The sequence below is a fragment of the Lotus japonicus genome, chromosome 5 (assembly GCF_012489685.1).
Source record: "Lotus japonicus ecotype B-129 chromosome 5, LjGifu_v1.2".
In the NCBI taxonomy this organism is placed as follows: domain Eukaryota; kingdom Viridiplantae; phylum Streptophyta; class Magnoliopsida; order Fabales; family Fabaceae; genus Lotus; species Lotus japonicus.
The window spans coordinates 40,104,690-40,165,637 of NC_080045.1; the positions used below are offsets into that span (position 1 = coordinate 40,104,690).

At 34.6% G+C, this 60,948-nt stretch overlaps 5 protein-coding genes across 7 annotated transcripts in view; 2 read left to right on the forward strand and 3 right to left on the reverse strand.

Moving 5' to 3' along the window:
* The window catches only part of LOC130716938 (exocyst complex component EXO84B-like), a 4,962-nt gene extending 3,059 nt beyond the window's left edge, over window positions 1-1,903 (reverse strand). Inside the window, exons 1-4 of one of the 3 annotated variants that reach the window (XM_057566995.1) lie at window positions 1,767-1,903; window positions 1,011-1,146; window positions 838-935; window positions 1-426 (exon numbers count right to left, since the gene is read on the reverse strand). The exon at window positions 1-426 is cut by the window's left edge and continues 622 nt beyond it. In XM_057566995.1, coding sequence (XP_057422978.1) covers window positions 1-426; window positions 838-935; window positions 1,011-1,022 — 536 coding nt within the window. In that variant the 5' untranslated portion in view covers window positions 1,023-1,146; window positions 1,767-1,903. Of the gene's footprint in view, window positions 427-837; window positions 936-1,010 lie in introns of all 3 variants that reach the window. The other 2 variants (XM_057566996.1, XM_057566994.1) reach the window with 2 other exon arrangements.
* A 293-nt stretch (window positions 1,904-2,196) lies between these two features.
* On the reverse strand, window positions 2,197-8,083 carry LOC130716939 (protein NPGR2). Its single transcript, XM_057566997.1, has 6 exons — window positions 7,813-8,083; window positions 6,982-7,216; window positions 6,001-6,253; window positions 4,298-5,514; window positions 2,971-3,124; window positions 2,197-2,685 (listed from the first exon to the last, which is right to left on the reverse strand). The coding sequence occupies exons 2-6, from the start codon at window positions 7,177-7,179 to the stop codon at window positions 2,366-2,368; spliced, it is 2,142 nt and encodes a 713-aa protein (XP_057422980.1). The 5' UTR covers window positions 7,180-7,216; window positions 7,813-8,083; the 3' UTR covers window positions 2,197-2,365.
* Window positions 8,084-23,490: 15,407 nt separating this feature from the next.
* On the reverse strand, window positions 23,491-24,731 carry LOC130718558 (uncharacterized). Its single transcript, XM_057569165.1, has one exon. The coding sequence runs from the start codon at window positions 24,329-24,331 to the stop codon at window positions 23,813-23,815; it is 519 nt and encodes a 172-aa protein (XP_057425148.1). The 5' UTR covers window positions 24,332-24,731; the 3' UTR covers window positions 23,491-23,812.
* Window positions 24,732-48,625: 23,894 nt separating this feature from the next.
* Window positions 48,626-53,153, forward strand: LOC130718422 (succinate--CoA ligase [ADP-forming] subunit beta, mitochondrial). The gene is made up of 12 exons (XM_057569011.1): window positions 48,626-48,859; window positions 49,122-49,232; window positions 49,453-49,564; window positions 49,777-49,841; window positions 50,595-50,672; window positions 50,860-50,934; window positions 51,030-51,182; window positions 51,269-51,403; window positions 51,728-51,892; window positions 52,076-52,198; window positions 52,578-52,649; window positions 52,751-53,153. The coding sequence occupies exons 1-12, from the start codon at window positions 48,758-48,760 to the stop codon at window positions 52,826-52,828; spliced, it is 1,269 nt and encodes a 422-aa protein (XP_057424994.1). The 5' UTR covers window positions 48,626-48,757; the 3' UTR covers window positions 52,829-53,153.
* A 2,629-nt stretch (window positions 53,154-55,782) lies between these two features.
* Window positions 55,783-58,024, forward strand: LOC130718521 (CRIB domain-containing protein RIC6-like). Its single transcript, XM_057569120.1, has 4 exons — window positions 55,783-56,317; window positions 56,542-56,642; window positions 56,821-56,926; window positions 57,470-58,024. The coding sequence occupies exons 1-4, from the start codon at window positions 56,257-56,259 to the stop codon at window positions 57,826-57,828; spliced, it is 627 nt and encodes a 208-aa protein (XP_057425103.1). The 5' UTR covers window positions 55,783-56,256; the 3' UTR covers window positions 57,829-58,024.
* The last annotated feature ends 2,924 nt before the right edge of the window (window positions 58,025-60,948 follow it).

Sequence of the window (60,948 nt, forward strand, 5' to 3'; positions counted from 1 at the left end):
ACACTTTGCAATTCTGGTGCTATTGTTCTTTCATTCTCAGCTATCTGTGTGAACTTTTGTATAAGCATGGACTTTTGCTCTGAAATCAAAGAGTTATACAACATCATCTCATTCTTGCTATAGGAATGGTGTTGGAGTTGTATGCTTTGGTAATGTTCCTCTGCTGATTCTAGAAGGTGTAGGGCTTCATCTACCTTATGTTCTAACATGAGAATATCCAATTTCTCTGAAACATCATTAATGTGAATTTCCAATTCACTAGGGGAAGATGGTGCAAAATATATAGGATCTTCAATGGTTGAGTTTATGAACAATATTTTTGGATATATGCGATCTATGAGATCCTTTAATAGTCTTTTGTGGGATAAAAGATGGTTTTCTAGTTGCACAAGCTCATTTTCCACTCCTGTCACTTCCTCTAGTATTCTGCACATAAAAAACATATAAGCACATTAACATTATATGCCATTCAACCACCAAAAGAATAATAATCAGCAATATGATTTTTGAGCTCCAGTCTAAGAATATCCTTGATAAACATGAAAGAACAATATAAAATGTTATGTTGAAGTGACTAGAGATATGCCTAATAAATAAGTTGGAGGATAATCCTCACATCTAAGCAGCTTTTGGAGTAGAGTGAGGTCTTTCCCAAATTTTAATATGGTATCAAAGTATATCATAGATCCATTATTGGAGGCTACACATATATATGTTACCGGCAAATGTTTATTTCTGCAAATTCCATACGCATGTAATACAAGTTGAGGAGAGATTTATTTTATACAGATTACAGACCAATGCATATATATCAAGTTCAGCATGAATTGTACGTACCTAAGGAAAGAGGAAGAATTAGCAGAGAGGTTTTTCCGTAAATCTTGACTTGCTGCTTCCTTGAGCTCCCCAAGTTCATCACACAAATGTTTGATGCCCTATGTATCAATAATCAATCAGCCAAATTAAGCATATATATGAAACATGTAGTACTAGTAGAAGTATATTAATACCCTTCCGGTCATGGACTCAACATCAAGCTTGGTATCTGAAACATCACTGATAGGTAGTGACACCGGCGAAACAACATCCTCGGAGCTTTGCTCGGAGGACTCAATCGAGTTTTGTGACTCCGGGATTGAGTGGTCTCTGAAGCGAAACTTGCGCGGCGCAGATGAAGAAGATTCCATTTCAATGCAACAAAAATAAACAAGGAATGAGTGTGTTTAAGCAATTAGTACCGGTAATGGCATTGGCAAGTTTAATTTTGGTACTAAAATGGAAATGATGGTGAAGCAAAGAAATCAATTGTGTGTTTATGCATGTATTGATGTATTAATGGATAATGGATTGTTTTGTTTTTGTTTAAGCTTCGGTATTTCCGTTGAGGCTTTGTCGTTACTCACACAAGAATGGTTGTGAAATGCAAACTTTTTCAATTCTCGGTTCATTGTTATCTTCACCAGCTGGTTTTGCTTTTGCATGAACTTCCTCTGAACCTGCCTTAGCTTATGCCTATCTCTGTCTCTATTTATGTATTTTAGTCATGCGTCAGCATGAACATTTAAATTTCAAATTGGGTGTTCGGCTAGTGTCCTTTTAGCTTTATCAATTTGTGTGTGTTGGTTACTAGATTTTTTTTTATGGTTGGGGCGGGCTTAGCAGCCCGAACTACAAGCCCCATACATCCCACGCAAATGAGAGGCAGATTCTACCACAGAATTACACCAAGGACCAGATGGATCACACAGTAATACATTCCTACGTACCAGATTCTCTTAGTCTGAATTCGATTTAGCAGTACCCTCCATCCCATGGCCACATAGCAGAATCTAGTGTGAATCCAGCAACATATTGACGCCATGCACAAGGAAATGTCAATCGTCGTGATCTGAACATCTCCGAAAGTACTTTAGGATATCAAATATAATGAAAGTTTATCATGAAACTCAAACTTAATATAAAAATACTGTATTCATTTTTTTGTCTGAACTAATAATTTATTCATTTAAATAACATTATAAAACTCTAAATTTAAAAAATATATATCCTCTCGTCTTTTTCCTTGTAAAATTCTATCATCCAAAGATAAGGTCGACACGTTAAGTTGGCAATGGCAACCCAAAACGGCTTGTAGAGTTTTTGCCTATTATTATTATTAATATTATTATTATTTCTTTGGTGCTAGCTTTCAACACCTTGATTAATCCATCTCTATGCAAGGTCAAAAATAGATTATCCACATTGAGACAACAGAAAATCACTATGCATCACATGTTTGCTTCTACCACGATTTCAAATTGCGGTCCGCAACCACAATTAACGGGTTTTGGGGTCCCCGCGCATTGACATCGTGGCTGCAAATCACTCATCTGAAAGGTTCAACCGGTGCCGATTCTTCGAGAGAGTATGCTGCCTGAAAACACTCTGCAGCTTCAACCACTGATGATGCTGTTCCCTCAGCCTTGTGAAGAAGGCCAAGATTATACCAAGCAGAAGCATTCAACCTGTCGTGCCGTAGCGCGTCCATCAGAAAGCTCCTGACCGCTGGATTTGATGGATTAGTGCATCGTTTGAGAACTAGAGCAGTGGAGATTAAGCTGGGGACATGATCGGGATCAATGTCCAAAGCTTCGCGAAAAGCTGTCAGAGCTTCCTTGTAAAGACCCTTTGCTTCATACATCATACCTGTGAAATTTAACATATAAAACAACCCTATCATTAAATATAAGTCTGAGAAGCAACTTGGATGGAATGTTTAATGTTCATTCTCCGACATTCACAGTCCCCTCATTCCCCTCATTTTTTTCCATTTTATCAAAGTTCATATTGCAAAATCTCATACTTCAGATTATGTTTGGATATTGTTGCTACCACTACCAGTACACACATACGTTTGGTCATTTCCATCTCAGAAAAAACATTAAATGGAAAAACTTTGAAACTCAAAGATAAAAAGTCAAACTTATTTACCTGATGCATGACATCGAGAAGCTGAGTATGGTTTGATGGCCTTGGATTTTGAAAGACACACCTCTGCATCATGCCACTGTGAAAGACTGATGTACACATGAGCAAGATCATGCCATATTTCCAATTCCAAGTTCCTAGAACGATCTCTAGTGTCCTGTTACAAATATCATGAAAGAAAGGGTCTGAATTGTATTACTACACAAGTAAAATTACTAATTATCAAAAAATAAAAATAAAAAGCTTGAGATAAAAACAGTATGAATTAAATGTATCCAAATTCAACATATGGGAGCAAGAGTTAATTATGGAATTTTCAAATACTAGCAGCCATTTTAAATTCAACATTCATGACAATTGATAAGGCTTACATGAATGGCATGGCATAAACTCAAAAAAAGGGTCCAAATCAGTGTTGTTAATCGCAGATCGCAGAAAATAGCGGTAAACAAAAAAACAGCTATGTCAAAGCCCACGGAGCAGAAAATAGTGGATAAAGGTGAGCCCTCAGAGTGTTACGCTATAGGGCTATAGCGCCGGGATATCCGCTATGTGACAACACTAGTCCACATTCAAAATAAGCATCTTACAGGTACAACCAACAAAGCTTTTTAAAATGAGAAAGAAAAAAACCTCCTAATAGATCCTAATGATGAAGTGAGCACATTCTTTCACCAAATAGTATGGCAGATCAGCAGAGGACCATAAAGGAAAAAACTATATGATGGATTAAGAATGCTCAACAAATCATTATACCTGGTTCCTTGAAGGACATAGAAAAGAATGTATGGTGTAAATAACTGATACATACCAATTCTAATAAGTGCACAGAGATTTAATCATTTATACATCCTCATACTTGCTATGGAATAAATACTTTCAGGCGCTAACATGCAGACTTTTCTAGAAGAGGAACAGAGATTCAATAGAAAGAAAATTTTGAACTAATGACACTCTTAATAATGGATACTGACTCTCAACATCATGAACCCAGAACCACACTTAAAAAAGCACACCAAAATTTAGAGGAACTCTTGTTTATTCTGCTTTTATTTTTTTTCATGAAATGCCTGCATGTGAAACAAATAAAATGATGATCATGTTTTAGTACTCTCACTATTTTTGTTCCTAACATTGTATAAATATTCTCAATTTCTCAGACACGGACCAGCAGCACACTTCCTTTTGTTCATAAGTACAAACCTATGGTCATTAATTTCTGCAGAAAGCATAAAAATTCCACAAGTTTGTGGGAGACTACATCCATCCAAGTCACAAGAGCAACGCTCTACAATTCAACAATGTTCAATTTAATTTCTTATAAACAAACCTTAGATAACTTCTTCCAGGAACCAGAACTTTTACTCTGGATTTGAAGGACAGCAAGAAGCTGGGTATATGTCTCAATGGCACTCCTTAACTGGCCCTGTGCAATTTGAAGTTTAGCTTTTGTTCGCAACAAATCACCCTGATCCCATTTCCCAGTCTGATCCAACGCAGCATTGATAATAGATTCAGCATCCACAAACCGTTTTTCAGCGGATAATATCCGAGCTAACAATAACCACCCTTTAACATTAGCACCACCTTCCAGTTTTAAAAGGCACTTTGCATAATGAAGTGCCGAGTCCAACTTCCTTTGATCTGCATATTCTAAACTGAGATGATATAGCACAAGGGGATCTCTCATTTTACTCGTTCTGGCAGCATTTTCCAAGGCATGAAGCGCCTCAGATTGTCTCTTAAGCCTCTCAGAATCAGAAACAGGCAATTTCGAGGTTGCTGACAATGAAACACCTTGAAAAAATTCAACGAGATTTTTTAACTGATTACACCTGCCATCTAAACTCTCAAGAACTCCTTGAGCAAATCTTACTCCTTCTTCGGCTAGACTGGGATTCTCAGAACAAATCTTAGAAGCCAATAACAAACCTGGAACATGTTTTGGTTCCTTTCTATTACTCGATAATTTTCTGAGAAGATCCAGTGCTACCAAGTCCTTACCTGCTCCATAATAACAGAGAGCAAGAGCATGGTACCTTTCTCTTTTATCGATAGTCCCAGGGAGCAATTCTTCCAATTGATTAGCTAAAGATGTCAAATCCCCTGAAACAGAAAGAGCGAATGAAAGGTGGTCCAAAATTGAAGGATCCCACTCAATTCTATTGAGAGAGACTTTTCTTAGCAAAATCATTAAAAGAAGAATAGCCTCTTCTATGTTGTTTAGCGGCACAAATGAGCCGTCCATTTGGGAACGGAGATCAGGGGGTGCTGCTTCCCCTCCGCTGTATAGAAGAAAAACAACGAATTCTTTCTGAATCTTCGCTATAGTCTCTGCATCAAGATTCCAATGATGAAGGAGCGCTCGCCGGTAAGATAAAGTTGCTTCGCGCGGACAATCAGCAAGTTTCCATAACTCGGGAAGCAGCTCAACTGCCTTGCTCAAGGTCTCCTGCAATTTACATTCAGCACCAAAATTATCAGGCAAGCCTTCGGGCAATGAAGACTCCACTATGTCCAGAATAACTTTGCAAGATACGGCAGCTTCTGCAAGAATGATTGGAAAAATACATCAGATTACACTACTTGTATCCCATTGTCATCGAAACCAATTCCGGAGGACTTCGCATGCATAGCAGATGACTGACAATGCAGCTGCATCATCCTCTTTTGGCTTGACCATTAAAACAAATTTATTATGTTCAATGCAAAAGCAACTATTTGTTATGGCAAGTGGATCCAATTCTTAACCCATGAAATCAATTGTACGGGTACACCCAAACATTATTTTAAATGGTTAGAATTGATTTTAACCAAATAGAAATGATTCTATGGAATTGATTCTGCTTGCCAAACAGGCTCATAATTTAAAAAAGACTCATAGCAGTTGAAATCAAGTATATTTACAAGATATTAATCACTGAAAAATAAAGTATACCACTTGTAAAATATGTACCATAGTGCTGATTGAAAAGAAAATATGCAGTGAAAAACAAAGAGAAAATCTATGAATCAAACAACCAGTGAGGTTACCTTTAAACCTTCCAAGAACATGCAGAGATTTTGCTTTTAGGAAGACTGCTTCCAACAGCAAGCCAACAGCATGTATAGACATTTGCGGCTCATCGTGATTCTGGGAACGTCTCTTCTGGTGTTCTCTGTTTCTAGAAAGGGCAAGTTTGATCTTAGGAGTCACGGCACTTATATCTATTCCCTCAAAGACATGCAAGGCGGCTACTAAATTTCCTTTCTGATATTCATATCTTCCCAGCAGAGCTCTAGCTTCCTGTGAATTGCAGACATATTTTTCTTTAAAAAAGAATCGTAGTCATAATCACGAATTTAAAACGAGGAACACACACAGAAAGAGTTAAATACTTTACTAACTTAAGTTGAATTATGCCAAAAAAAAATCGTATTGAATGCGAAGTATCAAATTTGCTAATAAAAAAAAAGGAAACATCAAATTCAATAAGTAGATCATTAGAAAAATATATGCATTAACTGTGGTCAGATAGAATTACGGAAACCAATGCCTTGGTCAACTATTTTTCAGATTAAGGATTCTTTTTTGATACATCGGAAGATCAGATTAAGGATTCTGAAACAACAAAAGATAGATGCTGACTTTCCAAAACTAAGGGCATAGACAGAAAGATCCAGGTTTTTAAATTGCGATCAGCAACCGCAATTGCGGCCTCAACGTAACGGGTTTTAGAGTTACCCCGTCATGATCGCGATTGCAATTGTGGACGGATCAACCCGCATTTGTCCGCAATTCCGCTACGCAGTCGCAACCGCAATTTAAAACCCTGGAAAGATCTAAAAGTAGTCCATACAACTATTAATAAACCTACCATAAAGAAACCATGTAACAAGCCTGAAGTTACATGTTGGGTAAAGAAAAGTATATGAACACACTATGGTCTAGAGCAAATAACAAAGAATAAACCATATCCGATTGTTCGGTATAACAGAAAACATCGAAGGCAAGGGAACTATGATTAAACCAACCTCATAGTTCAAGACGCCACTCTCACGTAAAGATGATTCAGCTTCTTCTATATTCCCCGTATCCGGCTTCTTATCAACTTGTCCGGCAAGGCCCGATGGCCCACTGATGGAAAAATCCTTGGTTACAATAGATTCAGATGAAGGGAAAACTTCATCTGCTCCTCCCAATGTTTCCCCTCCTGCGCGTAGCCACTTCATTATCCTTCTGCTTCACCTCTCCTCCTATCTCAATAATCTGCCCAGAGAAAACGTTAAACCAGCAATGCCACACACAAAATTTAAAAAACACACACAAAAATCAACTGTTTCAGACTGTTCATGCATGTAGAAATCAAGAGAATCCCAAATTTCAAAATTCCAATCAAAATGATCCTGAGTATGCTGAATGCAGAGGAATTAAAATCCCAGAACAAGAAAGCATACATTATAGAAAATTATACACTAATTGGAAACAAGCATAACTCTTGAATTGAAGCCAACAACAACCACAAACTCCATCACTAAAAAGTAAAATCCAAATCAAAACCATTCAGATTCCTCTTATTCATCATTCTGTTTCACTGAAGCCAACACAACCAAAACCACACATCAAAAATGAATTTAAAAAAATAAATTCACATAATTGAAACCGACCAACATGACTCTGAAACTGCAAAATTCCAGGGGAGGGGAGTTAAAAATTTTCCAGGAAATTCGCTAATATAATCAACTGAGAAAATGCTCTGAATTTCGAGCACTAGAAACCAGAATGAAAAAAATAATCATACACTTCAGAAGCACAAAAAAACACAATGAAGAAAAGTAATTAAACAAAAAGAAAAAAGGTCTCACCATTTGAATTTGCAGAAAGAAAAGCAGAGGGAGAAAACAGCAACAACATCCATAACTGAATTTTGAGCAATCAAATCAAAGCCGCCATGAATCAAAGCATCCAAAAAAGTCTACAGAGAATTTAGCCTTATTCAATTTTCAACAGCGACTTTGTTGAATTTATATATATTGAATTTTACTGAAACTGGCGTTGAAAGTGATGAGAATTGAAGTAGAAAACGTAAGCAAGAAGATCTCAGTCTCACACACACACAGCAACATAAGCATAAGTTATTAAGAAGCATAGAGAGAGGGGTTCGGTTCGGTTTATGTCGATGTTTTCGTGCGTTGTCGTGGTGTGGGGCCCACGGGGATGGTTAATTAATTAGCTGCCACGTGGGATCAGTTTCAACGTTGTTGTTGTGTGGGCTGGCTGCCATTTAAACCGTCATTAACTACATTGTCACGTCTTCAAGACTCTTTCATACAACTCTCAACTATCATACACCTCACGCCTTCCATCTAGTAGCACACTTTATATGCCCCACAAATTTAATATGCACGTATTTCTACGTTCGGCGGACATGAGACTACTTTCCTTCAGATTTCGAGATTATGGGAAATCCTATTTGACACGATTGTTTTTTCAACGACACTGCACGACTCATTATGTGTCATTGATTTATACATATTTTATTCTCTTCTCAATCACAACCCCTCCATGATTTCCGCCAAGAGCCCAACGTCCTGATTTGTTCTGATTGTGCACCAAAAATGCCGCGTTATATAGCATCTCTCCGAGATTATTGTAAAATGTGGAACGGAAGAAGTAATATGATTGAGGTGGTAGGGTGGTTGTGACGATTTCAAAGCTAATTATAAAAAAGCATTATTAGAGCACCTCCAACGGCAATGTCTCTTGCCTAAGATACTTGAAGATGAGTGTCTCACACTATTGGAGTAAATAAAATCTCCATGTGGTAAAAAATTAGTGTCTACAACCAGACACTGTCTCTTCAAATTGTGCACAAAAAACAAAAAAAGTTATTATTATTATAATGTAGTAAAAGTGGTTTGGTTTTGATTGTGGGGCCTACTAAAAAAACTTTTAAGAGTCGTTGGGTTGGAGTAAAAAATTAGTAAAGTGGTTTAGATGATGTGGTACTATGGAGAATTGTAAAAAATGATATAAAATGAAGTGTAGACACTCTAGTGAATGTGATGGATAAAGATGCTCTTTTAATATCAAATTGATGGAGATGTCAATCCTTTGATATTGTAATTGCAAGAACTAGCCTCTAGCTTGACAGTGGCCATCTTTGCCATTGGAAAAAAGGTCTCAAAGTTGTCTAAATCATGTATTTGTGTGTATCTCTTGGCTTCTGATCTAGCCTTGTATCTTTCTACTGTAAGATAATCATTTATCTTGATTTTTTACACTCATTTGTCGCCAATTAGGTGCTTTTTTGGGGGTAAGGCAGTAAGGATCCAATTGTCAAAAGGCAGAAGGCAGCTTCGATACCATGTTAGAATTATAAGTTAGAATTACATACCACCACAAAACCTTAGGCTTAAGGCAATGATTGTGTGTGTTCTTTATTATATAAACTTGTACACTAGCTAATATACCAAATATTGGACTTCTTTGAGTCTCCATATAGAATTTTCTAATACTTGAAGGGCTGAAATTTCATCATCCTCTCTTCCAACAATCATATTTTTCATCTTAGGCATAAGACTAAGGTTTGGGTATGTACACCATGAAAAAACAAAGATCTTATAATTAGTTGACAATTTATCATAAGAAAGAAAATTAGAAATTGGAAAGGGTGTACCTGCCAAACCAAATGGACTATGGATTATATTAAAGTGGAAATTCCTAAGATTATGTGGGGATATTTTTGCATAGTTCAGACTCTTGTAGGTTGTATTGGCGGATCAAGTATAGGCATAGAAGAGGAGGAGGAGGATGTAGAGGGTGTTAAGGGAGGTAAAGAATCCAATGGTAACTAATAATAATAATAATAATAATAATAATAATAATAATAATAATAATAATAATAATAATAATTTTCAAAAAGCATAGATTGACCATGTGCAACTCATTCATGGTATACTGGATAACTTTGTGGTGGCTTGGGTCAAAAGATGAGTTTACCCAAATTAAGGGTGTTCTTTTCTAAGAATGTGCAGGAGCCTTTGGCTAGTCAACTATCATCTAGCCTTAGTTTCACTCCAACTTGAGTATGTACTTAGGATTTCCTCTTCTCCACTCTCGGGTGACTAAAGAGAATTTTGAGTTCCTAATTGACAGAGTCAAGAAGAAGCTAACTGGATAAAAATGAAAGTCCTTGTCTTTTGCAGGCAGAGTGTCTTTGGCTCAAACCTATCTTATGAGTCATCCTTCCTATGTAATGCAAACTACTCCTATTCCCATCGAAATTTGCAAGGAGATAGAAAAGCTCTGTAGGGATTTCATTTGGGGCACTAAGGTGGAAAAGAGGAAGTTTCATTTAAACAGTTGGGAAACTATCTGCTCTCCTAATAAGGAGGGTGGATTAGCCTTCAAATATTTGCATACTATAAACAAGACTTGTATGTTGAAGCTAGATTGGACTATTCACACCAAAGAGGATTGTTTGTGGGCTCACATTTTTAGAGCAAAGTATGATTAAAAACCAGAGAAAAGAAAATTCCCTTGCCAAACAAATGGGATTACCAACTTGGGAAGGAATTTGCTAAGTTGAAGGTTAACTATGGTGGGTTCCACCTGGGTAATGGGTGATGGGATGCAAATCTTGTTTCGGAGGGACTCCTGGATTCTCTCAATTGAAAGCCTGTTGGACTTCCTTCATGATAATGGGAATTGAAATGGGGCTTACTTAGATAATTACTTCTTGCATTTGTTTTCCATAAGACCTCCTAGTGCGACCCAAGAAAATGATAAGCAAGCTTGAAAGCTTTCTCAAGATGACAGGTTTTTCTTTAACTCGACTAATTCTTTGTTGTACGAAGCTAGGGATCTTCCCCTCAATTCTTTTGATATCATTTGGAAGTATCAAGGCCCCCTCGTATTAAGAGTTTCTTGTGGAAAGTTGTTCATGGATAGATCGATCACCAATTTGGATAGGAGGAAGAGTAACATGTGCCATGTAGCCCCTTTGTCTCCGATGTCATTCAGCTAAGGAAACAATCATGCATGCTATTTGAGAATGCCATCACATCCATGAGGTTTGGAACACAATTTTATAGCCTAGTGATTGAAGTAAATTCTTCAGCCTTAGTCTATCATATTGGTTAAGCTTCAATCTTCACCAGAAGTTTGTTCACCGGGGTGGATTCAGCTGGGCGTTGTTGTTTGGGGTTGTGGCTTGGTTCATTTGGAAAGATAAATGTGACTTGGTTTTCAACAATCAGATAGACCATGTAACCAGATGATCCTTATTATGAGCTACACTACTGAAATTTCCCAAAATTTGCACCTTCCCGATGTGATTTCCAAACTTCATATGAAGGAAAGTAGAATTTCCTAGAAGAAACTTGATCCTGGGGTGTGGAAAATCAATTCAGATGACTTTGTTTTCTCCCAACCTTGTCGCGCTGCCTACGAGGGGGATGATTAGAGATGGAAATGGGACTATTGCTCTTAATTTTGCAGGAAAACTAGAAGGGTGCTCTGCCTTGCGAGTAGCGCTCTAGGGGTTGTTAAAGGGTTGTAACAAGCTCTCCACATGCAAATTAAAGTGTTGGATGCGGAAATGGTAACACCCCACTTTTCGTTATTAGGTTATTTATTATTTTATTTTAATTATTATACTATATGGTAATTTGATAATTTATGTGATTTAATTTGATGATTATTTGATTAAGTGATTTAATTAGATGATAAGGTTATTAAGTGATTTTATTAGATAATTAAGTGATTATGTAATACAGAGAAATAAGGTTTTTGGGTTTTATTGTGATATATGGAGCGGAGCCCACTAGTATTACTAGTTTAGGGTTAGGAGAGATATAAGTAGAAGGAAAGAAAGAAAATTAGGATTAGAGAAGCAACAGAACAGACAAACACGTGAAAGGTGAAGGAGAGGAGAAAAGGTGGAGAAAACCTAGAATTTGATATTCAAGAAGAAAAGGGTCTAGGAGGCTTTGTACCGGTGTCATAGAAGGTAAGGGTTTGAATTTACCTTGTATAATTGTAGAATAACAGAGGTTGAGTTTAACATGAAGGAACCCCCATCTTCTTTGAAAATTCAGAACTGAGAGACTGTGTTGAGTGTTAACATGTGGTGAGCAAAATTGATTTTGAGCGAAATTGAGGTTCCGGGAAAAATTGGGTTCTGTTCTGTTTTGCCCGCAGATACCCTAACAGTCTGTGTTGTAGAGAGCATAACTCTCTCTACAGAATTCCAAATTGAGTGAAACCAATTTTGTATGAAAGCTAACTCATAGGGCTATGTTGGGTAATATTTTCATAATTTTTCAATTGCTGGTTCAATACCAGAATCATTTGCAAGTTCATTCTGTTTCTACCCACAGACACACTAGCCGCCTGTGTTGTAGAGAGCATAACTCTCTCTAAAGAATTCCAAATTGAGTGAAACTAATTTTATATGAAAGCTAACTCATAGGGTTATATTGGTTAATATTTTCATAATTTTTGGATTGCAAGTTCAATACCAGAATTATCTGCAAGTTCACTCTGTTTATGCTTGCAGACACCCTAACAGCCTGTGCTGTAGAGAGCATAACTCTCTCTACAGAATTCCAAATTGGGTGAAACCAATTTTATATGAAAGCTAACGTATAAGGCTATGTTTAGTAAAATTTTCATAATTTTTGGAGTGCTCGTTTAGTACCAGAACTATCTGCAAGTTTGCTATGTTTCTGCTTATTTATAAGAATGATTATGGAATTGGTTCTAGTAATTGATGTGAGACATTTCGGGACTTTGTGTTACTAGTTTGTCGGTGAAATAGTGAATGATTTAATAATTATATTGAAGAGTTATTTTGTGCAATTTTGGTGTGATTTCCATTATGGAATTTGGCGATAAAATATGTTATATATTTGGGGCTGGAGTGGTCTCAAATTTGCAAGTTTTGATTTATGAGTTTTTTCACGAAATACACTTCATTTAGTCAAGAGGCAACGTGTCGGTTTTCATCGGAAAACTGAGGTTTGTCCCAGAACTGGCGTGGTTCTGGAAGTCTGGAGTGGACTTCATTGGTGGTTAACTGTCTGGAGTGGACGCGGTGATACCGCTAAGGTTAACAATTGGTACCACATGCATGCATTAGAGTCTCACACACTAAGTTTCACGTTTTCAGTGGTTTTATGTGTTTGGTGATTTGTTGGTGAATTGTTTTGCTGTTGTGGTAAAGTCGAATTATTATTCTTCTTTAAGCTTATAATTTTCCGAAACATTAATAAGAATTGTGAAACTGTCTTGAGAGAAAATATTATAATCACTCAGATTTTAAAGACAATGTGAAGAGTTTATAAAGCAGGATCTGAATTGTTTACTTGCTCTTTGTTATGCTATATTTTATACAATGTAAGTTCTTACCCTTCTGTTGGAATGATGTTCTATGCGACATCGCTCAGGTACTGGAGGTAGAGATGTGGCTCATGAGGAGTAGCCTCGGAGAGTCTTAGCTTATGTTATTATTATTACTATTATTATTATTATTATTATTATAAAATAAGTGTCTTGCTTTGTAATGTAACACTGGGTAGATATTTTACGTTACTTTTACACTTTTGTTGAGAGGATTTTTTAACCTCTCCTTATGGAAGTTGTTGAATAATTTTCTAAATTATGGCGATGTTGTACTGTTGATGGCCGAAGTGCTTATGAAACTAAGTTCTGAGTATGATGAATTTTATTGGAATATCATGGAAGATAAACCTATTTAAATAAGTGATTTTATGCATCTTAGGATTATATGGCTGGTTTAGAAAGTTTATTGGCAGAAATAATTCATTCTTTGAAAAGCATATGAACTTATAAATTTTCAAACACAATCATGTTAATTATAATGAGTTTTCGTGAAGAAGTGTAATACTCCCTTAGATATGTTTCTAAACTCTGATAAACGTTTTTAAATAAAACAATGGGAAAAAGGGGTGTTACAGAAATGATTCCAAATTGGCTTTTGATCTCATCATGATGCATTGTCCTTCAGATCTCCCTTGTGCATACTTGGTTACAGAGATTTTAGCTCTTGCCAACCATTGTGTGAACGCATCTTGCCAAACTTGGCCATGGTATCAATGAGCTGAGTTTTGATAGTGAACATATCCCTAGATCTCTTCTTCCTTTGCTTAGAATTAATGTTCTAGGAGTCTTCTCTTCAAGAGCTGTGTAGTTCTGTTTTTCTTTGGGATTTGCCCCCATTATTATTAAAAAAAAAAACTTGAAAGTACTAGCAAATAAAGTTAATAATTAATGACTTACTTTACATGAAAATGTTCATAAAAGTGAATCGTGTGTCTTTATATTTATTGCATACTAGTATTTTTTACCCGTGCGATGCACGGGGGATATTCATTTTTATTTGTCGTTTGTAATTTTTAAAAACTTGTGTTAATTTTATTTTGTTTATTCAAATAATTATAAAAGTCACTATCAAGTGTGAGTAAGTCTATCAAGAGTGAGTAAGTTTGACAAACTATTGTTTTGTTGGATTAGAGGAGTATCCTACTGGTTTAGTAGGCATATTAACCTCTGATTTGAGTATTTCTCATTAATGAAAGCTCCAACTTTCTGTCAAAAAAAAAAGTCTAACATAGAAATAAAATGACAATTTTGAGCTGTTTATAAGTAAGATGATTCATACACCTAACGTTTTGAGGTTTTAGGTGAAATATGAGGTGTTGTGTTTGTTTTACCCCAATGTGATGATGTGATGATCCCTCATAGTTCTAAACATATTTTTTGCTCTAACACCACCATGATATTAATGTTGCCAACTCAAACAGTATTGTGTCCCAATGAGAGTATTTGAAATCAACGAAAAAACATATGAATATTAAGTTGAGTAATATCTCATTTACGATCTGAATATTTGAATGAATTTTATTGTCAAAATGAACCTCATAAATGTAGTATAAATTAATTTTAAAAAAGAAGAAGAAGAAGAAATTTTGTCATGTATAAGATATGAGGCAAATAAAGTAGGATATCAGTTACAAACCTTAATTGACGATAAAGCAAATAAGTAGGATATAAGTTACAAAGATAACTCTTTAATTAGATATTTATGACTCCATAATCATGATATTGTTTTGATCACAGTAATTAAATTGGGGTGATTTACAATATAAAACCATCTTATTTTTCATGTTCTTTATGTCTTTCATACAATAATTAATCCACTTAACGTTTGAAAATGTGAAGAGTTTTAAAAAAGAAAATGTGAAGTTTTTTTTATAATATGCGAAGTGATTAACATTTAAGGAAAGAAACTGAGTCTCTAATGATAGCTCAAGTGGTAAGAACTGGGGGCATATGAGTAGGGGAGAAGAAGGTCTAGAGATCGATCCCGAGGGGGTGTAATTTATCTTTCCTATGTACCAAAAAGAAAGGAAAGAATCCGAATAAAAAAGATTGGTGGACATAAAAACAATATAATCCACTATTGGACACCTACATTTGTGATAGTTTTAGAACACTAAAAAGTGTATAAAAGGTTAAGAATCCAAAAAGAACAAAGGCATATAATAATTGCAAAAAAAGAAAATTCATAGTGAAACGCATACAAATCAATGGATCAACAAATCTATGAAATCATATAAGAAAACCGGTAAAAAAAGTATGGACAAAGAGGTATGTATACCTATAATTTAAGTTGTACATAAGATTGAAGGTTTAAAAGAACTGAAAAACATTGAAGGTTTAAAAAACTGAAGAATATTGAAGGTCTCTTCAAAGATTCTTAGGACCCCTATGTGAATGCATTAATTTTTACAATTAAGCTTAGTGAATAGATTAGGGAATGCAAAAGGACAATGAGATTCCTATGAAACGAACGGTCGTAATTGAATATGGGAGAATAATTTGCATTTTTACCAAAATAATTATACTCAAATTTTTAATGTAGTATAAAAATTGTTAAATTATTATTTTACCCTCAAGGTTGCGAAAACTTCTTCTTTATTATATCTACAGAATGACCAAAATTCATTAAAAATTTAATTTAGATCTAATATTAGTTAACGGGTAAAAAATTATTTAATTTGTTAATGTATCAAAACTATTTTGTAGATAAGTTTTTGACCCGTGTCTTTTTGTGTATAGCATGAAATTTTTTAAAATTTATATTATTTTGTTATGATTATGAAAATAGAGTTTCTAAATTAAAAAAATAAAATTAATTTTACTTAAGCATAAGAAAATAAAAATTTGAATTTTTTTTTAGTTTTGCGATAAATGCGTTTGACTTTTTTAAGAAGCGTAATATTTATATTTCTTTGTGGTTGTTTTCTAAATATTGAATGATTTAATTTAGTTTTTATATAAATATTTACAATTTTTTTTTGTTTTGCGATGTCCTAACAAAACTTAACAACCTTCATGAGTTTTAAAATGGAAAAATCAAATGAACACTACATGCTCTCCAAAAATCATCAAATTTAAATTTATCATAAAGGTAGAAGAATTAAAAAAAATAAGAATAAAGAATACTTGGAACTATTCTTAGAAACTGAACCCTTGTCTCTTGTTGTTTTTCCTTCCAAAATTTTGGTGGGGTGCAGAGGAATCCAACGCTTCTTGGTTACTACATTGAATGTTATGATGTGAGATCCTTTATTGCAGCCATCATATACCATTTGGCCATTATAGAGACTTGACATGGGTACAACCTTCTCAACATGACTCCTACAACCTACAGGTAGAAGCACCACCGTGTCTGAGGTATACAATATGGGTCATAGAGGGTTGGGGGATAACCTTTCATGGAATTCTATGTTTTTTTAACACGATGAACAAACAAACCAAAAGAACTCATTATGATTTTCTGTGGGGGCATAAATAAAAGAAATGATAAATTAAAAGAAGAACACATGTACCACAACAAACAACATCCATTCAAGGGCTATAGCAAAATATCTAAAGAAAAATACTTCATTCGTTCCAAAATGTAAGTTGTTTTAGAATTTGTACTATATTCCAAAATATAAGTTGTTTTGCATAACCAATGTACTTTTTTTCTATTTCTTCCTTATATACCCTCATTTAATATTATATCTTTTAATTACCACCTACAATTTTCACCTATCACAACTCTCACTATCCACTTAACCAATAATAACATTTCTCTCTCCTTAATATAACACAACTTTAAATAGGTGTATTTTAATCAAAAAAAATTATCAATTAATGAGCTCTTAAACAATATGCACAACCTAAAACAACTTATATTTTGGAACGGAGGGAGTAAGTAAAAGTTGTTGTCATTAAAAAGATCAACCTTATAATTTTTCAATTGAGCAAAGAGAAGTGTCTGCTTTCATTAACACCAATCTTCCTTAGGTTTTGAAATAGAACTTTGGTAGATTGAAATGGTCAAAATAACTAACTTAAAAAAAAAAAATTCATTCTGATATAGAATGATTGTATCAATCCAAAATAGTTAGAATAGACGCATTCAAAACATGATATTCATAACTGGAACTTATGAGCTAACAGATAAAAACAAAAACTAATGAGGTGATATTTGTTTTAAAAAAAAATAATTAAAAGTGTATCTTTCATCATCATCATCATCATCCTTTTTTGGCACATATTTGCTTGGTTTATAAAACTTAAAAAATACTATATCATGAAATTCTAAATGAGGTAAATTTTTATAGCAACATAATGAGTTATTATTATTATTATTATTATTATTATTATTATTATTATTATTATTATTATTATTATTATTATTATTATTATTATTATTATTATTATACTTTTAATAACCATTATTCCATTTTTTAATTAAATTAAATATACTTGAACAAATATGTTAGTTTGTGAAAGTAGCTTTTTTTTTTGTGGTAAAATAAATATCGATATAAATTTTATGAAAATGCATTCAAATAAATTAACATAAGTGCATCACATGATGAACTATCATGGTCGACATCTTCATCTTCATCAGATAAAATATGACCGTGGTCGAAATTGTGTGAAGCTGCTTAGCAATTTATAAGGGGAGTTTATTAAAAATATGCTATAATTTAAATTTTCATGTTGGTGTAAAGTCAAGACACTTGAAGAATTAATATCCTTCCGAGATCTAAAAGATGCATGGAATGTCCCCTGCCCCTCTTTAAACAATGCAATTGAGTTTCATCTTCGCTCATATCATTATGAGTTAGACCACCTATTGAATTTTTGGATTAAAATAGTGTGGTATGGTTTTAGTCAAATGTTATATTATTTTTTTATTAATAAATATCTAGTAGAAATAATAAAAAACATAAATTAAATTAAATGACAGATACTTACTTCTTATATCATTGACACGGTTTCTACGAACTTGTGAATTTCGGCTTCGTGCCGAGGCCTTTACATGGGAGATACATATTGTTGTGCTTTGATCTGCTGCATTAATGTTTTGTTCAAATATTTCCATTTAAAAGAATTTTTAGGGAATATATAAAAGCAATTTAGATAATCAAGCACAGACACAAAATAACTGATTTTTTTTTTGTTTTGGAAACATACCATTTGAAATGTTAGGTTGTTGAATGCTTGCAGAAGTTCCTTCGTCGTTGACATGGTTTCTCTGAACTGGTGAATTTCTGCTTCGTGCCAAACCCTTTACATGGGAGATTCACAATGTGTTTTGTTATGGTATACAAATATTTACATTGAAAAGATTTTTTTAGAGAATATATAAAAGCAATTTAATTAACAAAACACCGGCACAACATAAATCAAATAAAAGTTGTTTTACGATTAGAAGTGTTAGATTGTTGAAACCTCGCATAAGTTCCTTAGCTCATTTTATGTTAGAATTAGGCATTATATGAAAATGGTGGATTCATGAATGTTAAACTTGTAGAAAAAATTGGATAAAAAAAAAAGAAATAATTAAAAAATTGATATGTACGAAACTCACTTGTGTCGTTGGTCGAAGATCCATGATTTGATGAATTATACTTGCGATCTTCATCTTTCAGCCTCATTTAGAGGGCGATAAACAATGCGAAAGGGTGAGAATTCATTTCAAAGGTAAAGATGTTTGAGTGGGAAATTGTGTGTTGAGATGAAGATTTTTTTCTTATTTATATAGTAAGCAAATGAGAATGGAGTTATAGAAGTGGAATAGTTTTTTCTCTTAGTTTTAATTATTTATTTTTGTATCATGATTAGATACTTTGATGTAGGATTTTAAACCAATATTGAAGGTTACACATTTTTAAACTTCTTCTAAACTAATCTCTTAATTTATATGTAACTTCTAAATTGCATTAATATTTTTATAAAAAAATTGTGCTTATAAAAATATGTAGATTTAAGACATTTTTTTTATTTATTTTCTATGCAATAATAGAAAGCATATGAGAATATGATTGTAGAATATGAATGGTTGTTGTAACATCATTAGGTAATTTAAAGTGGGATGTTAAAGGTTTTTTTTTTAACTTCTTATAAATTAATTTCTTAAATGTATGTAACTCCTAAATTGCCTTAATTTTTTAACTTCTCATAATTCACTATTAGGCACTTTTTTTTGGCAAATCATTATTAGGCACTTTGATAAATCAAATGTTTGTGAATCAACGGTTGAGATTCAATCCAAGAGAAATAAATTATTTTTTTACTAAAATACCCATGCCAAACTTTCATAGTTTTTAAAATTAATTGTTGAATGACTGGTTTGTCCCAAGGTTGCACAAACTCTCCCTTTATATAGTAGTTTATAGATTAACCGTAAACACATAAATTTGAGTGGTTTATTTTACTACTCTCTTTGTTCCAAAATGGTTGTTGCTTTAGTTTTTCGCATATTTTTCAAAATAGCAATTGTCTTGGAAATTCAAGGTTATTTATCACATCTTCTTCCATGTTTATCCCCATTTAATATTGTATCTCTCACCTAACACCTCTACCAATCACAATTCTCACCAATTACTTAACCAATAACTAGCATTCTCTCTCTTTAATAAAACACAACTTTAAATAGGGTTGTTTTACCCTAATTTTACATCAATTAATAAGCTTTTAACTGTGTGCATTTCCTTAAACAACAACCATTCTGGAAAGAGGGAGTATTGGATTTTTACAAAGAGCTAATGAGGGTCTACTCACCTAATAAAGAATGGAATCAAAGGAACATGTAATAAAAAACTTAAATTAATTATTAAAAGAAAAAAATCATTTGTAGTTGCATCTCTTCTGAATATTCGGAATAAAGTATATAGATCATTTAAAAAAGGTGATCAAATTGAAAACATTGAATAAGAATTCTAGATGAAATAGATTTGAATGGTTACTTAATCCCAAATACGCATAAAGTTTCATTGAATATAAAATAAAGTTAAAAATACTACCTATGGATCAGCAAGCTCATTTTCAAGTTTAACAAATTCTTTAGAGACATACCTATTAACAGTGCTAAATTATTATATTTGACTCGTTAGTGTGCTTCAAAAGAAAAAAAAAATTAAACTTATTTAAATGAGGCGTCTACTTTATGTCGATTAGCATCAGTTATGACAAACGCTGAAATCACAAGCCATTATAGCGTCCGCCCATCGATGATTAGCGTTGGTTTATGGCTGATATTACACTTATTGGTAAAATTTGTGTTAGTCCATACCGACACTAACTAACTTGATAGGACACATTTTATAGGCCCGAAATTTAGCAAGTTCATTTTCAAGTTTAACAAATTCTTTAGAGACATACCTATTAACAGTGCTAAATTATTATATTTGTCTCGTTAGTGTGCTTCAAAAGAAAAAAAAAAATTAAACCTATTTAAATGAGGCGTCTACTTTATGTCGATTAGCATCAGTTATGACAAACGCTGAAATCACAAGCCATTATAGCGTCCGCCCATCGATGATTAGCGTTGGTTTATGGCTGATGTTACACTTATTGGTAAAATTTGTGTTAGTCCATACCGACACTAACTAATTCGATATGACACATTTTATAGGCCCGAAATTTAGCGTCGACGCTAAAGTCATTAACTTTTACACCCCATTTTTTATATAATCACCTTTGCTTCCTCATTAGGATAACTCTAACACTTTATCTCCCTTTACTACCCCTTCTCTCTTCCTCTGTCACCCCCACCCTCTGGCGACTCCGCCTTTACCCTCACCCTTGTCCCCCTCCCTCATCCTCTGCCACCCTTATTTTCTCTCTCGGCCTTTTCCTCCTTCTTTCGATGACACATCCGGATATCCCTCCCTCTGCCAACTGATCCACTGCGAGGTCGCCTCCAGTGACACCCCAATGTTGTCTCACTACTTCCTTAGTATAGGTATTGTTGATTTTATTTATAACTTATTTTGCTTAAGAGATTTGTAACTTATTTTCCTTATATTAAATAAGTTAGTTCACTTAATTAAATAATCACATAAAATGCAAAACAATTAAAAACATATTGAAATTGCAAAAGATATAAATAAAAAAGGGTTCAACTAGACCTAATCCAGCTCTAATCCACTTAATCTCAAATTCAATGAGTCAACCCACTTTAAATTTGAATAACTCTATATTTGAATCTCATTAATGTCAAATGAACCTTAACACTCACTTTAATATAAAAAGATGAACAAAATTATTCTTATGAATTACGATATGAAATTTTGCTTTCAACTATTATTCATACACATTAATCAAGCCCATCTATCAGTCAAATTGAATCGGATTAGCTAAGAAAAATAACCTATATTGATAGCCACGTATCATGATCCTATGCTGTTTACTTTTCAAATTGCCAAAATATCAGGTTTTGTTGCGCTCAATACAGATGGGAGTACTATTGGGAACCCGGGTCCCTCTGGTCAGCAAAGGGGAATTGGCTTTTCAGGTTTGCGTGTTACGCGGGCGTGTGTGACACAGCCTTCGTGCGGAGCTGTTGGCTGTTCTTCAGGGCTTGGAGTTGTGTTGGGAGCATGGTTTTAGATGTGTGGAGTTCTTCACAGACTCTATGCTGACTCTGGGGCTTCTTAATTCAGATCATTCAGTCTTTCATCGGTATGCTTGCATTAGTAGTAGCATCAAGCGTTTCCTTCGTCGAAATTGGGTTGTGCACTGCCATCATCTTCTCCGTGAAGGGAATGTTGTTGCTGACTACTTGACCAAGCTTGGAACCTCTACTGCGAGTACTAGTTTATTTTGGGATGCTCCTAGGACAGATGTTTCGTCTTTGTTGCAAGCGGATGCTCTTGAAGTGGCCTTCCTGAGGCGTTAGTTTCTTTTGCCTTTTTTCTTTCTTTTGCTCTTTGTACCATAGATTAAATTTTAATGCAATAAAATACTAACAAAAAATTACAATTGAAATAGAGTGAATGGTGAGAGATTAAACTGTGCCCTTGCAGTTATATTTTGAACTCCATGAGATCCAAATTCAATGGCTATACTTATCCGTTATTTGGACTTAGTGCAAGGTGAAAAAGTGAGGTGCGGGGGAGCAATTACGGGTCCACGCCACACCCTACACCAAAGTAGGGCACCCTGAACCCCACCCCCCTGTTGAAGATGGATATTTTATTGAACACTAATACGACTGATCATTATATCCATTAATTAAATCATTTAAATTTCCTATGGATGGTCGGAATAAAAAAATCAACAAGATAAAAAAAAATTGACGTTGTTCGTTCTGTTTTGTACCCTTTTTCGCCTAAACAAAATGTACTGCATTCACCGCTACTCGAATCAATGCTTAAGTTAGAATAACCTCACATCAATTGATATATCCGATTCCGATACATCTGTTTTTGTATTATACTACTACTACTTCAATCGGCATTGAGCATTGAAAGGACTAAAACACAAACACGATTATTCAATCAAACTGAACAAAACAAAAGCTTGTCACTTACTCAATAATCACTCCCTCTAACCCTCAATTATAGGTTAGTGACACACCCGAAGTTCTTACCAAGAATCCAGAAATGGTAACCTAAACGTGCTCTCATCTCACCCTACATACAGATTACGAAACAAAATACAATCATATCAAATTCACGTGGCTAGTGAGTGGACCATTACCACATCGTTTCTTCTTTTAACACTAGCACAATGCCATTATCAGCACAAGCTAAGAATAATTTCCATAGCAAAACGGGCAACAACTTTGACAACTTCGTCATTTCCAAGGCACAAAGGAATCACTGAATGGCCGAGATTATTAACATTAAACTTTGACACAACCAATTTTTATGACTATTTATGAAACGTCTTTATAAATCGAAAAACCATCACCAAAAAATAAACACACACGCGTGACACGCATCAGATTCTGTTAGTGCGTATGCAACAACAACATTGAATCTCTCACACAGCTGATCAAATTATCAAACCCTAACAATGTGGGAGTACTAGCAATCGTTAATCACAGTCTAATTACATTCACAACAATAATAATGTAACCAAATCAAATCAAATGAGGATTAAATTTGGATCAAACACAGTAAGATAGATAAGATAATCAACAGATCAAGTAAAAGGCATAGAAATTGTGCAAAAATTAAAAAGCATGTAATTTGCATGTCAATGGATTACATCATGAGGGATGGATGACATTTGAGTTGTTGCATGCATCATCATCATCATCATCAGAAAATAATGAAGATTTGATTTTCTTTTCCCCCAAATTTCTCTTCTGTCCTAAAATATTCATCATTTTTTTTTAAATATGTAAAAAGGAAAAAGAGGAGAAGGAAAAAGAGGGGAAGGAAATTTCCCTCCTCCGCTAGTTTGTCTCGAACGGAGCAAAAACGAGGGGAGATCCAATGGGAAGGCCCCACGTGTCCCTCTCCCGAAATTGTCTGTTACAGATCACAAGTGTAAGAAACGGGCGAGCTGGGTGGGGTTCACCACACCGGGTAGGTGGGTCCCACCACCTCTCAACAAGCCCGCCACTTCCGCGTACCTTTCCCGCTCCTCCTCCTCCGCCGCCGCCGCCTTCCTCCCTTCCTCGCCGTCTTCCGCCTTGGTGGGGCCATCTGTCTTCGCCGGGACCCACGGCTGGCCCAGCAGGGTCCCCTTCGTGAGGTACTCGTGGGCCAGGTACCCCGCTAACAGCTGATTGGACGGCGGCATCATCATCGGCTCCGACACCGAAACCTTGCTGGTGGTGGCTCCTGCAGCTGTGTTCTGAATCGGCTCGGCTCCAAGCCGTGGAGTGATAGGCTTATTATCCGGCTTGGGTAATTTCGAAGTGGGGCCGGGTACTGGTATGGGTATGGATACGGGTGCGGGTCGTTCAAACGGGTCGTCTCTCTCTTTGCGCTTATTGGTTGTGGTGCTAGGTGTCAGCACGCGACGAGGGGGTAGACGCATCGTTTTGGTATTCATGGCTACCTATCTGCATGCCACGTCACTACTACCAAACCCAACCCCAAAATGAATAAAATAAAAAACTTTTCCCAAACAGTAAAAAAATTAACCCAACAGTAACAATGAATGGGTTTACATGAAAAGAAGTGAGGAGAGGTGAAAAAGGGTAAAAAATTGGGAAAACCTAGAAGGGGCAAAAGGGTAAATTCACAACAAACAGATGGGACACGGTTGGGTGGTGAAGGATGTGATTTGGGAGGAGGGAGAGGAGAGAGAAATTGTCGCCGGAATCTGGCGAATTTTGAGGATTTAAGAAAAAGAAGATGGATGAGATAGAGAGAGAAATTCAAGAGAGAGAAAGGGGAAGGGGTGTAGAGAGAGAAAGAGAAATTTGAAACTGAAAGGGTAGAGAAAAGAATGAGCAACGGGTCAGGGGTCTCGATATTTATAGTGGTGGATCTGGTTAATTGCCCTGGAGAAGTTTCTGGTATTACGGGAATGCCACCGGGTTAGCGGAATGACTTAATTGCCCTCGCGTTTTGTTATATACGGAAACAAACTTAAACTTTGTCTTCCCTTTTATAACGTGAAACTGTGGATTTAGATAATCGGATCGCATTCGAATAGCATAAATCTGGATTTGGGTTGTGATTAGTGATCTTAATCTAAACCCATTTAGCTAAAATACTGTTCAGTAAGAGATAGCACACTCAACCATCTGCTTTTGGAACATGGATATGTATATTTAACCTATGTTTATCGAAAATATAATGTCTTGATTTTAAAAAAATAGGTTTGCTATTAAAATTCAAAATAATGTGTGATAACTTTTCTAGAAAAATATCATTTCAGAAAACAGTATAAAATGCTTGTCCAGACACAAACTAAATATCTTCTTAAGGCTTTCAGTATATTTTTAAAACTTTTACAATTATATAATATATTATAAAAATCAATTGCTTTGACATTGTGCTGATTCAAACTTTTATGCGAAATGGCTCCAAATATAAACTGCATATAAGGGAATGTATTTTGAAATTAATTGGAAATATCATAGTTTTTATTAAACTTCTAATTTTTTATTTTAGAACTTTTTAATTTTGCAATTTAGAATGTTTTCTAGGGTGATCATGTTAGATTCATAATATTATTTTTTACCGTAGGACTATAATATCTTTTTAGGGTTCAAATAAACATATAAATATCTTATCATGGCAAGTGGAAGTTTTCTTTTAACTCTATTATTGATTATTATTAATTAATTACTAGAGAGTATATATATATATATATTCACGTTGCACAATTTTTTATATTTAACCAAAAGTAATTATTTATATTTAAATTTATATTCAAATAATCTAGATGGTCAAATATTTTAGTTTCTTAGTTTTTAGTGTTTTGTTTATTAATTATATATAATAATATCAAGAATCATTAAATATATAAAATAAATGACATAAAAAATATTTAATTAATTGTCCTTAATGGAATAAATTCATATTCAAAATCTTATCCCATCAAATCAAACTCAAAACTCTCCAAAATATTTATCATCATTAATGATTATGGTGAATTTTATCAAAGTTTTTAAATCAAAGCATAAAATGATAACTTATAGAATCTTTTACTAACAAGGTGTTGGTCAACAAGGTAAATTCTCATTAGAATGATAACAAAAGTTCGATCTTTAAAAAAATCATTTGTTAGTTTTTCGAACATATGAGAATATTTGTCAAAGACCAAAAGAAAGAAGAGAATCTTCTTAATTCGAGAGTAAAAGCATGTAGCTGAGATTTGTTAAGCATGTGCAAACAACCAATTTTTTTATATGTAACCTTTTTCTTAGCAATTACTAGCGTGATATTTTGTAATTGATATGATTTAGACTAATATATGCATAGAATTATTCACACAGATGACGCAATTGAAATTTAATCAATTTACATGCGAAAGCCCTTCTAACCAACTCTCTTCAATCATCTCTATAACTCTATAACTCCTACTTTTGTTATGAATTATGCGTAGGCCGCATTTGATCATCTTGTTGGGCATGTTCTTTATCCTCTCAAAGATATTTGCATGAGAGGCAATTAAAGTTCTAAGCATCTTTTATTGTATCCTTCTTTTTTAAGTCTTGACTTTTAGAGGAGTCCCTTCCTTAAAAGCACATTCATATATTTAATGTCCATATATACTTCCTACATATAGAAACATAATTTTTACTAGAAGAATGTGCATGACCTTGCTCTTCAGAACAATATATATTATGTTTATCAAAGGATGATTTACTCATTTAGTGTAGTAATTTCAAATTCTTTTGTCCTTTTATAAATTAAGTTAGATGATCTGGTAACTCACTTCTTTTGAAATTCTTCAATATATTCTGAGAAGGTTTTGATCTAAGGATTTCTTTTACGTGTTTACAAATGTTTTAACATTTTCAATATTGAACATTTCATAATTGTAGATTTCAATATCATTTTCATATTCAAGGATTTTTTGTTGTCTAATGATTTTAAAGCAGAGAAACAACTAATCAGTGTCAAGATTTATGAATTCTTCTTGTAAGCTTGTGTTAGGAATTGTCTTTTCAGAAATTTCTTCGTATGTTGTAAGATGATTATCTTCTTTGATTTCTCCTACTCTGATGATTCCTTCATATATATCCTTGTCTTTAGAATCTTCAAATTCATTTGATGTCTTTTCTGTTTGAGGATCCTTGAGCTTCATGTCTTCATATATTTCTGGTAAAGTATCCCAAATTTCCTTTGTTATTTCAAAAGCATAGATCATGTCATATTCGTTTCTGTTGAGCGCACAAATTAGGAACTATTTTGTGTTTGCATTCAACATGATTTTAAAGCCTAATTTGTGTTTCACTTGCTTCAACCTATCAGTAGCTGCTTGTTATATATCGATCTATTGGATGATACTTTCAGTTTTCAAAGATTTCCCATATATCAGCATCAACAAATTCAATAAATAGTTTCATTATTCTTTCTTTGCACTACTGAATGTCCTTATTCACTATTGCCGCTTTCAATAATCTTTGGATCTACTTCTCTCTACTTTCTAGGTACTTTAGAGAGATCAAGCTCAGTATCAACTGAAAGTGCAAGCTTAACAAACTTGAAGGGAATTTTTACAACTCATAAATTTCCTTTAATTCTCCCATTGATTTCTCACTTTTTATGGAGGCTAGTGATAGTAAAAATAACATATAAAACACAAATTTAAAAGGAACTAGAAAAGTATATAAGAGATTGATTTGAGTAAGCGAACATAGTTCCTAAAAACATCATTTCCAATCCTTTTTCAAAAAGGGGCAGAGGTGTAAGGCGAGTCTCAATTGTAATAATATGGCAAGGCTTTCTGAGGTCCAGAGGCACATGCTAGAAGAGGAGTTTTCCGTGGCGGAAATTTGGGAAATTGTTAAGAGTTGTGATGGTAACCGAGCCCCCGCCCCTGATGGTTTCAATATGACTTTCTTCAAGCAATTCTGAAAGATGGTTAAGGATGATGTGGTGAGGGTTTTCAATGACTTCGACGCTCATGGGAAGATCCTAAAAGGGCTAAATGCAGCCTTTATTACATTAAATCCCAAAACTGCCAGTCTTAATTCCATTGGTGACTTTAGACCAGTTAGTCTTATCGGCAACATCTATAAGTTAAACCAATTCGTTTGCACTCATGGAAGGCAAATTGCAGACTGAATCCTCATTGCAAACGAGGGTTGATTCAATGCAAAGACAAAAGGATGGTGGTCTACTTCTGAAAATTGATTTCGCCAAAGCCTATGACAACATAGATTGGGATTTCTTATTTAGCATGTTGAAGGCAATAGGTTTCGAGAGTAAATGGATCCTCTAGATGCAAGCCTACGTTTCAACAGCTTTATTGACGGTCCTTGTAAACGACTCACCAACATAGTTCTTCGCAATTGAAAAAGGGTTGTGTAACATCCCGATTTTCAGGTGTCACTCAGTAACTCAAATAAAATAAAGCGGAAAATGCAGGTAATTTTTTTCATTTTCCTTTTAAAGTAAAAGACTTTTCAAACTAAAGACTCAACCCAAAATTGCCCAACATAACTAATGTGCAACATAGATATACAGCCTCGCTGTAACCATAAGTAGCAGAAAGTGACATAAGTAAGCCCAAAGGCAATACGTACAAATCCAGTGATTAGAGTGACAAAGTTATAAGTACATGTCCTCAAAGTGGGAGAGTCAGCCCAAAACGGCCTCCTCCAGATTTCCTGCGTCCGACTACTCCCTGTGATCCCCGTGATAGAGAACCACTCAGAAGTAATGTGCCGGAAACTTACCTTGTCCCCAAAATACAAATGACGAATCAGAGCTATGACAATAACACCTAATGTCACTAGACTCTAAGACACTCATGCCCTACACCACTATCATCGACCCTCATCTGATCACGTATGAAGTCCGGGTCCTCTTTCAAAGGTTCAGTAGTAGTCATTACGCTCCGGATCCTCCCCGAGCGACGAATCATCTCGAATCAACTGTTGGACGTCCGGCAGCAGGCCGACCGCCCAAACACAAACATACACATAAAGCCAAGGCAGGAGGGTCAACTCACATAATATAATAGATAATACAAGCAACATGTGATGAATAGGTGGTATATACTTATATAGGTTCTCCATTGCCTACCCTAAGGTATATACATAGAATGTTGTTGAATATCTAATAACAACTCAATCATCAACATCTCAACATATGCAGTAGGTGATAAGGTTAGTCAAACAATGTATCGTCCTCCCCACGCATAAGTGTCTAACTAATCAAATGGTCCCTATCATTTGACCTAGGGTAAACGTCGATGGAATCTAACGTTTCCATGAAGTCTCACACTTCAATGGAGTCTCACACTTTTACGAAGTCTCACGCTTCAATGAAGTTTTACGCTTTCACGAAGTCTCACGCTTCAGTGAAGTTTCCCATTTTCACGAAGTCTCACGCCTTAGTGAAGTTTCCCGCTTTCACGAAGTCTCACTCTTCAGTGAAGTTTCACGTCTTCACGAAGTCTCCCACCTCAGTGAAGTTTCCCGCTTTCACGAAGTGTCCCACCTCAGTGAAGTTTCCCGCCCCGGCTCATCCTTTGGATGGTTAGATGAATTGCTCGAAGAGCAGAAGGTGCACACAAGGATTTCCCTCACACTTAGATTGTAGACCCTTCCCATTTTCCAAACGCATTTCAGATCCTAAGTCTTTTCCAAGAAATTGTTATTACTATTTGAAGGTGTTCTATCTTTGGTTAATGCATTATGAATTTCATTTATGAAGTCAAGTTCCATTTCTCTTTTATTTCAAATCTCTATGTAGTTCAAAAGATCCTGATACTCCTAAGAATTTCACCGAGAAGGTCTCAATCCTAAACACAATAATGGCTCAGACCTCAGATCAGAACCTACACAACATTCCCCAAACCCAGTCCAGTCTCTAGTATGGCCTAAATTCACGTTTCCCCACACTCCGATGATCCACAAATATATATATAAATAGTTTCACAATTCAGTTAGTACAATCCAACAAAGCATATTTGCAGATATCAACACATCCTATAATTAGCCGTTTAGCACATATAAAGCATGTGATTCAGTCAACATCAATCATAGCAACAATCAAATCATAAACACATATGTCGGCCAAAGCCCCAGAAAACGGAGACACAAGTCTCAAGGTTTAACAATGGCCGAAGCCTCAGAAAACTTTTTTCAATTCAGCTCAATCAACATCATCACAATCAAATAAGCAAGTCAAAGTTATTGACGCCTAAGTCATTATCTAGCAAAGTAAGTTGCCCTCACCTTCTGATTGTCCAGCTTGAATCGATAGGGTTCCTTCTCTTGCTCCTCCAACAGTTCTCCAGGTTTCCAAAGTCAAGCCTTCGAGCAAACACATCGAAAATCAATCAAAACAAGTCAATTCGATCGACACAATACTAACTAACGTTAAACAAAACTTTAAGAAGCTTCAGAGTATGACGTTCTAGCACGAATGGAAGAGTTTCCCCGAATGGGTGAGTTTGACATGTGAAACCAAACCAAAAAATTATAATATTTACCTTTGCTCACTAAAACGAGCATAACTCAAGCTACAGAACTCGGAATGACACGAAACCAAAGCCAACATTTCAGCGACTTAAAGGGCTACAGTAAACCAAAGGCCATACTTGCCCAGATTTGAGTTTCCTCTCATTCCTAACACAAGTAAGTCTCGGCCACCACCCAATTTTAGCGTTTCGGCACTTTTTCTTCGATCTAATTTAATTCCTAGGTAATCTAGGACTGTAACTAGGGTAAATCAATGCTCGGAAAAATTTTAGAAATTGATATGCTATTAGGGGATTTTGGGTCAAAACTTTAAGCTCAAAACTCAAAGTTGAAATTTTTGAAAATAAATTTGATAGGGGCGTAAGTCGTAACATTTATAGAAACTAATTCTAAAGGCACTAGGTTAAGTCAAGAAGTTTTGGTTCAAAAAGCGGAACTTTGGTGAATATGGGTATTTTCACAGTTTTTCAGATCTATGGCGACCTAGAGAAAATCCGAGCGCACCGGCGGTGAATATGGAACGCAGGAAGGGTATAAAAGATGATTGAAAGAAAAAATCGAATTAAAAATATATTTTTGAAAAATGCTCAAAACTTTGAGCACAGAAAGACATGGTTTAAAGCTACATAAAGTAGAAACAAAGGTATGGAATAACAAGATTACCTCGTTGTCGTTCCAAAGAAACTGAAATCGGGTCGATCGGACAAGAACTCACGAAGAAATCCTCTCCCTCTCTCTCTCTCTCTCTCTCTCTACAATCTTGCGGCCTCTCTCTCTCTTGTTGGTAGATTTTCTCATTTCCCACCTTTTATAGCAGACGTTGAAAAAGCAAACTTCGAGGTTTTTCGAAACCGGTTGTCCTGGTATTTTCATCTGCTGATACGAAGTGAATATTTGGCGACATAATGCCAAAACTCAAAATGAGGTTCTCAGAATTGAAGAAAATGATATAAACGTTGTATAGATCAAAATACGCCAGAAAACTACTTTTTGCAGTTGGCGTCGGATGAAGAAACTTCCTTCTGAAGAAAGATTGCAATCGTCGAAAGAAATAAGACATCACTGATGGAAGCTTCGTTAAAAGCTCCGAATAGAAAAAGTCTTCATACAGGGCTTAAATTATAGTCCTTGAGAAGAAGATAGAATTTAGCTTCGCCGAACTTCCGAGAAGCAAAACCTATCGTGTGTACAGTCCAGAGTTCCGTATAGAAACGCTGGTCATGGGAAAAATAAAGAGAGGTTCTTATTTCTCTAAAGATTTTGAATTTCTCTTGAACAGTGCTCTAAGAGCGGAAATAGTCTTTTTCGGACGCTCTCGCCGTAAGGCGGGTGTGCAAATGGCTCGTGCTAACTCTTATAGTGACTATAGTACTATCCTCAATCATTTCCTGAAATTCCTTCTTCACTAAGTTATCCAAAACAAAATTCTCTTGTGCAGGGTCCTTTCACGCTTACTCTGATCCTATGCGTGAGTTGGGAAAATAATTATTTAATCCAAGTCAGAAATCTGGGTCTTACAGGTTGCGTCAAGGAGATCTACTATATCTTCTCCTCTTCTATATTTGTGTGAATGGACTTTCTTGTATGCTGAACCAACTTCTTGCAGGTGAAAGTCCTTGTGGTTTCAGAGTTGGAGGTGATATGTTCATAAATCACTTACAATTCGCGGATGACACTATCATCTTCTGTGGGAAGGAGCCCTACTGTAACACCCCGATTTCGGTGGCGTCACTTTAGTAACCAAAAAGAAAATAAAGCGGAAAAACGTGAATATTTTTTTTTCGATTTGTTTTAAGAAAAATAAACTTAAAGACTTGTCGAAATAAAGACTCTTCAGCGAATGATAAACATAACTAATGTACAATATATTTACAGCCCCCGCTGTAAGTAGTGAACCACGTCACGAGTATCCTCCAGTGACGGGAAGTAACCGAAAGTAGTGCCCGTGGGAAATATGTACAGGCCTCCAAAATGAAAGTAGGTCAGCCCAAAACGGCCTGAATAAGACCTCCTAGTCCAACCAACTCTCTGTAATTTCCATAAAGAAAACCACACAAAAAGCTAACGGTCGGGAACCTACCCTGTCCCAAAATACGAACATGACGACCAGAGCTATAACTCTACTCCTACCCTAATCATGTCTAGAGGAGTACACCCCAGCACTCACAACTACATGCTAGCGTGATCATCGTCTGAATCAGAATCCAGGAGGACTAGGTCAATGTCTGCAACCATCCCTCCTCTCGCTACTGCAACATGCTCCTGTGCTGGTCTCACGGGTCCAGAACCGATCCAAAGTCATCAGCAACGGCAACAGTAGGTGAGCTAGAGTCCGATGAAGTCCCTCCCACAGGCTCCTCCTCCGAGGGGTCCTCGTCGTCAGAAGACGACGGTGGTGGTGGTACTCCTACACCGGTTCCACAGTGTACGCCTGGTGGCAGGTTGAAGCTGACAGTGTAATGCCTCAGAACTCCCTCCGTCAAGTGTCCCAGACTGTCGACACGATCTTCCATTATTCTCCCCGAGTAGATCGCTCTGTGGCTAGCGGGGTCGACCACCCATGAGTCGGGGATCTCCTGATCAAGCATCTCAAACCTAGTCCCCCCCGAAGGGTGGACCATCGTAAACCAATCTGCCATGGACATCTGACAATGGGCGTAGTCCGCCAAAACACAAACAGAAGGCGCAAGGGTCAACTCCAAAGAATTACATAAGTAATACACCCAGTAGATAAAGTTTAAGGGATAACTACTTAGGCTTAGAAGTTTGTGACAGCATTATAAATTGTATATCTTACAATGAATATAAATGACAAATAATGACAATTAACAGATATCAAGTAAGATTAACAAGTATCAATCACACTCGGCAACTAAGTCAGTATGCATGGTGCATGAATGAGATGACGAGGAACAAGATGCAATCCGGAAGGATGGACACCAACGAGTCAGCCCTATCACCGGCCAAAGTGGGACCATTTCTGCTCGGGCATCTCTTACACCAAACAAAATGTAGTCAGATCAGCAGTATACCCGCAGGCCTGCCATTTCTGTCTGCTACTAAGAATCACCGTAGTGTTCTTATATGGAAATCCGGGTCTTAGGACCATTTTGGAATCCATCGAGGTCCGACTTCCCGCCGTGTATTAACCCCATAAATGTGTGAATGAATGCAACGTGATTAGCCAAACAACGTCTCCGACCTCACTCGTCACGTCGTCACGTGTTCTAGCTAACTTATTGTCTCTAAAAAGAATACCCTAAGGTAAAAGTCGATTCTACGACAAAAGACAATTAAATATAAAAGGAGTGCAATCACTCATGATAACTTCTCGAGTCATCCGACTCATCTAATTCTGATGGTCAAAAACTGCTCAGCGAGCAAAGAGTAACAATGTACTTGGAAACTTATAGTTCCCTGACTTATCCTTTAGATAGTCAAATAAACAAACTGCTCATCGAGCAAAGAGTATAAAGTACTCATAAAACTTATTAGTTTCCCAGAAACTTGGATTCGGCGACACTTCTCATTTTCCAAAACTAATATCCAGACCCTAAGCTTTCATCTGAGATTGTTGTCATTATTTAAAGGGTTCAGAGGTTGTTTAATGTATTATGAATTTTCCTTGTAAAATAGTTTCCATTTAGTTTTATCTCTAATCTTATGAGTTTAAAAGATCCCATAATCCCAAGTAACTCCCAGAGAAGGTCTCGATCCACTAAAATGATAATAAGGGTCTGAACCTCGGTTCGTCCCGTCAAACTTTCCCAAAATATCATAACGAGTGTGGCACAATCGCCCGTTATCCTCACTCTGACGTACAACAGATATATGTGTTATTGCATAATCAAAGTAACACAATTCAACAGTCATGGCACATATATCAACACATCGTAGATTAACCATTTAGCACATAGCATGTGAATCAATATCAACACATCCTAGATTAACCATTTAGCACATAACGTGTGAATCAGTATCAAAAACTATTCCAGCGATAAATGATTATCATTGTCAGCCGAAGCCTCAGAAAACATTTTCCCAGTCAATCACAATCAAGTGCATAAACAATAAATCAAGTCGAATTCGTCGACACCTAAAGCATTATCTAGTATTCAGTGAGTAGCCCTCACCTGTAGCTCCTCCAGTGTGATCCTGAAGCGTTCCTTCACAATCTCCTCCTTCCGCTCCTTGGAATTCCTCAAACGAACCTTAGAGCGAAAACCACAGAATTCAATCACAATCAGTCAGAAACTCAGCAGACAACAATTACTAAAGTTACACGAAGTATCATAAACTCCGAAGTACGATAAACTAACGCGATAAGACGAGTTTTCGAAAAAAGAATTTTCCTCCCCCTTGGAGGGTGCTCTCGGCCACACACACTAATCGTGTGCGCCGCTTTTTCTTCGATCAAACTTGGTTCCTAGGTTATCATTAGTTGTAACTAAGGCGAATTAAAGCTCGGAAAAATTATCGGATCGAAAACTGTCGCAGGGGTATTTTGGTCAGTGTTTTTAGCTCGGAATTTCAAAATTGGAATTTCGAAAAACAAATTAGATGGGGACGTCACCAACGACGTTTATGACAACTAATCCTACTGGCGCTAAGCTCAATCGAGAGTTTTAAGTCTAAAGGACGAAGCTTTGGCCAAAAATGGGTTTTTCGAGCAGAATTGAAACTCGGCGGCAATTCGGCGACATTCGGCAAAATGTAATCTGCTATACATGCTCTTGGGCATGCAGGGAATAAGTTTAGACAGAGAAATTGAGTTATTTGGACAGTTTTACAAAAAGCTCAAAACTTTGAGCACAGAAAGACATAGAGAAAAACGACAGAATTGACGATCAGAAGTAAGAAATAGCATCTATACCTCGAGGTCTTCGAATAGCAACTGTCGGTGCAGCGATCAGGCAAGAAACGGCGAAAATCTTTTCTCCCCTCTCCTTCCTCAAGCTCGCGGGTTTGGCTATGGTGGTGTTGGAAAATGCGGAAAAATGAAAATTTCGCGATTCCGATTTTTCCTGTGCCTTCCTCTGTGAATTCTAAGATAGGTTCTGGCAACAGAATTCCAAAACTCAGAATAGGTTTCTTGGAATTAAAACAAACGATCCAAAGTCGGTGTAAATCGATTATACCCGAAAAACTACTTTTTGCAATTGATATCGGATGAGAAAACTTCTTTCTGAAGAAAGATTAGAAACCTCGAAAGAAATAAGTGTACGCGTGTGGAATCTTCGTTTGAAGCTCCGAATAGAAAAAGTCTTCATCGACCGTTTATTTTAAGTTTCTTGAGTTATCAGGGATTTAGTTTCGGCAAACCTCCGAGAACTAGAATCGGACGTTCGTACATTTCAGGGTTTCGTATCGAAATGCTTGTCATGGAAAAATTAAGAGAAGTTCTAACATTTCTCTGAAGATTTTAGGAATTAGTTTCCATCGTGTCTTTAAGTGCAAATTAGTTGTTTACTAACGCTCTCGTCCTAGGTATAAGCGAATACTACTTGCGCTATAACTTATATCGACTTTAATACTATCCTTAGCCTTTTCCTGAACTTTCTCCTTCATAAATTTATTCCATTTGATAAACACTTGTTCAGGTTTTCCTTCACGTTACATCAAACTAATCGTGAATAGGAATTTTATTCGGTTTATTCTAAGCTTAAAAACTTGGGTCTCACACCTACCAGTTCGAATAAATTGGAGTTATATTTTTTAGAGATAAAAGGCAATCGTTTTTATTTAGCTAAACGACAAATTGTACATAGTTCATGAAAACTTGAAATAGAAAATTTACAATGAAGTTGAGACTCTAACAAGCTAAGTCTCTTATTTGACAAATGTCCCAATTTGGTATTGCCATAATGTGGCTGCACTAACAATAAAAGTTCAGAAATCTGAAACATTTTGAAACAAAGATGGAGATACTTTTCCGCCATGTGCAGGTTTCAGAAAAGCTCAATTGATGAAACCTAGCTTGTTCTTCATACTCAAAGCGATGGAAAGAGCGAGACTCCATGAATTGTAGTTTTCTCCCGTGAGCAATTGGGAGACAAGGACGAGGCCTGGGTTGTCAGAATGGTGGAGGTAAAGAGGATTCACAGGATCATCCATGGCGAATCAAGGAAAAAAAAAACGCAAGAACAACGAAGAAAATTCACGAACGGGGAGAGAAAAGAAATCAGAGTGCGAAAAGTGTTGAATCTTCTGATACCATATTGGAACTCATAATAGAAGGAATGAATTCTCTCATCTCATTATCAAAAGAGGTAAAGCTTATATACAACATGTGTATTGCAAGATACTCTAACTTCCTACAACTGAATTGTAACAACTAAGTAACTGACTAGTACAGCTGGCCTGAGCTAAGTAACTGACTAATACAACTGGCTTCTCATTATCAAAAGAAAGTTTTCATTGTTTCGGCCTTGATATCAAAGTGTTGTAAAATCTCTCATTATTTCATTTCTTTGTATTCTATGTTCTATTCATACTTTTTTATTTATTTTGTAGTACTCTTTTTTTATATTTATTTATTCTTATTTTTTGAAGAGAAAATGAAAAATATAAAGTATAAAACTAGAATATTAATATATAAAAAATTGATAATTTATATGATAAGACTTTTGCCAAAAGAAAGCCACTTTAGCATTTTCGCCTTAGGCCCCAAAATGCATATACACGACCCTGCTCCTTTCTTTAGAAATAATTTTACTGGAAACTTTTTCAAAACTCAAAGTTTCCTTCTGTACATCAAAGCATGTTTGATACACATAGAAAGACGGAAATGAGTCAAATGACAATATGAATCTCAATTCTTTATCTTCATCATCAATAATTTACTCCAATATATTCTTGTTCATAGATAATACCATTCATAGTACTAAGATGATCATATATTTTCATATCATCATCCATCTACAAATTGTGAAATTTTCTCCTTTAGAAATGACCGATTTGAGATGTCATTTTTCATATATAACATTTTAAGCTTCGTCCGAAGTTCATATTCTAATGATAGATTCTACGCATTCACAAGAACATTCTTTGCCAAGCATATACGAATTGCACTTCCAACTCTCAAATATAGATCCTTCCGCTTCTCGCCATCCATGATGGAAATGTTTCCTTATATCATTGTGTAATCATGATTGTAGAAGAACATCATTGACTTGTATTTTCCATAAGCCAAAGTTGATTCTTCCATAAAAAAATCCTCAATTCAAACTTCATAGCACCTGAATAAGACATTGCAAATGTATGTGGATTGTAAATCGCGCATAAGGTATGTTCCCATAAAAGAAAGTTGAGTCATGATGAAAACACTTAAATACCAAGTCTTTCATAGCTAGGACCTTTCTAGAACAACACTTTCACAATATCACATTTCTTTTATGACGGGGAAGACCATACACTACTATAACCACATATCATACTAATAATATGATACCCATCGAGCATGCAGCTCTTGATATCCCTTGTTGGGGAGTATGAGGAGCGTAAAGCAAGAGAACTTGCACGGTTGCACCAATAGGTCAACGGTAAAGACCATCAAGAGATTTGGACACCACATCTTTACCCTAAACCTTAAGATATTTGATATGTGGATCACAAGTCTTATATTGTCCTTACTTCACCCATTTGTAAGCGATGCGAGACTCCAACTCACTTGAATTTTCAACAGTATTTGTGTATGCTCGAGTTCAAAGCAATCTTGTATAATAGAACAACCACAAATATAAAACAATCACACATATCTTCTTCATGACAACTACAACAATTGATATTTTTATAATATTTAAAAAAAAATTGGAATTTATGAGATTTTCCTATATTTTTCTAGCGGGTCCAATTCAAATTTCTCCACTCATACCATTGTAATTTTTAGGGAAGATTATTCATAGACACTCGCATAATGCAATACCTATAAGACATCTAAATTTCCTACAGTTGTTTCTGATGATTATGTTGAAAAAAAAAAATTTGCAAATTTTTCTTAGGAAAACTTGTATTCATTTTTTTTGTGGTTTTAATATTTTGACGTACTCAAGAAAATCCGCAACAAAATATTAGAAAAATTCGTAGTGGAATCTTCAAGAAAGATGCACAAAAGAATCTAGTGGCTGAACCCTCCTTTCCCTCTCGCTATGTGAATAACCCTATTTAGCGGAGTTAAGCTTACTTCGCTTCCTTCAAAGAAAAAGGAAAAAGACGATGTTAGGAATCGATTGAATCACTGATTGATTTCTCTTCTAGGAAAGGTAAGAGTGACTCTTTAGTGATTGTTAGATTTTTTTTCAAAGGGTTTAACATCCACTAAGGAAAGCAATTACACAACTATGTGTTTGCTTTCTTTAAGCTCGCTCCGAACCGAACGAGCTTCGCCATGAAGTGAGATCTTAGAGCAAGGGTGGTGGGTCAGATCCCGAAGAATCTAAGGGGGGACAGAGAGAATGCTTCCTGAGCCTTCGATTATAAGAATTTAGGCATATAAATAGACTCCATCCAAACCGATTCTCCGATCTCTCTCTTAACCTCCGCACCTGACTAACTGCAGGCTATAACATGTCATAACTACGTGATAAGGATTACATCAATAAACAGAAAAAGGATTCCATCCAGTTGTGCTAACGTTCATCTAGTGAATGGGCATTACTAAATGGCTTGACGACATTTTTTAACAAATCAAACGAATTAGTGATTTAACCTATAATTTGTGTTTAATAATACATGAGCTCGTGTTATTATTATAATCAACCAACCAATAACGGTGGGGAAAGCACAAAGATGAAATTCATCTCGTACCATAGAGCATTTTCCTTTAGCGAAACCAATTTTTGGGCTCAGTTGGGCTAAACCAATTTAGTGGTTGTCAAAGTAAAAATAAATAAATTAGTTGTTGTCTAAAAGCTTACTAACCTAATCTAATCCTTACTTGGTACAACTTAATTACACCAATTCATGAAACCATTTTTATAATAGATAAATTATGAAATTTTATTAAAATTAATTAAATCATATAACAAGTTTTTTTTTTTTAAAAGGTATAACAAGTCAAACTCCCTTTAATCATAATATACTAAAAGTTATATTAAAAAAAAAAACTAAAACTTGTTTGTTTTGTAGGCAAAAAAATATCTCTAGTTAACAATCAAAAATTAATCCTTCTTAAGATGCAGAAGTCTCTAAAAGATGAAAATTAAAATTGAAAAATGAATTTAGTTTTTATGTATTGGCTGTGTAAAGTTTTTTTACACCGTCAATTAATCAGATTTTAAGTATATGAGAAAATCTGTTTTTTATTTAATTTCATTAATTGACGTAATACATCTTAACAATCTAATTTGTTGATGGTGTAAAAAAATATTACACCATCCTTTTTGACTTGAAGAATATATTTGTTTTATATAACCTTATAAATATAACAATATCAAAAGTAAATAAAATAAAACTAAAACTTTATCATAAACCAAGATATGACACGTATTTTTTTGGGCCTATAGTTTTTTGAACGAATGACACATGATAATACACATAAAATATGTGCCAAAAAAATATGTTGAAAATAAAGAGAGAGTCCAATGTGCATAGTATACTCATCATTAAAAAATGGAATGCAAAAGTAGTCCATTGTGGGCCTACTGGGCTAAATTAAGTTCAAACTTAAATGCTTACTGGCCATACCAACACTTTGTCAATTTAATCGAGATGTCTCATCAGTCTTTGTACATTTTGACATCCAAACTCTCACTGCAAGTGGCTTCCTTTAAATTCAAAGTATCATAAATTGAAAAAATTTCATTCACGTATCACTTCACCTAGAGCATCTCCAATGCAAGGTTCTTAGTTCTTATTTCTGAGCTAAGAACTAACTGAGTTCTTAACATTGGAGGGTGCTGACGTAAAGTTATTAGTTCTTGAAAATAAGAACTAGTTCTTATATAAGTAGTTTTACTTTTTAAGTTCTTAGCATAAAAAATTATTATTTTTTCTCTCATTCATCAACTAATATTTAATTTAAGTATTGAATTAACATTTAAATTTAAATTAAATTATATGGAAATAAAAAAATATTTAAATTAGGCATTATCATTAAAATAGATACACACAAATATGTGCCTTATTAATCTTTAAGTATTTGTTTGTTTCAAAGGATTGAGTAAAATGAAGATGAGGCTGTAGAAGTGATTATCAGATAAACTTTTTAGAATTGTGATTTCAAAATTTCAATAACTTAACCATGTAGGTCGCAAAACTTATCTTGTTCTTTTTGTGCAACTTGTGATCTTCGTAAGAGTGACAGCAATAAGTTTGAATTCTGAAAAAAAATATCAGTTAGGACTTAAGAGGGAGAACAATAATTTTTTGAATAAGTTTACACCAATCAAATACTAAAAAAATAACAAACTCATTATGGACACTCATCGTAATTGATCGCAAATTTCTTGTAACAAAAGAAAATCTGTAATATCTGGATAATAACTTTATTAGTGAATCTCAAGAGCTGAAGCGATGTTTTTTTTGGATAAGCATGTTCCACTTATGTGTTAACTTTACATGCCTGCATTGACTTGATCAAAACCAAATTTAGAGATAAGAAAACAAACGATAACACCTAAAAGTTCCCTAAAATGAAATGTCTCTAATGATTTAATTTACCCCTATAAATTTCGAATTTAATTTGATAATGCATTGTGGAATATGTTCATTCCTACCGTCAGAGGTAAATATTTGTGTTCGTCATTTGGTACTTAATTTCTGTGTTGTTACCACCATTCTCTGTCTCACTGTCAGTGGGTCACTACCTTCCTCGTCTGGCTGTTTTCAGCTAGCAAGCAATATTTGTCTTCTTATATGGTATTGTACTATTGTATCAATGTGACGAGGCAAAGAATATGATTGAGTAAAGCAAGAGAAACCAATTGACTAGGTCAGCAACAGAGCGTTTAACAATACAGCTAATGCATAAACACTTTTTCTTCAGCCATTAAAGAAAAAAATTGATTAATTAATGAAGGTGGTTTTTACTTAGCTGTGGAAGTCACATTATTAATAAAACTTAAACCTTTACAAATCACTTATTTAAGTGTTTGAACTATTCAAATGTCACCTAAGCTATGTCTTATGAGTACGTAGGGAAGAAAATTAATGGGAGAAATTAATTTGGCCAAACACAACTGACCACAAATTTCAGATTTAATTCTCACATTTCCATAAGTTCAAACTTCCCTTTTACATCCGATAAAATCTCAGTAAATTTCTTTCTTAATAAAATATTACACAATATTATATTCACCCCTTAAAAAAATTATTGTATTTTTTAGTTACTCATTGTATTTTTTTTTCTAATTCAACAAGTTCATCTTAAAAATAATAATCTAGGCTACGTCCAATTCATCTGTATGAAAGAAAGAAACAAGAAGGAGCATCCTAAATCTAGATTATATTAGGAGAGCTAAATGCTAATTTAGCCAAAAATTCAATCGCCCTGTTACTAGTTCTTTTTGCAAAAGAGAAACTAAAAGATTCAAAATGAGAAACTAAGCAATGACAATTAATAAGAAGAGAACCAAATAAGACTCGTCAGAACCAGACTTTAGTGAAGCAGAATGAAGAGCTTGGCAGCCCGTCTCAATAATCACCATTCACCAAGCGCAAACAAAGTTCTTAAGTAGTGACAATTGCCCAAACAAAGCATCTTGAAAATACTTTTTCCATTACTGTTGTTTTGTTGTTTTAACTTTTGGTCTAAATTTCAAAACTTTTGTTGTTTTACAAACTCAATGCATTTTTTCTCTATTTTTTTTCCATGCATAGCCTCATTTAATAACCACCTCTTATTTTCGAGTCTCTCAAATACAGAATAAAATAGTGGTAAAATGTCATATGCCCAACTTATTATAGAGGTGTGTATATATCATTACTCATTCTAATGGGGCAATAATTATTTATTCACACCTCAAAATGAAGTGGAATGAGGTGGAGGAAGTGAGAGATAGGAAGAAAAGAAAAAGTAAGAGTGAGAAAGTATAAGATGTGATAGATGATAAGAGGAGAGAGATAGAAATAAAAATAGGTGGAAATGAAGTGTATAAAAAAAGAGGTGTGTATATATCATTACCCAAATTTTACGGTTCCATAATAACATTATAGTGTTTGACACAGTTGTCATAAAAAAAAAAAAATGTGTTTAGGTAAACAACGTAACTTAATTTAATATTTATGACTGAAACATTTTTCATATAAATTTTTATTAAAGTTTTTTTAGAAAATTATTGAATAAACTCAAAGCTTTGAAGGCATACAGAAGGTGTTTGTGCTCCGAGATCCTAAGCTTTTGATGTCCTTGAAGGCCATCCCCTCTCCATGTTTTCCTTTGGATGCGCGCTCTTTGCTCCCTCTCTCTCTCTTTTGGTCTTTGTCTAAGCACTGAGGGGAAGGAGGAGCCTATAGCTTTCCCTCGCCTTGAGGTGGTGAGGCCAGTTCTCAAGGGTCTCCTTATGTTTTGGAGACCTGTTTGAGGCCTTCTAGAGGACGAGGCGTCCTAAAAAATCGGGTAGTCGCAGCAAGCCTATTTCTCCTCTAGCGAAAGTGCCTCAACATCGAGGAAGGCCCAAGAAAGTGAAGCGAGGGGGAAGAAATGAGCGGATGATGGAAGAGAGGGAATGTTGTGACTCTGAGTTGTTGGATGGTGTGGAAGAGTTTTCTGTCATGGGTAAAGAATTGACGCTTCTGGAGCCTAAGAGCGTTTTGACTAGGGCGAGGTGCGCTCTGCTAATGGGGAAAATGTGCGGTATGGTTTATGATTATTATGACGATAGTGCTCTTTAAGGTCTGGTGGCTTAAATTAGCTCGCGCATATTGGGATAAGCACCTTTGGAGTCTATCAGAGTTAGTTTTTGTTTGGCAGGTCAATCTTTGCTCTCAGGTTAGCTTTTAGGTTAGTGTTTCTCATGTGGTAGTCTCCTCTGTATATTCCTGATCGCGATTTTTGTGGAGCATTTTATTTCAGGTTTTTGGGGATGGCGTTTCAATGTTAGATGATTAGCTCTTTTGTTATACTAATCACCTTTTTGCCCTGTATTCTTTTGAGTTTTGTTACCAAAGCTTTTACTTAATATATCTTTATGCTTTCTAAAAAAAATAAGTAAGTATAAACACTTCTTCATAATAATCATATCAAAATAGCTTCTAATGACATAAAGTGATATGTTCCGGCCGGCTCCTAAGCCCAAAGGCACTATAACATCATATTTGGCCCAAATGACTTGCTCTTAAGCATGTGCCATAAGGTCGGACTGGATGACCTAGCGAATGAACATCTCGTTCTAGTCAGTGTTCAAGCAGTCATGCAAAGATATACAACGAGCAAAGCAAGGCATCCATATCGTGTGTTCGAAAGCTCCCTCATAAGGACTTTCCTTGAACTAACAAAGGTAACGACAATGTGCCCCAAGCATATAAATATAGGTGTGGCCGTTTATTTACTATTCATTCCAATATATCTTTGATTCTTCTTGTTCTCACACTAACTTGAACGTCAGAGAGTTCTATACAATAGCCCCATGCTGTGTTAAAGGAGCACCACGTGCACCTCAAGCCAATCCAGACCATGCTCCACTATAGAGATGAAGAAAACCTCCTACTCTGGATTGGAGAAGACTATAGTGGCTTAAATATTTTTGAGCAAAGATAATTAAACAAGTCTTTTACTTTGTCCAAACAAACTTCAAATGAGTATGATTCTCAACAATATTTGAAGTAAGATGGGCTTCAATGACTCTTCAGATCATAAGGCCGGGTCCAGCATCTATTTTTTTTTTCCAAATCACAATCGGAGGCTCAAACCCTTTTTGGAGAAGAAAAACAATAGCAACACAATTGACCAAAAAAAAAAAAAAAAACAATAGCAACACCATCTTAAAAAATAAACTAATTATTATAAAGAATATCAGTGATTGACCAAAAAACAAAAGAATATCAGTGTGATTTTTTTTTTGACGTTTTTTATTTACTTTAAACTAGTGTTTTTTACCCGCGCGTTGCACGGGGAATACATCTATTATATTTGATAGGTCAATTAATACCTTGATCATTAAAAATATAATAAACAACTGATGAAATAGAAGAGTATGAAATGATGAGCAAAGTGGACAAAAAGTCTTAAATTAAAACCCTTGTTGCATAGATTGAACTTCGTACAATTGAATAACTAATAAAAAAAATTGGTTAACCAAATCTCAAATTATGCAAAACATATTAGGGGATGTGGTTTAATGATGGCTAATAAACAATAACTGATTTAATCTACAATGAATAAAAGAGAAAAGATACTTTTATGTACGTGATTATGCGAGTTCATTTTTTACACAATAAAATAAACTAAGTTTGACCCATATCAACATGAAGTCATTTCACATTCTTCATGAGCCTAAAGACAATAACACAAATTATAGATATGAAGAATCACCAATAAAGCATTCAGAACACATTTTAATCTTAGAAAAAAAAGAATGTACCGCGAAATTTGTTATTGTATTTGATACATTAATTAATACTTAATGAAGGTACTTTCTTGTTAAAATATATTTCTTCCCGTAGGAGAATTTAACTCCTATAATAATTTGTACAAAAAAATTAAAGTGGACTATATTATTATGTAGTAAAAAATTAACATCAAACTATATTATATTATGTTTTTCTTGTAACAAAAAAAAATTCCGATGAAATCTTATTAACATTTATTTTTATGTAGAAGTATTTTCATGTAAAATATTCTTCCTATATATAAAAGCTTTTAGGCTCTTTCTAATACATTTAGATCCAGCTTCTCCTTACTCTCTGGATGCCTGAAAGTCTTTTCTCAAGTCTATCTGGTGGGTAATATCGATGAAGATGATGACACCCACCATACGTTGCTTGCTTCAAGGTCGATCTCTTGTATCCTCCTCCTGCCGAAGACTTTAAGAGTAAACCTTGTCATTCCAACTTCCATCGATCGAGTTTCAGTTGCTTTTTCTGTTGATCCAGGTGAGAAAGCTTACTAAGGCAACCTCTGCTTTTGTCTATCTCCCAATATAAGAAGCATGTTGCTTTGCTCTTATAGTAGTACTAATGGGCGTACTTTAGAACAAATTTCTAGCGATGGTCTTGACAGTTTGGAACTGAAAGGTTTGGTTCATTAATAATATCTAGTAGTTTCATCATGATATTCTGCTTTTGAGCTTGTTGTACTTACCGGAGCATTTCTGCGATAAAAAAATTCAGAATAGTAAAGCAGTCGTAGTATGCTCCCTTTACTTGCTCTAGTGCTTAAGTGATAGCTGAGTGCATACTGTTTGCATCTGAATTATATATAAAAGACTCTTAAAAACAACTACTTAATTCTCCATTACAAAGAATATACATTACATCAGAACCTAATTATTATTTGTCGGTGACATAAGTGTCGAAAATAATAGTAATGAAAATTTCGAATGGTGTGGATAAGGGTTAAAAGTCCAATCTCATAAGAAAGAAAAATCTCCATTTACATCAAAATCTATCTCAGATTTCTCTACCTCACTATCACCACCGTTTTTCTTATAAATTATCCACAAACACACTCACAAATTCCACACAGTACCTAACATCATATGCAAATTTTGTTTTCACTGCAACCAGAGTCTGTTCTCTGGCATAAAAAAGCACTTCATAAAGTAAGAAGGTATCACATTTTGAATTTAAATCATTAAAATATTTATTTCTAATTAAAAAATCAAATGAAACTTGCTTCCAAATCAGCAGCAATCCTAGGTGCTATTCCTGATTGTTGTACAACTTTAACATGAATTAATATGAACTCATGCTAATTCAAATGAAACTTGCTTCCAAATCAGTAGCTTCCAGCCGTATCTGCATTCTAAGTAACAGAAAGTCAAGAACTCATGAAGTGAGATTGATAGACATGTTAGAGTAGGATAGACTAAAGACCACCAAACATAATAGCAATATGTGCAACATCAATCTAGCTATGATAGTGCAAAGATAGCAATCAAATTTGCAGACAGATATGAAAGCCAAAGAATGAATTGAAGCCACTTTTTGGCTATGGCCTTCCAGTGGTTTCCATAACCAATCAGATCTATTTGTAAGGGGAAACTAATCACATGCTACTAAAGAAGATGAATGAAAGAAAACCCCTCTAGAAATTTTAGACCCATTATATTTGTTGAACGGCCAAAACAACTCTTTGCTTTATGTAGCACTGTTGTTGAAAGTACAATAACCAAATCAAAAACATATGCTGATACTAAATCGTAATGTGATAATTACACACTCATGCAAGCAAGACTTCCAATCACACTAAAGTTTGATTAATTGAACCATAGTAGAACAATGATTAATTATAAAATCTAATATTGCCTTCGAAAAGTGACTTTTAATATATGTAATGATGATAGATAGATGTAGAATTGATGAACTAAGTCAGTAAAACTATATATGCATCACAGTAGTGCAACACCAAACACACATCTCTATCTCTTATCTGGTGAATATATACATATGCATCACAGTAGTGCAACACCAAACACACATCTCTATCTCTTATCTGGTGAATATATACATATGCATCACAGTAGTGCAACACCAAACACACATCTCTATCTCTTATCTGGTGAATATATACATATAATGGACTGAGAAAAACCTCAATGAGTACTGGTCTCACATGTTTCGTGGCTTACTTGAAATGAGAGCAAGATAAGATCTTGAGTCATCAATCATGTTTCATCTTCAGCTAGCTGAGAATCAGAGAGTGTAGTCAGAAAGAGTTATGCACCTCATTGTCGTTCTGTACCTACGGATAAATTCATGTCAAATGTTTCCAGGGAAGCCAAGGAAATCAATTTATTGTTAGAACATTGGTTTAGGCGTTTAGCATATTAGAAAGGATAGCACCAGTTTTAAAAGTCTAACCTAAATAGTATAGCTTGAGCGAACAAAGATAAACAATAAAATCTCATCCATGATATGTAGTTCTGTAGTTGTAACGGCAAGCACCAACAATAATAATTAATTTCCTCGGTGCAAGAACCAGGCAAAAAGAAAAAATTACCAAATAAAAAAGTTGCAAGGAAAAAAAATCTACAACTTCTCCTTTCTCTCCCCTCAATTCTTTCACTCCCTCAATCCACTTCACTGACAATGATTAGGTTAATCAAAACATACACAGATCAATGTTTCATCTCCTATAACATAGGACACATATTTTAGATGCAAATTAAGAAAAACGAATAAAATAGAATCATATACAAAGGAGAATCAGAAAACATAAAAAACAAATCAAAATATTGCAAAATTCCATATAGAATATAAAATGGACTCATCATCCATGACTTCCAAAGAATCTCTTTTGGTGGAATATCTATAAAAAAAAACCTGAAGAAAAGAATTTGAAATTAGCATGGCAAGTGATGAACGAAATTGACCTTGAAGTCAAACATGAGTGAATGAAAGTTAAAGGTAAAGTAAAATAAAATTGAAAAAAACCATAACATATTATGCAAGCAAAGGAAGAAAATAATTTGAAACCTCCATCTGCAACCTTCCCAATCAGATCAAAATCTAGCAAATCACAATAAAAATTAATTAATACTCTAAAAATAAATAAAAAATAAATTAAGATAAAATCAAGAAATAAAAAACCTAAATCCTAATCAAATCTAAAATTTAAAAATGCATTTTTTTATTAAGGAGAAATAAGGTAAGGAAAAATCAGGACACATGTGGCAAGTGAGACCAAGGAGAAAGAGCTTACATGTAAAATATTAGGTGAGAATTAATCTGGGAGCGACACGTCACTAACTTGGCCTGTGACAGCGACACGTCATGCTAGAAGTTGTTCTTTTCTAATATATATATATATATATATATATATATATTTTGATTGATATTGATAAAATAAAAGTGTGATTAAAATAGTTTATTCCCAGCATTTTTTATTCAGAGAAACAGATACCTCTTGTTATCACGCATCAAAAATATGATACTTTCCAGAAATTATTTTGTGAAATTATAAAAAAAATCTAATTTTATTACAATAATAAAAATTTAATTTCATATTATTACACACTTCTATTCATTTTATTTTGCAATCATATATTCGATTTACGATACTCATTTATTGACAGAAAAGTCTAAAAGGTTATATAATATTGTATTCGATACCTTTTTATTTTTCTATATTTTTCAGCATTGTTTTTCCGAAACAGAAAATTCGTAGGGTTTGAACGAGGTTGAAGGAGGAAGCGCAGTAACACAAGCACTCATCGTTGCAGAATCAATCAAATCCATCGTCTCAGATCTTCAGATCCATCACAACAATGGTGAGAGGATTGCTCAACAAGCTCGTCTCCCGCTCCCTCTCCGTCGCCGGAAAATCGCAGAACCAACAGCTCCGCCGCCTCAACATCCATGAATACCAGGTCTCCCTCTTCGCTCATCATCGTTATCGAGATCAACCTTCGCTTAATCTGTTACTTGTTTTCACATTAGATTCATAAAATAGAATAATAGTGATGATAATTGTAAATCGTGTTTGTGGTTGATGATGATGATTTTGGAGTTTGGATCCTTTCGTTGAATATATGTTATTGTAATTTGATGAATCGGTGATGGTTTATTTGATTTTTTTATTGAATTGATGGAGCGAAACGAACGACTTATGAATTTCCATGATGAAATCAGGGTGCTGAGTTGATGAGTAAATATGGAGTTAACGTTCCGAGAGGTGTAGCTGTTTCCTCTGTTGAAGAAACCAGAAAGGCCATCAAGGACGTGTTCCCTGGTCAAAATGAGGTATAAACCATTTCGGTATCAGTATCACAGCTAGCAAAAAACGGAAAATTAGTTTTGAATTTGAGAATGTAGTGCACTCTGATTTTTTGATTCTATGTATAACAAGGTGAAATTTAAGTTATGCCACTGCAGGCTTTCCCTGAAAATTTTGGTGAACATTTTAGTTTGTGCAAAATTTTGCTTGTGATGAGAAAGGATTGTGACTGGGATTATTGTGCAGTTGGTGGTTAAGAGTCAGATTTTAGCTGGTGGACGAGGATTGGGAACTTTTAAAAGTGGCCTTAAGGGAGGAGTGCACATTGTTAAGACTGACCAGGTTGAAGACATTGCTGGTAAATATGCATTTTCTCTCCTTCATTCGAAATTTCGTTGGTCTTCAATACAAGAGACTATCAATACTTATCATAGTCATGTTTTGGTTTATTCAATTTGAACTCATAGAGGATATATATTGCTTGATAATCTTAGTTCCGGTGATATTTTTCTCAGTGCTATTATTGTTTTGTTGTTGTTGTCATGCTCATTGTTGTTTTTATTATTTCAGGTAAGATGCTTGGGCAGATACTAGTTACCAAACAGACTGGTCCTGAGGGAAAAGTTGTTAGCAAGGTTTGAGAATTTTCAATCATTCTATTCACAAATATGCTAGCATTGTCAGTTTTCATGTATATCCCAGATTCCCAGCAATTTTCTTCTCTAGAAATTGAAATTTTGGTGAGGCAATGCAAAGGCATATAGATTATGCTTGAGTAGTTATTGGTTGTTTTCTTTATGGCAAAATTTACTCCATTTTTGAGCCTACGCTGAATCTTATTCATATTTCTTATTTGTAATATGTATATTTGGAGGAATATTGGTGCTTCTTACTAAAATTTAGAAGTGTAGTTATTTTTCTCAACTTACCCGCTGGTTGGACTGGCAAACTGGCCACCAAGCCAATCTGGTTTATGCGGATTGATTTCAGCCCATGAACTGGTGAACTAGTTTGAATTGTATTGTTGGAAAGGTTATCTGGACAACATTTTCCCCTAAGGATTCAGAAATTGTTATTTAAGTTACAGCTTTTTTATCACCGCTTTTTGGTATGCTATTCTGTAACACCTAGTTCTACTTCTGTTGGATTCCAAGTGCCTGTATTGATGATATTGGAAGTAAGTTTCAATATCAGTTAAGACATCTTGAGTACTTTATGTAATTGCTGAGAGTTTCTCAAATTTTCGAAACTGTTTGCTTAATGACAGCTGCTTCTTTGTTTCATCTTGGGTTTCATTCTATTTATTGATAGAGAATTATACATGTAAATGGCACACATTGCTGCTTGATGAGTTAATTGTTTGACATACAATTCTATATTGTATACAGGTTTACTTGTGTGAAAAGCTATCACTTGTGAATGAGATGTACTTTGCTATAACTCTTGATCGGAAGACTGCTGGTCCGGTAAGTTTATCTATTTCAATATGTGATCTTTGATGTGCTTTACATGCTGAGTTAAATTCTCTTAACTTCTATATCATGTTTAATATATGACTCCTTCTACCCCTAATTTTAGTTTCTCTTAATTTAAGCAAAATCTTTTATGTCATGTGTTACAATTCTTTTCTTTCTTATGGTTTTACTTTTGCAGCTTATTATTGCTTGTAGAAAAGGAGGAACCAGCATTGAAGACCTTGCAGAGAAATTCCCAGATATGATTATAAAGGTTTGTTATTCTTGGCATTTCTCATGATGATTAAAGTGTCTTATTCGAGCAGTTTTTTTGCAAGATCCACCTGATGCACTCCTTCTTTCTAGTAGGTGCCTATTGATGTTTTTGAAGGAATTACTGATGAAGATGCAGCTAAGGTTGTTGATGGTTTGGCTCCCAAAGGGGCTGATAGAAATCAATCAATTGAACAAGTGAAGAATTTGTATAAACTTTTTGTTGATAGTGACTGCACTCTTTTGGAAGTAAGCATATATAAGTTTGCTCTTTCTAGTTTTGCATAATTAATTGTGAATGAATTTTTGGAATGACAGTTGATTATCTTGAACAGATCAATCCCATAGCTGAGACAGCTGATAACCAACTGGTCGCTGCTGATGCTAAGTTGAATTTTGATGATAATGCTGCGTATCGTCAGAAAGAGATATTTGCTCTTCGTGACACAACACAAGAAGATCCACGAGAGGTTTACTTACATGTCTTTTTGTTTGTGTTTTAAATTACATGGGAACTGAACATGCAAGCACTAAACCAACCCTAGCTTAACCACTTCAGCCCTAGGGTGTTCATCCCGGCTTGAAGCTAATAGAGATGGGACTTGTGGTGTACAAATTAGGCATGATGTGTTTCTGGGTTGGTTTCAATGCACATTTTGGGTAAGCCCAATTTGGCATTCACACCATTGTAATTTTTTTTTGTTGACAATTAGTGATAAATAATAAAAATTCTTGATTTAAATTAATAACTCACACAACATGATAATATAATTTATCTTCTTATCTTTGAGCAGGTGACTGCTGCAAAAGCAGATTTAAATTATATTGGGCTAGATGGAGAAATTGGTTGCATGGTGAATGGGGCAGGATTAGCAATGGCCACAATGGATATTATTAAATTGCATGGGGGTACTCCTGCCAATTTTCTGGATGTAGGTGGGAATGCCTCCGAAGGACAGGTAATGTTTTAAAGATAGGATCACTCCTGTTTGTTCCATTATCAGATCATTTTGTAATCTGCTGGTGCATTAACCCAAATTTCACTCCAAATAAATGATATTAGAAAAACCTTGTAGTTCTTGCTAGATATTACCTTTAATGATCTACATCTTATGATGTTGTTGTTCAATTATGTAAACCAGGTTGTTGAGGCATTTAAAATATTGACCGCCGATAGCAAAGTGAAGGCAATTTTGGTTAATATTTTTGGTGGTATAATGAAGTGTGATGTTATTGCAAGTGGAATAGTGAATGCTGCAAAACAGGTTAGCAAATTATGCCATAAAACCAAAGAAGTTATGCGTTTATAATCTTTTTTATCCTTTGTCCTGCAATGTAGTAGAGAATAAAAAGGATATTCTATGTGCAAATTAGCTTTTTTTAATTTTATCCTTATTGTTGTTCCTGTTATCCTTATTAGCCGATTTAGATAAAGGTATTATTTGGGAATCATGATAGTTGAATTTTTTTAAATCAACTTAGATAGTATAAAAAAGAGGGAGGGAGACATAGAACTAGTATTATTGTTCTCATCTTCTCTTTCCTGTTTTGATTTTTATTTGTAATAGTATATGGATTGAACACGACATCCATTTTAATCCTGAACTTATAATAGCATTAACTTCTCTTGCCCTTATTGTCAAGGTTGCACTGAAAGTCCCAGTAATCGTTCGTCTTGAAGGCACCAATGTTGATCAAGGAAAAAGAATTTTGAAGGTAAGTGTAAGATCTATTAATATAAGTAAAACTATCCGCTAATAAAAGGAATCTAGAATGTTTAATGCCTGTTATGCTGATGATCTTCCATGGTTCAACAGGAAAGTGGTATGACATTAATAACGGCTGAAGATTTAGATGATGCAGCTCACAAAGCAGTGAAAGCCATTAACAAATGAAGGGTTACTTCTGTTCAAATTCCAAAATTACACCATTATTTTTTGTGTTAAAACTTACTGACGAGAAGGAAATTCTTGCGGCAAATCTTATTGGAGCCGCAGTGGTTATCAAAGCATTTCCAATAAGTTAATGCTTTTCAAATTGTGTTGATGGCTTGATGCACATGGTTGATATTTGGTTCTTTTAACACTTCATACCGACCCTTTGTGGTTGTTCCTGGTTTAGTTCTCTTTAACCTTTATGCGAATAACATGGAAATAGTGCTTCATTAAGCGGCCGAAACCTGTAGCCTTTTAATTGAGGATTTCCAATTTTGAATATTCATTTGGGAGTTTCATATCCAGATTTTATATTGAACATTCTAATCTTTTAGACTCGAATTTCACAAGGACACATCCATGTTATATGGTTTATTTAAAAATATTTATAAATAAATATGATTGAGAAAAAAATTAAAAGAATAAGGTAAACATCTTCACGTGAGTTTCCTAAACCTAAGGTTGGGGTTGAGAGTCATATTTTCATCACCGTCTTCCTCAAACCTAAGATTAAAATTGGTGATGGCGAGTGCAAAGCCCTCCCTCACCTTCATCCTGCCTCGTGGTCATGGCTATGTAAGATCAATTTTGACTTTTACCTTTGGCGATATTGAGTTATACTACAAAAGTTTTAAGTAAGATATGAATAAATTTTTTGGACGGAAAGATATGAATAATTAATTAATATAATGAAAATAGCAAATTTCATTTTTTTAAGGTGGTACTAGAAGTGGTGAAGGGTGGAGTGGTTGAAGGCATATGGAGACAATTATAGGAGTTTGACAGCAACGACAATAGTGTAAACAATAAAGGGCGTTGGGCAAACGAAGGAAATAGAGCATGCTTTGGCAATGGTGGCAAGTGAGAATGCAAAATTCTTTTATTTGATACAAGCCAATAAGATAGAAATAAAGACCGATAAGATAGGGGGGTTATGACAGTGATATTCTTTTATTTGATACAAATATACTTGAACCTTGCACCTGTCAGGAATTGATCCCTGGAGCTATCCTACGATGACCCATATATCCCTCAACTCCAATCACTTGAGCTATCCTACGGAGACATACTTGAGCATGTTTGGAATAACTTATTTTCGTAAGTTATTTAGATTAATTTTTGAATAAAAGCTTATGTGTATCCATAAGTTATTTTCAATTTATTTTAATAAATTTCTTAATTTAGCTTATGAATAATCGCTTATAACTTAAACCTTTATTTCCATACGCATGTGGCATACGTGAATGAATAAGTTGAAAAATAGGAAAGAGTATATTATTTGTTGCTGATATTGAATTTATTTTGATAAGTTTGTCTTTGGTATATCTGAAGTTTTCTCACTTAGGTTATGACTACTTAGTTTATGACTGATCATGAGCGGGGAGGAGTTAAGAGTGAGAACGTAGAAAATGTTGTTGTCAGCATCTAATTTTATCTTACATCATTTTAATTTTATTTTAATTGTTATCAGAGTTATGATATATACACACCTCTCCACTCATTTTCCACCGTCATTTTCTATTATTTCTCTTTTCTTTATCAATTAAATTACCTATCACATCTTTACTTTCTCTCTCATTTATTCCTATGTCTCTCTTCCTCCACCTCTCCCCACCTAAAAAATGAGGTGTGAAGATATAATTATTCTTCTCATCTATTTTAATTTACACAAATTTATCTATTGAATTTCATTTTTAATAGTGAATCACCTAATTTAAAAAGGAGTTTAATGGTTGTGCACTGTCAGTGTAAAATATTTTTACACAGACGTCCAATAGTTGAATGCCACGTATTCAAATGCATTTATGATCATTTTTATTTTAATTAAATTAAAAATTTATTTTCTGATTTGACAGCCTATCATTGGATGCCTGTGTAAAAATTGTTTACACTAACGATGTATTAACATTAAATTCTTTAAAAAGTCAATAAAACCAATTTGATCAATGGTGTGATGACTTACTTTACTCCACTTTATAGGAGCCGAACCGTGATATATTGTCTATAAAGAAGTGGCAACAATACACAAATTAAATTGTTGAAGTGATCGCGCTTCATATGAGATGCTTCAAGCGTGTTCTGCGTGATGAGAATGGGAATTGGGTCTTGGGTTTCTGCAACAATCTGGGCACTGCAAATACCCTTCTTGCATAACTATTTGCAATTTGTTCAGCTATGCAACTCGTCTTGGATCATAATTTCCAGCAAGTCATAATTGAGAGCGACTCAACGGAGGTAATTCAGTTGGTTTCTTCAATTTGAAAGCAGGATCGTCCTTATGCGGAGATTATCAACCAATTAGTTTGGTATTTCTTTCCATGGAGGCATTAAGTCTCTATAAATTTCAATTTAGTTGCATATTGGCTAACTAGTGCGACATTGTTTCTTCCTTTTGGAGTTCATGTGTTTTCTTCCTCGTTTGATGATTGTCACCGGTTTCTTAGGCTAAATTTGGACGAGGGCTCTTCATTTAAGCTGTTTGGTTCTGGTGCTTAGTGTTGTATCTTCGGGGCTTAGCCTCATCATGTTACAAAAAAAAAAAAGATGTGAGTCTTAATGTTGACACATCATCTAAAAATGATGTGACAAAAAATACACAAAATGATCCATAAGTTATATATTGTAATATAGATTTGATGAGTCATGACTTATGTGTGTAAGTACAATTGGACAATGGGAATAGCACACTTCCAGTTATTTTCCTTCCAGGAAATAGGGAATGAGTAACACCCAAGCACCTATTTTGTCCATTCACACTTAATTCAACGTAGAAATGACCTGTGAAGACTACCCAAATTTAGCTCCTTCCAAATGGTTTCTTTTTCCTTTATATTTTGCTTCTGATTGTCACTCCTAAATTTTCGATCAGCTTATGGTTTCAATTTACAGGGAAAATCCAATAGCAAACAATTGCCATCGAATCAATGAAATTAAAGAGGAGCATGCTTTAAACAGAACATGTTTGTTAGATTAGTCTTTTTTCCCATTATTGCCACCTTCATGACACATTTGTGATTTGTCAAAAACTACCTTAAGTTTTTGAACCATTATTATTCTCTTTCTTCAAACATCAAGAGAAGCAGAAAATCATATTTCCAGTCCTAATTTTTTTTTTGAAAAAAAAACACACCTCTAATCCTCCATCAATGGGTTCTCTCTGGAATATTTCTTCAATTCAAGGATACACATATTCTTAAATGTTGACCTTTGAGGAAGAACTTCAATAGGTGGAAATTCATCTGAGAAAGTTCTTCCCATTTCTCTTGTGAGTCTCAAAGTCAATCCAGGATTTTCATCTTCCAGATTCTACTAAAGGCCTAAAAGCTATCCAAAGACAGCTTCATAAATTAATTGCCAACAAATAATTCAGCATACATATTTTTTTGAGCATGTCCGGCAACAAGGTGAAGGGCCTTCTTAAAGGCCTAAGATACATATCTCAGATATTTGGTAAGTAAATATCCCCTTCATGTAATTAATCATTGCATTTCTAATGTTCACAGCATGTTGGATCAGCTTATATTTTCCCTCAGAAATCAATTTTGTCGCTCAGAAGTTTCTATTTAAATTTGATTTTGACTTTAAAATCAATTGTAGTCGCATTAGTTATTACTTTTTCTGTTTGTTTTTTCCATTGTTCCTTTTTTATGATTAAATAAGATGACACTTTGCAGAAAATGATAAAGACCAAGATATACAAATTGGATACCCTACAGATGTAAAGCATGTGGCCCATATAGGATGGGATGGGCCTTCTGTAAATACTCCCAGCTGGGTAATTCTAAGCATCCTTCATTTCTTGACTATCAACTCATGTTCCAACTTGTAGAATATAGTTATAAAATTAATTGATTAACCTGAAAGAAATGCTTTTTGTGTTTATGCTTATCTTAATTTGAATAATTTCCATTCACAAAAGAAGCCTTTGGGGGCTTGCTGTGACTGTTTTTCAGATGAACGAATATAAAAGTTCTCCAGGATTTGCATCAGCACCCTTAAATCTAAATGGGGATGCTCAAAATAAAGGACAAGATAACTCAGTCAAATGGATCTCCGAAGGTATACACATATTCCTTTTTCCTACTCAAGATTCGTACGCTGATACCATTTATGGATTATTTTATCTTTCTTCATAATCAATTATGAAATCTAGAAGCTTCTCAGTTGAATTGATTCTGGTTTTAGAAATCAATTGTAGAAGAATTTTTAAAAATGCATTGAGTAAAAAATGGACGATCATTTAAGTAGGTTCTTTAAGTTTGATCTTGTTTCACATTGTCATCATGTTTGAGATACTATGAGAGAATTCAAATTAAAACAAGAAGTGTTTAAATCAAATCATATAAGGAGTGAAATGTAAATAAAATTTTGAGTTTTTGATATAAGGAGTGTGTTTAATTTAAATGCTAGAATCAATTCTGGTAGGGTAAAATCGATTTTGAACAAAAATATTAATGTTTGGAGTCATTTTAAAGAATTAATTTCAACCCAACTTCAATTCTGATAGATGTTGATTGTTGATCAAAACATGCACATAGTCTTTTTCTTTTGTTGTTGAATTGAAGCCAACAACAAAGTAATAGTAATTTCATGATTTTGTAGATTCAAGGAGAAGTCGTCCAAGGTTAGGTCAAGGTGAGGGTATGGGTAGGGACTTGCCAGATTTGCCAAAAGGATCTAGAAGGCAATCAACAGGTAACATGACAGATTCTCCCTCAAGGGAAAAATCAAGGCAATCAAAAAAATCATCCCACAAATCATCATCACTCAACAAGGAGCCCCAAGGAGAAGGGTCACCAGCACCAGACATTCCCAAGAAAACTCGTAGAAAGAAGTCAAAAGAAAACTCTGGTAGTGGTGGTGGGTCATCCAAGTCAAGATCCAAAGGAGCTCAACACCAAGATCCAAGTCAGGATTATGGATCTGCATCTCAACCTGTATCTGAGTCTAGAATTAGTTAGGCTGTTGTATAGATAATTCTTCAAGCTAGAAAACCTTCCTAATCCTATCTTGTTTTTCTTTCCCAACTTTGTGTTTCTTTGTGATTTTCTTAACTTGATTAATCTTTTTTTGTTTTCCTTTTTCCCATAGAGAGAGAGAGTCTTGTATTATTTACCCATTACTGATATGTAATTACTAATTAGAGCAACTTGTTCATTTCAATGGTCAATGTTACATAAATATGTGAATCATATGGCATGAAAGACTAGCAAAAACATACATGATTTTAGAAACTCATTATAAAACCATAATTTACAAAAACATACTACGAATTATCCGGGCATGTTTGGAACTTCTTTAAAAACTAGTCATTTTCGCTCGTGCGTTGCACGGCGATTAAGTTTATTGTGTAGATATATCTGTAGAATATCAAATAACAGATAATAGGTTCAAACATGTATGTGAATAGACTAACGTAAAATTGTTAAATATAATTTGTTGTATGGCTTACCGATGTCAACACATGAACAAAACTATAAATCCAAGTTTTTACGGAATGCGTTGAAAAAACAAAAAAAATTAAAAAAACACAAAAATGTCAACAGCATGATCGCTGTCCATGTTCAGTTATAATGACTTCAGACTTGAAGTTGAATTTTGCTACCAATTCAATATTTGAGCCTCATAACCTACAATGGAAAAAGTAGATATCAGAGTAATAATTAGTAAGCAAAACAAAGATGAAGTTGATATATCATTTGAAAATTAAAAAAAACCTTATAGCAACGGAATTATCCTTCAAGTCTAGGAATGACCAATAAGCTGCTTGACATTTATTTATACTGTCAACAATTAAAACAAAGACATATCAGATTTGGTATTTAAAAAAATATAAACACAACAAAATTGTAGTAAAAAACAACACTTACATATCAAATATTTTCAAAGACTTCTTGATAGACAACGTTGCGGGTAGTGTTAGAAACTACTCCTTGGTCATCTAGGATTAGTATCTTCAAACCTTTTCTAGATTTAACTCTTGATAGTGCAACATATAATTGCCCATGAGTAAAGACAGGCCTTGACAAATACAGTCCAACATGAGATAAAGATTGTCCCTGACTTTTATTTATAGTCATTGCAAAACATAGGGTAACAGGGAATTGTCTGCGCTGGAATTTGAATGGAATGTCAGAATTAGATGGAGTTAAGCTCATCCTTGGAATAAAGGTTGTTTCCCCCATCGTGTTTCCGTTTAGAACAGTAGCAACAATTATATATTTAGTCAAAGCGTTGACTATCATTCGAGTGGCATTACACAACCCTGCAGCTTGGTCAATGTTTCGAATGAGCATGATAGGGACACCGGATTTCAATTTAATTTGATGGTTTGGAATTCCGGAGCATTTGTAATCATTTAAGAATTCAGATGTAAACCATTCCGCATTGACACCTGAATCTTCATCTGACTTGCATGAAGTATCACAACTCAAATACTCTGTTTCATCACCAGGAATCATACCTAACATAAAGTTGTTGATTTCCTCTACACTTTCAAGTGTTGGTGCAAGGATTGCTCTTTCTTAGAAGAATGAATTTTTTTTCCAAATTAAACAAAAGTTTCGGACATGCAAAATTTACTATTTCAAGTAAGGGATCCTTACACGGTGTTCAATAAGGAGATCCGGAGGAATCTCAATGAGTGATTCGGCTTCATCAATAGTTGTAACTGTTCCGTCTCCCACTTGAAGCAACCAATCAACAAACTCTTTTATTTCTGCTGTTGAAGAAGATGAGTTAGCATTTTGCAATCTCATATTAACAGTCAACTTCATTACCTTGCAATGCTTCCATAGATATGAAGAATTGATAGCAGATCCCACAATCTCAGAACGGCTTCCTTTGGAAATAACTGGGAGTATTTGTCTAAAGTCGCCTCCTAGTACAACAACTTTCCCTCCGAATGGAATGTCATAACCATATTTAGATCTAGTCTTTATAATGTCATTTAGAGATCTGTCCAAAGCTTCAAAGCAATGTTTGTTCAACATAGGTGCCTCATCCCAAATAATTAGGCTTGCTTTTTTCAACAATTCAGCTTTTGGGGAACCTTGACGAAGATTACAGGTTGATATCTTATTTATTGAAATAGGAATAGAGAATCTGGAATGAGCAGTTCTACCTCCGGGTAACAATAGCGATGTTATTTCGCTGTATGCGACATTTAACACAATAAGGCCCCTTGAACGCAAAGCAGCAGATAAGGTGTTTCCAAACAAATGTTTTTTCAGTTCCTCCAAAACCATATAGAAAAAAGAATTCCCTATTATCAGATAATACATCATTCAAAACATTTTTATAAACTCCTTCTTGCTCTGAAGTAAGGCAACAAACCAATTCTTCATGAATCTTAAGCATTTCATCTTTATTGTAATTCAACTCATCTGCAACGAATCTATTTTCAAAATTATATGCTTTAGTAAATTTAGGATATGACAAACATGGAAATTCCTTCAATGACCTTCCATTTCCTTGAAGTATTTTTTCAATCTCTATCAAACATAGGTTCTTTAATTCTTCATCATCTATATGCAGATCTGAATGAATAACAAAATACTTTTAAATTAGAATTAATGAATAACAAAATCAATAACACTGATTTAATTTTAAAAGTCATCCATCACAATTAAGACAAAATAGTAAGGTTTATTAAGTGGTTTATTATATTTAAACAAATGCATCTGTGGGTGGTAAATTAATGGTTTCATTCATTAATAAATATGAAAATCATTTAAGTTTTTAAATATGAGCTATGCATGATTTAGTATTAATTTATTCAAGCATGCTAAAATGAATGTTGATTGTTTTAAAAGACATAAAAGAAACATAAACTTGATTGCAACCTCTAATTGGATGACCGTTTAAGTTTTCAGCCTGCAACGCACGGGTAGAAAAAATCTTGATTTAAGGCTTGACTTTCTTTTAACAAATTGATTGTTAAAATTTAGAAAATAAAATAAATTTTATTTAATTGGTGATACTCCCATGTTACTAAAAATAAATACTTAATTTTAGGAAATTATAATTTAATTAGGTTTTAATGCGTTAAAAATATTAACAACCATCATTTATTATAAATA

Coding starts and splice junctions, on each gene's coding strand:
- LOC130718521 (XM_057569120.1), top strand. CDS start 56,257: ATGTCCGGCAACAAGGTGAAGGGCCTTCTTAAAGGCCTAAGATACATA. Junction 56,643..56,820: donor CTGTAAATACTCCCAGCTGG/GTAATTCTAAGC, acceptor ACTGTTTTTCAG/ATGAACGAATATAAAAGTTC. Junction 56,927..57,469: donor AGTCAAATGGATCTCCGAAG/GTATACACATAT, acceptor ATGATTTTGTAG/ATTCAAGGAGAAGTCGTCCA.
- LOC130716939 (XM_057566997.1), bottom strand. CDS start 7,179: ATGAAGTGGCTACGCGCAGGAGGGGAAACATTGGGAGGAGCAGATGAA. Junction 6,254..6,981: donor GTGGCGTCTTGAACTATGAG/GTTGGTTTAATC, acceptor TGCAATTCACAG/GAAGCTAGAGCTCTGCTGGG. Junction 2,686..2,970: donor TTCTCGATGTCATGCATCAG/GTAAATAAGTTT, acceptor TAAATTTCACAG/GTATGATGTATGAAGCAAAG.
- LOC130718558 (XM_057569165.1), bottom strand. CDS start 24,331: ATGAATACCAAAACGATGCGTCTACCCCCTCGTCGCGTGCTGACACCT.
- LOC130718422 (XM_057569011.1), top strand. CDS start 48,758: ATGGTGAGAGGATTGCTCAACAAGCTCGTCTCCCGCTCCCTCTCCGTC. Junction 49,842..50,594: donor AGGGAAAAGTTGTTAGCAAG/GTTTGAGAATTT, acceptor TATTGTATACAG/GTTTACTTGTGTGAAAAGCT. Junction 52,650..52,750: donor AAGGAAAAAGAATTTTGAAG/GTAAGTGTAAGA, acceptor ATGGTTCAACAG/GAAAGTGGTATGACATTAAT.